General features: G+C 44.4%; 6 protein-coding genes and 1 pseudogene across 6 annotated transcripts; 5 read left to right on the forward strand and 2 right to left on the reverse strand.

Annotated features, from left to right (window-relative positions):
• Positions 1-5,074: 5,074 nt before the first annotated feature.
• LOC117845098 (protein WVD2-like 2) lies at positions 5,075-10,635 on the forward strand. Its single transcript, XM_034726004.2, is given in 8 exon segments — positions 5,075-5,210; positions 6,542-6,974; positions 7,657-7,742; positions 8,088-8,184; positions 8,271-8,342; positions 9,098-9,208; positions 9,973-10,175; positions 10,177-10,635. Coding segments are annotated over 7 exon segments (1,023 nt in total). The 5' UTR covers positions 5,075-5,210; positions 6,542-6,545; the 3' UTR covers positions 10,202-10,635.
• Positions 10,636-15,145: 4,510 nt separating this feature from the next.
• Positions 15,146-22,815, forward strand: LOC117842984 (AUGMIN subunit 3). Its single transcript, XM_072291902.1, has 19 exons — positions 15,146-15,350; positions 15,930-15,966; positions 16,176-16,279; positions 16,700-16,895; positions 17,510-17,576; positions 17,801-17,904; positions 18,671-18,710; positions 18,960-19,014; positions 19,627-19,758; positions 20,160-20,229; positions 20,777-20,834; positions 20,964-21,019; positions 21,096-21,251; positions 21,353-21,464; positions 21,548-21,689; positions 21,844-21,919; positions 22,012-22,107; positions 22,228-22,361; positions 22,448-22,815. The coding sequence occupies exons 1-18, from the start codon at positions 15,172-15,174 to the stop codon at positions 22,354-22,356; spliced, it is 1,809 nt and encodes a 602-aa protein (XP_072148003.1). The 5' UTR covers positions 15,146-15,171; the 3' UTR covers positions 22,357-22,361; positions 22,448-22,815.
• Positions 22,816-23,598: 783 nt separating this feature from the next.
• Positions 23,599-26,613, reverse strand: LOC140222034 (uncharacterized). Its single transcript, XM_072292055.1, has one exon. It carries the CDS (start codon positions 26,417-26,419, stop codon positions 24,050-24,052), a length of 2,370 nt encoding a protein of 789 aa, XP_072148156.1. The 5' UTR covers positions 26,420-26,613; the 3' UTR covers positions 23,599-24,049.
• A 10,043-nt stretch (positions 26,614-36,656) lies between these two features.
• On the forward strand, positions 36,657-37,726 carry LOC117842218 (thioredoxin H-type 2). The gene is made up of 4 exons (XM_034722587.2): positions 36,657-36,751; positions 36,846-36,910; positions 37,013-37,141; positions 37,250-37,726. The coding sequence occupies exons 1-4, from the start codon at positions 36,745-36,747 to the stop codon at positions 37,379-37,381; spliced, it is 333 nt and encodes a 110-aa protein (XP_034578478.1). The 5' UTR covers positions 36,657-36,744; the 3' UTR covers positions 37,382-37,726.
• Positions 37,727-43,204: 5,478 nt separating this feature from the next.
• LOC117842205 (uncharacterized) lies at positions 43,205-45,259 on the forward strand. The gene is made up of 5 exons (XM_034722574.2): positions 43,205-43,435; positions 43,919-43,991; positions 44,073-44,121; positions 44,258-44,381; positions 45,083-45,259. Exons 1-5 carry the CDS (start codon positions 43,433-43,435, stop codon positions 45,125-45,127), a joined length of 294 nt encoding a protein of 97 aa, XP_034578465.1. The 5' UTR covers positions 43,205-43,432; the 3' UTR covers positions 45,128-45,259.
• Positions 45,260-45,607: 348 nt separating this feature from the next.
• On the reverse strand, positions 45,608-47,761 carry LOC117842204 (cytochrome P450 CYP94D108-like; annotated as a pseudogene).
• Positions 47,762-48,285: 524 nt separating this feature from the next.
• Positions 48,286-53,758, forward strand: LOC117846537 (uncharacterized). The gene is made up of 6 exons (XM_034727742.2): positions 48,286-48,444; positions 48,539-48,729; positions 49,909-50,019; positions 50,093-52,377; positions 53,055-53,127; positions 53,242-53,758. Exons 1-6 carry the CDS (start codon positions 48,342-48,344, stop codon positions 53,389-53,391), a joined length of 2,913 nt encoding a protein of 970 aa, XP_034583633.1. The 5' UTR covers positions 48,286-48,341; the 3' UTR covers positions 53,392-53,758.
• Positions 53,759-57,857: the final 4,099 nt, after the last annotated feature.

Genomic DNA, 57,857 nt, shown 5'->3' on the forward strand with positions numbered 1-57,857 from the left:
GACGCGATCGAGTGACACGACGGCATGATGGCGGCCCGGCGCAGCGCCTGGCGTCCATTGATTAGCGTGGCGCGCGCTCGCTCGCTTCCGGGCAAAGCGTGCTAGGCTGCTAGCTAATCGATGCGGATTAGGATTGGAGCTGCTAGCTAGCCATTGACGGGACGGGGCACCGATCGCGCGATCCGTCGCTGGAGATGGCCACCCCTGGATCTCCAGTGATTATGCTATCTGACGACGCTGCACGGTGGGAGGGATCCACAGCAAGGCCAGCAAAGTGTGTACGGCGTACCTCGCTGAGACCGACGGCGCATGCGCCAAGAGGACAGGGTTTGCGGTGCCACGGCGTGTTCGTGACGGGAATGTGCAATTCATGACGCTGTCAGCAGTCGTGCAAAAGATGTGTAGTCGTGTAGACAAAAGGCATTTACATGCTGAGGTTTTTGTGGATGGATTTCGTAGCGACCTCAAAAATCGAGCCCTTTGGATATCAGGAATCTTTTATCCCTACACGTTGACGTCAGGCTCGGCAGCGAAAAGGTGCAAGTTCCAAATTCGCTTCTCATTGATCAACGCCGTGCTCAAAGATATTCTTTTTTTAAAAAAGCGGAAGTGGAAAGAAAACAGGCGCGCACGGGCGCCGAGCGCATCCACGTGAGGAATCGCTTCGGAGCGTGCACGTCCTCCATCGGCCTGACGTCACCTCGCAGGTGGCCGACGGATCCTTCCAGAACGTGCTTCCCGGGAGACAGAGGGGCAGCACTGGAATTGCAGCGCGCGAGATGCGGTAGGTCCCAGCGGAGCGGAAGAAAACGAGCGCGGCGCGGGGACCACCGTGCTCCAAATTAGCGAGCACGCTGAGGCTTACAGTGGGCCCAACAGTGGAATACTACGAGGGACCCATTTTCCGGTGGGGGTGGTCTCCGTCGGGACAGTCCCTCGTGCTGTCTGCAGCGTCTGCTTTTGTTTTGAATCTTCCATGGCTCGTCATGACCCTACCGTTTGAAGCTTGGAGGTCTTCACAAATGATGAATTGAGAAAAAAAAAAACAGAGAGAGAGTTCTACTTGGATGGAGGTCACTATGCAAAATCTAGTAGAATGGGCTTATCATCGTATAAAAGCTCTAATGGGAGAAAAGAAAAATTATATAAACTCATCTTTTGATTATAAAATTCAAAAGGATGCAGTGCCTCACCAGTCACCATATTGAAATATGACTACAGATGCCCATTGACCCAGTAGCGTTAGTGACATGCAGGAAGTTCTTAGTTCGAGACAATGTGTTAATTTATTTTTATTTTCATTCACTAGTGAGATGTCTGGATCGAGTGATTCAGCAAGTTGAACTCTTCGTCTCCCATACACATCAAATTAATCCTTCTTTGTCTTCTCATGCACTGTGTTGATCGAATCGCAAGCGAATTTAAATCCTCACCTCTTGTTACCAAGCCAATGTCGCCTTAGGGTACGGACATCATAGAGGGATACCTTTCCTTTAGGTTCAAATGGTGCGATTGAGACAATGATGTCTAATATGCGGTAGCTAAAAATTCTTTCCATTTTTACTCCAATTTTTTTTCTAACTCTTTCATGGCTCGTGAGGCCTCAAGTACTAACTATATTCCCACTGTTTTTGAAGCTTGGCAGCCTTGACAAACTTTACAAAAGATGAGATGGAAAAAAGGTCTACTTCATGTAGATTGTATCTAGATATTTGCCCTAGCCAAGTTCCAACTACTTATCTGGCTGAAATTTTCTGAAATTCTGCAAATTCAAAAACGTTCTTGGCTTAACAAAAAAAGCTCTTAATGGAGAAAAGAAAATCTTATAAATAACTGTACAAATGTGAAAAGGATGTAGTGCCTCACCATACTGAAAATAAGTGAATATGACTATGAATGCACCCATCGATCCATTGGCGTTAGTGACATTTCGGAAGTTCTTACTTACAGACAGTACACCCATTTATTTTTCAATTACCATTCACTAGCGAGACGTCTGGATCAAGTGATTTGGCAGGTTGAATCCTTTGGCTCCCATGTACATAAAATTAACCTGTTTTTATCTTCTCGTGCACGGTGTTCATTGAATTGGGAGCGCATTCAGCCCCGTACCTCTTGTTACAAAGCCAATGTCACCTTAGGTAGGGATATCATGGAGGGATACATTTCCTTTAGGTCCAAAGGGTGAAACTCAGGAATGATGTCTATGTGATAGCTAAAAATGTTATTGTTTTCCTTTTTCTCAAATTTTTTTAAAAAGATCAAGTTTGTTCATAAAAATATTTAGTGGATCCCACAACTATTTTTTTGAGATGTCATGAATTTTGTTCTCACCTTTGGCAAGCGACACACAATAAAAGTGTGACAAAGGCGAAATATAAACCTGCCGTCCCACTATCACTTCCACCACTTTTACTACCATCACCTTGTTACTTTGTCTATTCTAACCTGGCCTCTCGTTGATATGGTGTTACATATGATTAAGTCTTAAGTTAAAGGTTGATACATGGAACAAATTTAATTATAGTGGAAAAAAGTGCACAGGGCAGTGTGCTCCTCACTGCAATCAACACGCATATCCCACCACTATTTGCTCCGTTTTATCTACATCATGTGAAGTATAGCTACATCAACTACAAAGGCAAGACCGATTTTTTTTGACACGTCCCTAATACCATTCATGCTAGTACCCATTAACATGTCAAGTAGCAACAATCATTAGGATATTAACATTGCTATCCCCGCACCTCAGATCGTTACATCCTTTTCTGTTTCTTCAAAGTCTAGATCAGACATGAGAGCTACATACGCAACTACTTCTCGCACAAACGTCCATACAACTCGCTCACACAAGTATAGGTACGGAAAGAAAAACATCATTTTCCCAATTTACTTCGAAGCGACACATGGAAGAAAAACCCCTCTCGTTGCCACCCACGAAAGCTAACGTGAAACACAGGCGTCTACGGAATCGCATTGAAAACCTCACCCTGATCTTCCACTAATCCTTCCTCGCACGCCATGATCGAGTCGAGTGCAATCCTCACGTACTTATGCAACTGTTAACTCCGGTACCACTGCCTAGTGTCACCATTATGACGGTGGTTAGTTCACCCATAACCATTTTGCCGGTGCGAAAACCCCAACCTGCCCTTCAGAGCCCATCATCACTCACTGGACAGGGACCGAACACACGCAGAAAATCAGAAAAAGCTCATGCTCGCTTCCAAGTGAGGATCCGGATTCCACTGCGGCACTGCCGGTGGCAACGTATCGGAGGCTAGCGAGCGGGCGGGTCTCGGTCTCCGACCCTTTTTGACTTTGCAACGCCCTGGACGTTGACGGCCGCCCGGCCACACGGCCAGCCCCAGCCGCAGAGGATCTGCGACCCACCGCACCACGCCAAACCCCCCCGGGGTTTCAAAACGGCTCGCACCGACGTGTGCTAGGTTCCCGGCACGTTCGATCCCACCCGTCCGTCAGCGCATCGACGGTGGAGATCCGTCCCAGGGCGGTCGTGCCGGGGGCACGGGCGTAATTAGCCACTCTCCCTCAGTTCCGTCGCGATTAGCGCGCTGAGGTGGCGCGCGGATTAAACTGGGACGGGCGGGAGGACCCGGCGGTGGCCCGTGGCCCTCTTGGATCTCCATGGCGCGGTGGATCCTCCATGACCGGTGGGAGCAGGAGCGCGGGGCCCGGCATGGGGTGAGATGGGGTGGGACGGGGCGCGGTGGGAAAGCGACCGCGGTGGTTAAGTGGGCCTCGTTTGCCTCGTGCACTGTGTGCCTGTGTGTGAGTGCTCGAGTGGTCGGGTCACCGCCGAGTGCGCGGAACGGAACGGGAGCGAGCAGCTAACGGTTGCTTGGTTTCGTTAGCTAGCACGCATGATTAGGCTAACCGGTTGGGCCTATAGCTATAGGCCAACGTAATCGCAGAGGTCTTTGTTTTCCAGGGGGATTACGTTGGCGTTTGAGAGATTGGGCAGCTGAGTGTGGCTGGAAGGTTAGTCGTTGGACGAAGCCGTAGCGGCACATGAATTTGCCTCATCTTATCGTCGATGCTACAGATTAATTGAGTTGTTAGCATATACTAACACGGCATAGTTTGTTACAATAGTTTTATTCTAGCTAATAATGACGCACAGCGTACAGGTTGTACGTTAGTATACCCTAAGCAAAGGCAACCAGGAGCTTTTTTTAGTTTGTTTGGATTACTATTGACTTCAACTTCATGAGACTGATCAACATCTTTTTTACCCATTCTTATCTTTAATGTTGTGGTAATTTGATGCTGCTAACTTATAGTGCTGTTGGCTGGGTTCGTAATAATATTACCGGACACCGGACATAATCATTTTTGTCAACTAACCTGAAATGAAATTGTAAGCACCTCGCACATTGGAAAAAAAACACCGCAAAATGTGCCTTGGAAACAAACACGAGCGCATAAAAATGCTTCCATGGTCCTGCACGGCAACCACCAGCAAATGAGCAGACATGCCTTAGCGGGTTGTGAGTTGAGACGTCAGCTTCCGGTGCCGCTACCACATCAAGCTCCCAGCTCCTCACGGCCTGCTGCTCACAGACAATATCTCTGCAACGGAGAAACACTATTTAATCATAGAAAAAAAACATGGGATGATATCACTCCCTGTGCTTTATTATCCACTATTGCAAAAAATGGCGCTAACTAACCCAATTTCCACGTGGCCTGTCAAAATCACCCCGCAGCCCGGGCCAACCCGGCCAAACGCCCAAACCTGCCTGCCTCTCCCAGCACGGCACCCCCCACCCGGCCACCCCTCGCCTCACCTCCGTGGCCGGGCGGTAGCCTCACCGCCGGGCCCACCTCGCTTCCCCCGTGGCCCCGTCCCCCGCTCCGCCCCCACAAACAGCCGACCGCCCCCCGCCTGGCCGCGACCCACGCCCAAACGCACACGAGCGCACGCGGGCAGAGGCGGAGGCAGAGGCGGGGGCGAGGCGGCCGGTGGTGGGGGCGGGTGGAGGAAGCGAAGCGGGACGAGGGCGCGGTCGGCTCCGTGGTCGGCGGGGAGGTGCGCGGCCGCGGCGTGGCGGGGAGCTGACGGCGTGCCGGGCAGGTACCGAGCAGCCGGGCACCACGGCGGCCGCGGCAGAGGCCAACGGCGGCGGGGACCCCGGGGCGGCGGCGAGGCGGCGCTGGGATCTGCCCGGCAAGGCGGCCGAGAACATGTAATGGCGCTGGCTGGCCTCCTGCTGGTACTCTGTTTTCTGTTTGTTGGGCGTTGTGGGTGGGGTTTCCGGGGCTGCTGTCGCCTTGGCGCTTGGGTTTCCCGAGCTGGGTGGTGGATCCGGGTGGCTCGGTGGGCCGATTCCGGGGGGTGGTTCCGGTGATTCGTGTGCTGATTTTTGGGTTGGTGGGGGCGGATTAGGGTTTCGCCTGTGTGGTGGAGAGGCTCCGGCTCTTGAATGGTTCCTCATTGCGTCATAGCTGAAATGGCTGGTTTTCCAAGAAATTTTTGGTGGAAATGGCCGGTATTCATTTCTAGTTTTCGTGGGAGACACTAGCGGGGTCTTGAAAATGCTTCCCCTGCAAGCAAAGGGAATGGGATAAGCGTTTGAAGTCGCATTCGCGTGGATCCTTAAACAATTTGTGGAATAGGCGCGTTGACCGATTATTCGAGGTCGTGTTCTCGTGAAATGGTTGTCCAATAGGCGTGTTGCAATCAAGATGGAGTTTTTTGAATGTTTCTAGTCGTGGTTTTGTACTTAGCGGTGCCTAATTTTATATTTCTCATGTTGCGTCCTGCAGAAATTTTAAAATTGTTTGAGGATAAAAAGCTTGCCGATTCTAAGCTATGTGCTGTGAAGAATTTGTTATTTTGCCTTAGTGGGCATGATGTAAGGGCTGTCTCCTTTGAATTCTTGTATTGCTCCTGTGCGGTTTTTGGGACTGCGATTCAAAGTTTATGATTTATTCAAATTTTGTTGGTAGTAATTGCCTGGTGAAGTTCGTAATAGATTCAGTCCGCCATCTTAAAATGCAAAATGAAATTTCCATTTTTTTTGAATAATCAGAATTTAACTCTTGTTGTGAACTTGGAGGCCAAGTTGGAGCTATGTTGCGACTCGTAATTCATTTTTTTTGGTACACCTTAAATTTGAAGCTTCTAGGTGACCGTTTACCAAATTCATTTAAGGTTTCCACTTTGCACAATAGCTCCTGAATAGAACATAACTAAATAAGAAATGCATTTGTGATATTACATGTGGCCTTTAGAAATTTCAGATGATAGAATTGACCATTTTTATATAATCGTTCTGTATTTGTCGGTTAGCATGTCAACATACTGGAGTTTCTGCTTTGTAGTACTAGTAAGTGTAGTGGCTTGCATGTCATTGATAATGCATATGAATATATAGTTGTTCTTTTCTTAGTTGTGAATGATTGATGGAGTGCAATATTATATTGCTGTTTGACTCTATTATTGTTCTGTTATTCTTTTATGATTTGGAATGTAAGGAGCTTCCAGATAGTTATATTTATTTTTTTAATTTTGCAGTGCAATGGGGAAAGAAGTTGTAGATATGTCTACAGATGAAGAATCAGACTGTGCAGTTATATGTCCACCTAACGGAAATGTTGATCATGGGGAAGTTGTGAGTGGCAGCCATGATGAAGATTCTCCAGAAAGGCAAGAGACCCCTTATGCCATAGACTCACATATGGACAGCAATGGCCAGGAAGACGTGCCTGTAAACCAAGACTCGCCGAAGCTGATTCATGAGCAGGAGTCGTCTCTCACCAATTCACCAGCAAAGCCTGCTATAGCTGGACAGCAAGGGTCTAGCCGTACTGTTGCTGAGCCATGCACTGTCGCAGCTGAAAGGAGGTCATCTAGAGCTGGAAATTGTGCTCCAGTTTCTCATCCCACCAGCAGCGGGGAAAAACTTTCTGATAAAAGTAGCTCATCACCAAGAAGCATGGCAAAGAAGGTCTGGTAGTCATCTGCACCCTCCTTTGAACTGTATCATTCATGCTTCGTCTGCTTCTCTTTTTGTCACATGTCTCCTGCATGACATTTGTTTGGTTAAAGAAATATTTAAACCACTATGGTGTCAGTACTGGCTTGAAAAAGCTCTGAATGTTTTACTTCGCTGTCTTTTGCTACAAATGGTATAAGCCGGTACACCCTCACTGTGCAACATGTCCATTCCCATGGGATGGTTGCTTCCCCATATTTGGAAAATTAAGAGTTCAGTTAACTAGCTATTGTGATACTTCCACTCAGTTACCCCTACTTACTGCTGTAAAAGATGTTTTAAATTGCTGCATGCTGTTTGATAGGATTATGCATAGTCGAATAACATGATTTTTTTCTCTTAGATTTTGTTCTTCATTGATTTGTCCATATGGTGGGCCTATCAATCATATTTTGACATCGATTAAGCATCTGAATACCATTATTAGCAGTTTGATTTATTCACATCAACCTGAACAAACACACAAAATTGTTTTATTAGTCTTGTTTATTTGCGTAAGTGTGTATTATCTCTTTTCTGTTTACTGGCTGGCTGGCTGTAGCTGTGATTCCATTTTCTGTAATCTGCCAAGTTAACTTTTGGAGATGAAATAGGCAACATTAGTGACCGAGTTTGTACTGTTTATGGGTTGCAGAGTCCATCAGTCACACCCAGGAAGCCTCTCCAATCTGACAATACTTCTCACAGTCAAGAAGAGGACTCATATTCTGTCACTTCTTCGTATCCTTCCGTTTTTCTTTTCAAATATGGATCACATTGAGTTTCTCCCATTTGACTTAATGTTCTGTGTCTCTCTTTATTTAATGTTTTTATGTGTAGTGAAATTGGTACAAAATTCCATAGAATTTTCAATGGAGCTCTTTCTTACATCTTGTAACTGATCATTACTACTCCCTCTAGTCCAAATTGTAAGTCGTTTTGACTTTTCTAGACATAACATATATCTAGATGCATAGCAAAAGCTATGTACCTAGAAAAGCCAAAACGATTTACAATTTGGAACGGAGGGAGTAAAATAGATTGCTTCCAGCATTTACATTAGCCCGTTTCCTGAGCTGCTTACAGAACTGTAACTTCAGCAAGAGCTGGAAAAACTAAGAAGACAACCGTTGCTGTTGCACCTACATTTGTCTGTGATAATCGTGCTGAGAAGAGAGGAGAGGTATGCATGTAATTTCATGGTAATATATCTTGATAGCTAGGTTCAGAGAGTCAGTCTAGTAATATGAGCTTTGTTGGTTTCATTAGTTTTATACAAAACTAGAAGAAAAGCGGAAGGCTTTGGAAGAGGAGAAACTCCAAGCAGAGGCCAGGAAAAAGGTAAGTCTGCTATGGTTTATTTGGTTGAATTGCTTGAATGTTGGTTGCCTGTTTTGTTTTGTGGCATCTGGCATCATGAAAACAATTATACAAAATGGCTATTCCTAATGCATTGAAAACTATAGCAAAGAAATTTGAATTTCAAATTAAGCTACCCTTTTTCCACGTTTTGTGGTATAATCTTTCGAATTTCATCAAAGCTGTTTTTTTTACATGAGTCCTGCCTTGTCTCTGAAATACTAATTGTTCAAGGTTTTGAAAACCATCAGTTAAGCAATTTTTATCATTTCCATCTTGTTTGAGCATGCATTTGGTTACTGTGGTGAAATGTAAAAAAGCATGACAGGTTAGGATATGCTTAGGGGCATTAAAATGAACTTATCTGTAGGTCTATCCATTTTATCGTCCATTAGCTTTCTTTTGTAACGCACCTGTCAGTAGTTGTAGCAGATACAAGATTTGTAGTTCTGTGGTACTTGAGACACATGTCTAAAATGGTTGTAATTCTGTGATTCTGTGAAGTTTACTCTAGTTAATTTCTTGCATAAATACCATCACTATGCTTGCGCTCTTTATCCTTTTGTAACATCATTATGTTGCTATGTTTTAATCAATAATATAATTTACAAAAAGGCTTTGATATCTGCCCACCAAGAGGGTGTACTCCTGCTTATCAAGCCTGCTTAATGATGCCCTTTTGATTAAATCATTCTGGGGCTAACTATTGTTGCCATTATTTCTCTCCTTTTTTCTAGGAAGAGGAAGAAGAAGCTCTAAGACAACTAAGGAAGAACTTGGTTGTCCGAGCAAAACCCATGCCAAGCTTCTACCAAGAGGGACCCCCACCAAAGGTTGAACTTAAGAAGGTAATGTGTTTTGTGTTGTCTGCTTTTTTTATTATGATCCATAATATTTCTGTTTCAGATTACTCAATTGATATATCCGTTCTGAAGGAATCCCTAGGAGGTCTGTTTCATGAATTATTGTGCTTAGATTCTATTCATAATCTCACATTCCTTGCCTTGTGTTGTTCCATCATCTTCATAGCAATAATTTTCATTTTTGCTTGGTATGTTGCTTTTCTTTGGGTGTCAGGACACAAGTCTGTTGGGGGAATTTTTGCAGCATTATTCATTTGTATTCCTGATGCTTTCGGATGCCTCACATTAGTACCAATACCATGCAAGGAAAATGTGCCCCAAATGAAATTATTCCTCTGTTTCTCCGATGCATACGACATGCTGCACAGCACATAATTGTAAATTTGAACTTTATGGACTCATGACTGTCCCTTTTCATTTGGTTCTCACAAAACAAATATTTGTTCCTTTTCATTGACTTGTTCAGCATGACAGTAAAAATTTTCTCACTAAACAAACTGGTAGTCTTCCTACTCCAGTTACTGGTATAAATTACTGAAATTAGCATAGTTTGCATGAACAATCAGTATAAAGGAAGATGTTTTCTTACATTACTAGCGTTTGTGTATATGTCTTCAGAAGTTCGAGCACTTGAACATGTTCATGTTACATTTGCCCGACCGATAACCTGTTAAATGCCCTAATGAAAAGCAGTTTGCTTTTAGTGTGTGTACTCGTGCAAGCCTTCACTTTTTGCTTTTTCTTTATAGGTGCCCCCAACTCGTGCTAGGTCACCAAAATTGACACGGAGAAAGAGCTGCAGTGACACCCCTCATACACCCGAGGGAGGAAATGGCAGCGCAGTATGCTGCCGGTTGCATCGTCACAGCATTGGGAACTCCAAAGATGTTGGCAGCAAGGCACAATGTTCTCCGAAGGGCTCTTCGAAGACTGGATCTGCTACAAAATCCAGGGCCACCAAATCCCGGGAAGACCTGAAGGCTACCATGAAGAAAGTTGGACAGCAAAGTGCCACGAATGTCGCTGTAAAAACCTAACTCATGAGGCATTCTCACTCCCATGCAATTTTTCATTTTAATTTATACCTCACATCACCAAAAAGATGGCCTCACGCCCCGACAACAGTGTGTTTGTTGCTGGATTTTTTTTTCCATTGTCCTTGTAAGAACCATGCTACAAGAGACCATGTGCTGTTCCGTGTTGTAAATTTGTTGAGGTTTTGTAAGGAGTAACCGAGTCGGTTCTGCAAGAACCAAGCTGGCAGCCGATGAGCTGTTGGAGTGAGTGACACTGTTGAAGTTGTATGGTGGCATTGGCAAATCCTATGTATTGTATCTGAGCTGTAACTTATTGTGGCCATTGGCACAGCGACTGTGATTGTTGTTGCAAAATCTGATCAGTTCATCATTCAAGTATCCTTATGGATTTGAAGGTTGGTGAGTTTCTTCTGTTCATCAAAACTTTAAATTCTAAACAATGAACAGTATCCTGGCAACTGATCGAGCTTCATATATCTGTAGGCGATGTCTTATTTGTTGAATTGACTTTGTGGTTTTTTTTCTTCAACTTCTATGACTACAAGTCTGTCCATGACAGATCTGCGGCTCCCAAATTAAGCTGCGACGCGCTCGGACTAACATCGAGGAACATTGAACCTGGAAGCACAATTTTTCAATGCGTGAAGAGGTGCGATTTGCGCACTTGAGGTAAGGTAGTGAGGTTTGAATCTGTATGATTTGGCTGGCAGGATCTCACTTCGTGGTAGTTGACTTCGCAAGGTGTCATACTTTCTCCATATTTTCTACCGATGCAAGCTAAACGAGGAAGCCATGCAAATGGCTTGCTAAGCATGTACGTTACTCACTACATGGCATCTGTGCTCGGATAGGACGGTCAGTATCCATGTAAAGTGAGCTACGGGAAGAAACATAGTTTTCTTTTTATACATATAAAAAAAATATGCATTCATAATTTTACAGGGACCGGAAAGGAAGTGTTCTAAGCTGCAGTATCGGAGCAAATTAGATTTAGTTGACGACAGCTTGACTTCAGTGAAAGTGAACTAACGCTAGTTTCCGCAGCATTATAAGATTAAAATGGTATACAAAGTAAAGAAACCCTATTAGCGAAGAATTTGGGAGTGTCCGGTAAAAACGAAAGGATAGTTACCGACAGCTCCAAGACAGCCCTGCCACTGTCAAAAAAGGGCTAACAAGTTAGGCTCTCGCCATGATGCTGTCGTGCACGCTTGGCCATCCCGTCTTTGCCTCCAATTAGTCTGTGTGGTTTGACATTTCCTTCGCTTGCCACGCGTGCGGCCGGTAAATTTGAAGCACCTTTGCTTCTGATTTCACGGCTCCTTATTAATCTAATCGCAAAGCCGGTTTCACGTGCACTGCCATAGTGGCACCAAAACCTCTTTCACCGGCCTCGCTTAAGTCTCTGGCAATAATTCTAGAAGAAATCTTCTTTCATGGAAGCGATGTCTTGAGTTGTATTCTCCTTCGAGCAATGTACCAAATCACACAATGGCCACAATTTAAACATACGAATTTCAGTAAACACTGTCGATCCGCTCCTCCAATGGGACCAGTATGAGAGACGCTTAAGCTAGCTACACCTGTACACTTTGTTGGATGGGCAAATAAAATGTAAGCTGAAGGAACTGAGTTTGACTCCGTTGACAAAAAAGAACGTGCTCATTCTCCTTTGGTCCTTTTCAATTTTGACATGAACACAAAAGGGCACTTTTGCTTGCACGGGTTACGGCACACCGCCCGTTTCCTTGTTAATTGCTTCCCAGGATCGGAAGATTTACGTACGGCCGGCTAACTGAAAACGACAGTGATCAGTCACAAACCGTGGTCTGTTTTTGTCTCTCTGTAGACACTGTAGTGGATCAATATCCATTGACAAGCCTGGAGAGGCTTTCCGACAAAACGCCCCATGGTCAAGTTCCAAGGCAGAACGTCTCTCCATCTATCTCTGCACACTCTGCTAAAGTGCACACCACATCGTGTGTAGCACGTACACATGGCACGTCTATTTGTATATATACATACGCAGATGCAAAGAACGTAGCAACAAGAGCTAGCTAGCGTTGCGTTTCGGCTCCCTCTGCAGATTGAGGATTTCAGGTGCCGATTGATCATGAGGCAGCAGCTCGTCGTAGCAGCGGTTGGGATCCTCCTCCTCCTGGGCTCCGGCGCCGCCGTGACATCTTCGGCGGCGGCGCGGCTGCCGGTGGAGAGTAGAGGAGGCTCGGCAGGGCGGCAGGGCTCGGTGGTGGTGCAGTCTGAGAGGACGACGTCAGCGGCGGCGGAGAGCTCGGCTCAGCCGTCGGGCTGCACCAACGGGAGCGGCCCCGGCGGCTACTGCCACCCTCCGTCGGGGCATTGACCATTATTGAGCCGTTGAAATCTGCAAAATACACGCTTATACTATGAGTTATGATCAGCGAATGATGGTGCCGTCTGCGCATGCATGTATACATATACATGTGTATATGTTTATAGAAAGTGTCAAGTACTATATAGCTAGCCCAGTAAGGCCGCAGTACATGACTACATACATGCATTCGTCATATGATTTAGGTAGTACTCTCTGAAATATGAGGTACACCATATAATCATGTTCTTTTCTGAAAATGGAAATATATTGTTGATAGCAATATACATGTATGATCAATTTATATTCTGAATTTTATATCAAAGACTTCAACACGGCTGCATGATGTGCATTACGCCCTCTCACTGTTTACTGCTGCGGTCTCCTACCATGATGTCATGCCGCATGTGCATGGCTGGGTAGTCACAAATAATAATATATCCAGGGGTAAACAAAAGTTTTCGCATGATGATTGTAATCTATACCCTCGGATTATGATAATCCTATATGCCCTATGCCCATCTCAAGAAGTCTTCAATAAACGAAATATTGAGTAAGTGAATTTTAAACATCCACGCTACCGCATGGCGAAGAGCAAAGCCCGCACATTTTCTCGTACCCCGACCTTTTACAACGTGAGCTCCCAGCTATCCTGCTCTGCCTGCTAGCTCTTCTATCCTGCTCTGCCTGCTAGCTCTTCTCTCTCTTAGGGTGCGTTTGGTTGGGAGATAATGTAGAATGGGACGATCCCGTTCCAGTTTTTCGGGATGGGATGATCCCATTTCTTGTTTGGTTGAATGGGATGGGTCCGTCCTAATTTTTTGTTTGGTTGGAGAGATTGCTATAGACGGGACGAGCACCGTTTTCTTCTTCTGTTAACACCGTTCGTGGAGCCCCACTTGTCATACTAACCGCCATCTTCTTCCTCCACCCCGGTTCCACTCTTGGCACTGTTCTTGGGCTCGTCGTTGCGCCGCCGGGGGAGCTTGCCCCGGGCACGCCGCCCGTGAATCGGGCCTCGCCGGCCTCGAGCCGCCGCCCGCGAATCTCAGGGGCCGTGGGGGAGCTCGCGCGCTCCCGCCGGCCGTGCTCGCCCGCGCCGGCCGCGGCGGAGCTCGCCCGCGCACGCCGGCCGTGCTCGCCCGCGCACGCCGGCCGTGCTCGCCCGCGTCGGCCCCTCCGCCGGCGGCTCCACCCCACCCAACCTCGCCCCCTCCACCGGTGCGGACGGACGGCGAGTGACGGGGGCGAAGTGGGATGCCCCTGTCCGCTCGTTTTGGTGGAATGGGGGCATCCCGCGTCTGGAGGGTATATTCCCTCGTAGGGATGTCCCCATCCCACCTATCTCCAAACCAAACACGGGACGAAGTGGGATCGTCACGTCCCGTCCCACTTCATCCCTCAAACCAAACGCACCATTACATCCTGAGCGAGTGGCCGCGTACTATTGGAGACACCCTCGTGAGCTGTTCAAGGCACGCTCTAGAACAAATTGACACACATTTACAACCATCCACATTCATACCAGTGCGGCGGGGCCCACGCGTCAGCGGCATGGGAAATGCCTGGGCCAGCGTGCCGTGCTGGCAACGAATCTCGTGAACGGTCAACTCCCACCCCTGGCCTACCGTCTTTTTTTTTTTACCTTTTCGAAAGATTCTTACGAATACTGCTCTAGCGGAACCAATTTAAAAAATAAACCCTTAGCTTAGCGCCATCCATACTGGCACCAAGCTTACAGCTGGCGTCAAGATCCATGCGCAGCTGCTAATGCGGATGCCGACGTGGCGGGGGTCTTAGCACAGTGGATCTTGGCGCCAAGCTTGGCGTCGTAGGCCTTGGCACCGAGCAATTTACCCCATGCCTCCTGACATTTTGAACGAAACAAGTATAATTATTCCGAGGAGTGTGCAACAAACTATGCTCTAGTTCAACTGGTTAGGATGTGGGCTTCTTATCCCAAAGACCTGAGTTCTCAAACCCTTGTCTTGAATCTTTTTTTCTACATTTTATTTTTTTTTCTCCCGCTTCCTTCAGGTCTTTGGGATAAGAAGCTCACGTCCTAACCAGTTGAACTAGAGTGTAGTTTGTTGCACACTCCTCAAAATAATTATACTTGTTTCGTTCGAAACGCCAGGAGGTATGGGGTAAATTGCTCGGCGCCAAGGTCTACGACGCCAAGCTTGGTGCTAAGATCCACGACGCCAAGACTTGGCGCCATCATGGATGGCGCCAAGCCCCTGCCACGTCGGCATCCGCATCAACAGCTGTGCATGGACCTTGGTGCTAAGATGGCTGGCGTCGAGATGTGTAAGCTTAGCGCCAGCGTAGATGACGCCAAGGTAAGGGTCTATTTTTGAATTGGTTCCGCGGGGAAGGTATTTGTGAGAATGTTTTGAAAAAGGCTAAAAAAACAAAAAAAAGTCGGCCTGGCCTACCACTCCTTCCATCCAATCGCAACCGGGCCCCGCCACCGGCCACCCCTCGCAAACTTCCACCCCCACCCCTCCATTTCCCCACGCATCACCACTCGGCCCCTCTCCCTCCCCACGCCGCCGGCGATGAGCGCGAAGCAGCTCTGCGACGCCCTGGCCGCCGCGGGTTTCGACGGCCAAGACCCGCTCGACCCGGAGAGCCTCGAGTGGGCGTTCCTCCAGGGGGACGACTCGCGCCGGGTGCTCGTGTGGGTCTGCGCCCGCCTCCGCCCGGGCAACGCCCTCTCCGCCACCGACCTGGAGCTGTACGGACCCCCTGATTCCCGCCGAAACGCTCGCGCTACCGTTAATCCTGTGATCGCAGTCGGACGCGCGGTGCTGGGGGGCGTTCGTTGCGAATTAGACTAGTCTGGGGACTGAATCGGCGGAGACGAGGTTTCGAGTTTTGGATGTGCGATGCGGGAGGTATAAACGGCGTTGTTGGGATTTGGGTTGGGTTTTGAATTTCGATCGAAATTGGCTTCGTAAATTTATTTGTTGTGTTGCAAAATGCTTGTAGGGAGTTGTCTGTGAAACTTGCGGGGAGAGAAGGGTTTGCATGAGAAAACTCACACACTTGCACACCGGCATATGCATGCTTTGAGAACTGTGTATGATTAAGCTGAAGAGGATTTGTATAAAAGGGATTGCTGGAACTTTTTCATAGTGAAGTATAATTGCTAAGATATGATGATATAACTGATAATGAGCATAGTTGTGTATGAAATTCTGAATGAAAGCACCTTTGTTTTTTGGCCATATTTCTTTACTTTTGCTCTGGAGTTGTTCCATAATGTGTAATGGCTCTCAGGCTTATACTGGTGCAACCATTGCATGAATCGCAGGTATGAGCAGCTTGAAATGGAAGGGAAGCTATTGGAGGTATGGAGATTTAAGCTTCATTTGTGCGGTTATTCTTCCGTAAGATACTTTCATTGTGAAGTATATGTAATGAGCAGTGAGGTTAATTAACCGTCTTGGACACAGGCGTCTGTGAATTATTGCTTTCTGTTAGCTCAAATTATTATTCTGTGCCTCTATCTAGGGAGAGATGTGTGCTCCTAATTTGACTATTTGAGTGCCATTTTCAGGGGGAGGACTTGGATTTTGCTTTCGACAGTATTTCTGCCTTCTCAGATAATGGGGAGAACCAGGATTACACTTTTTTGTCGGAAGAAAGTCTTGAAGACATCCGGTAGGCTATCTCATTTGATACTGGAACTAACTGATGAACTAGCATTCTGTGCACTGCTTTTGCAGAGCTGCACTTTCCTTACTCAACCCAAGCAAAAAACCAGATACAGCTTTTCTTATAAGAACTTGTTTTACTTTGGCTTGCCGTTTTATTTCTAGAGTTTTGTCTGCTTGAGTATGCCGTTTGTAGTTATAGGTAGTTCATTTCATTTTGCAAATGATCTATGGGGATTGGGGAATAGGTAACATTTGAGTATTTGAATAACATTGTTAGTCTGACTTGGCTTTGATATCGGACAGTTTAGTGAGTCATACAGCGAAAATATGACTAGGTTCCCTTCATATTAGAGCATATACTTGTCTTGTCAACTGTTTGTTTTGATCTCTCCATTTACCAAGGGTTTTCTTTTTATTCTTCTAGCGACTCAAAGCTTGCTCTTAGAGCTGAAGTTTCTGATTTGGAAAAGCAGCTTGCTTCTCTGGAATGGAAGCTTGATTTACTTACAGCACAAGCTACCACCATTACCCAGGGAAAGAAGTACCGCTCATCTGCTAAAACTAGAGCTAACGGACAGCTTACTGGCTTAGATGAGAAATTCGCTAAGAGAAGTCTAGAGGTAATGTTCCTTGCCTCTGCCATGGCTACAAAACCAGTAAACCATACTATGACACTGCCCATTCTGTACTCTAATTGCATGAGATATTTACTGGAATCTGTGTCATATTATACTACGGTATTCATGTTGGGCTTTAGAACCTGTCATCTATTGCCTTGTAATGAATGGAAACCATTTACTATATCTAACTTGAGGAGTAACTGAGGCTCTTTCTGTTGGTGTAAGAAGCGAGCATCGCTTCGGACCTAACATGCATTTTTTCTTTTTCCTTTTTCGTTTTCGTTTGTGTGTGTGTTTGTATCCTGTTTGGAAGCCTTCTTTTTAACTCCTCTTTTGAGGACCTATCCTTCATTTTTAACTTCTCTTCATTAAGAAAAGGGTTATGCTGATAGGTGCATGCAAATAACAGGGTTTTACTTGACTGGTCCACATGTTATCCACCCATTTTAGTGCTTTTTTCTTTTGATGATGTCTTATGTCAATTCGTAGCTAGTTGAACTGACGTTTATAGTTCTTTCTAATCTGTTCAGTTATTTCTTGTAGGAATTCACTCTAGCACTTGATAAGAGAAGCCTTTGCTCTCTGTTCTGACTTCTTTTAGAACATTCTTGTAGATGAATGCAGTTCTTGGAAAACTGGCTGCAACCACCCAGGAGTTGTCTTATTACCATTCAGAAGCTGGTATTTCTATTTCCCTTAGTTTGTACAAATGCAATTAATTTCATCTGATTGCATTGCTTACATTGACATGCATTTATCGCCTGATACTTCAATTTTGACTTATATGTGCATGCAAATGTGGTGTGTAACACAATCGTTTTTTAAAAAAGGTCTAGCACGATATAAGGGGTAATTTTTAAAATTTCTTGTCAATATTTTGATGCATTGCATTTTGTTCCTCACAGATATTGGAGTCTACCTGTCATACTGTGACTTCCAGTCTTATGTGAGAAGTAACCTGGCTTGCACGAAGGGACTAAGCAGATGGTTCTCTAAGAAATTTAAGAAGGTGTTTTTTGTTATCATGATCTTGCTATTCCCATATTAACTACATTTATGTTTGATAAACATGAATGTATGATTATAAAAGAAATTCTATTTGGCTGTAAACATACAATTGATATTGAATTTAAGGCATACATGATGCATGCAGCACATTTTGTTTTTTCTTTGACTTTAGGGTCACTGTGCTTTAAATTTTAGGTACTTCAACACTTCAGTAACTTGGGCTCACCCATGAGTGAATGCTTATTATAAAGCAGTGAAAACAAGTCCCAAACTCAGAATAAACGGGCATCTGGAGATTATTTTAATTGACTTCATACAAGGTTCATAAGAGTGGAGTCTTAGATTCTGGATTCTGGTAGAGTGAATTTGTGCACAAGGATGACATTGTTTTGCTAGGTTACTAAGATGTACATGATCTGATGTGTGTTTTAAGCTGTCTTATGAAGCTGGAAATTATTTGCTTTGATCCATTGCTAATTATTAAAGTGAATCCCAAGTTCTTTTTATTTCAATTAATTATTTGATATAAGCATTCATATGTATACCAAATAGTACATTGACATTCTCCAATAGTTTTCTGCACTATCATAATTTATGTGAATAAAAATTAAGTTTAATTGAAAACTACTATATAACATTACCCCACGAATGAATAACTGGTCTTGTATGTGAAATAAACTAAATTGTTGAGGCTAAATTTACTGCTAAGTTAGAATCATTGTTTTACCACCTGCTTGCTGATCAAGTTCTTTTATTGGGTATGGTAGGGACCACTCCAGCTTGTTGCCAAAGATGACAAACCAAGAGGTGATACTTGCTCCATATATTGTATCTATAGTTTCATAGTCTTACTTATGCCAGCAAGAGCAGCTGAAATTATTGATATTTCTCTATTACTTTCATCTCATCATTACCTTTTAAAATTTTAATATGTAAATTTGGATTTGCCCTTCAACATGAAGTCATTCATATTCCTATTTTCTTCTACACAAGGTTTAACAACTTATGCTTAAGTTGAATTAAACCAATAACCAATTTGTCCTCCCTTTTGCACAGGAGATTTTGTGAACTCTCACCATTCTGTTGTCGAACTGAACCGAATTAACTCCATGTAAGTACTTATTGGTCTGCCAATGTCAGTGATCTGTTTATTTTTGGATTACTACACTGCATATTATTGCACCTACAATGTTTTGGAATTTCTTAATTGTTTTACCATCAAGTTTCATAGTATGGCTGCCAGGATGTATTCTGCTTCCTTGCAAGTATAAATGTTGATGAATTTAGTTTTTCCAGATGGTATTAATATGAAATGAATTTGAAGTTTATTTTGATTCATCTTTTACATGGAATAAGCTGTATTTAGTTGAGTTTTGGAAGGGTACCTTTTTTTTTCTCTCGAACTATTATTTGTTTGTTCTTCTCCAACTCAACACCAAAATCAAACATCTCTGTGTGCTATGGAGTCTTTTAGATATTAGCTTGCCTGCTTGTGGAATGCCCACCTATTTCCTGTCTTCCCTGTGTAATCTTCCATCCCAATTAACCCTGTCACCACAAGTTTCATCACATCAATATAAAACTCATCAAGACAAGTTAAAATCTGCCTTGATAGAAAACTTAAGAATTTTCTTCATGACATTACCTCAGAACTGTATTTTCTTTGTTACTCTTTTTCCTTCTAAAAGAGATTGCTATTCTGATGCTGCTCATTTGTTGACAGATTCGCTAAAAGTAAGAGACGGTACATAGAAGCACAAGTAGAATATGCAAAAGAGGAGGCTATAGTATCAATGCTGAGAATTCAATTGGCATCTCAACAGTCATATATTCATCAGGATAGTCATTCTCTAAGGTATGTAGTGCACGATTAATGACAGGTATTGAGTATGACTAGTTGCTTTTGAAAGAGGGACAAGACCGGGGTAGCATTATACTATCCTTTGGTTGCCTTTAAAATTTAACTGCTTGACTCCTTGATGCCTCTATGATCATTACTTGCTTTGAATTATAACATAAACAAATGGAAACTTCACAAAATCCATTGGCAATTAGCCAATCACCTTAGGAGGAATGGAGGACCCTAGGGTGTTCGTGTTGTTGTTCTAAAAAAAGGGTGTTTGCATTGTTTTACTATTGTATGGTAGTACTGCAATTTACTATTCATATATCTGCTTTCTTGGCATTTGTCTTATCACTGTTATAATACAGTTACTTAATATGTCTGATTTGTGGTTTCACCCATTTCATCTTCAGGAGGAAAAGCTCTGAACTTTCTGAAGAACTTAAAGATCTTTCCCTTCATGTGCAAAAATGCTTATCTGAGGTAATTTTCATCACAATAATTTTGTTCATTAATTAAACATGGGCACCCTAATAAGGGTATCTCTCTGGGTTCAATGGATGATTTGGAATTGTTAAGTTTTCATTGCTTGAAACCTTGGTTTAATGTTTGTGCTTTTCAAACATGATATGCTTTCCCCAAAAGATGTCAATAATCTCCCAGCCATGTATAACTGGAATATCATGGGCTCATTCCTGTTTCAGCTCATATACTGTTTTTTTTCCAGATAAATAAAACTAACAACCACATACTTGTTTACATGATTTTCATGTTTTAAAGCTGTATACTTCAAACTAATTCCAATATGTTTTTGGGATATGTTGCTCAATGCTCTATTGCTCATAGTTTATCTTTTTCTGAGCCAACTTCTGGTTTCTTTACCATTCATGGTCTCATGGAGCTATCTCATACTTTATCTGGGAGAATTCCAAGTTTTTTTTCTGGAGGTGTACAAAGTTAAATGTTCTGTATTAATCATTCTATTTTTCCTTACATTATTAACTTTCTGTATGCATTGCCCTTTCTTCAGACTATTACAGGCCTGTGCGCGGATCTTGCTGAACTTGCAGGTGCTAATATTTTGGAAGGTGTGATTCTCTCATGACTCAATAGATATTTAAGCCCCCCCCCCCCCCCCCCCCCCCCCCCCCCTCTTTTTTTGCATTATCGAGTCAATGGTATTGTATGTTTCTAAGTATGAGTCTATGACCTTTTAGGAGATCACAATTTGAAGCTTTTGCGCCAGGAATGCTACATCAGCCATCAGAAGAAGGTACCTTATGAGTGATGACAAGTTGTTTTGGACATTTACCAAATAAGTGTTCGTGGACACACTTCAATTCTTGCAGTTCATCAATCATCTGGTCAATCAGCTTGCTGCTCATCGGTTTCTGAAGATAAGTTGCCAGCTTGAAAAACGAGCAAAAATATCGAGCGCTTATTCATTATTGAAAGCTATAGAATTGGAACTGCAGAGCTACTTATCAGCTGTCGATGTCCGCCTGGTATTGCTTGCTGATTTTATCCATTAAAATCAGAATATTGTTTAGATTCTTTTCGATGTGCTCCTGGTATTGCTTACGAAATATACTGCATGAATGTGTAGGATAAATATCATTCAATTAATCAAGCTGCATCTGAAATGTTTGAAGAAGGATCTGTTGATGACCACGATTCTTTTCTTCATGCTGTGAGGGATATTCTTAGCAGTCACTCAAGTAAGCAGGATCCACTTACAGTTTCTAACAGTGTTATCTGCCTCAAGTTGGAACAATCGAGTAATCCTCTTCATTTTCTGTAGATTCTCAAGCAATGACACCAACATACGTTTCATCATATGGTTTGGTCGAGCAGATATCAGAGCTGCATGATGAGCTCCAGTACCTTCAGCATGAGGCTGAAATCGTTCTTCCCCGTGAGCGAGGAAGATGCACTGACGAATTGTGAGTTGCCATTGCACATTGTGCCCAAACTTCTTCCACCTCAGTAGTTTTCATCTGCCCATTGGATATTTAACATTAACAAGCCCCTACTGATAGGATATTACATGTTAGATCTTTGGCCTAATAATTACATCATTTCCATCTCTCTTGGCAGATGCAGGATGATCCAAACACTCGAGCAAACTCTCGGCGTGCCCCTTTCAGATGGGCAACCAAAACTGACACCATGGGTACATTGCTCTCATCCATGTCTGTTACCTTTCCCCCTATGATCTCTATTTCGTGATCTGCCAATTAGTCATTTCGCAATGTTTTACCACAGCCACTGGCTCAGTCGCTTGAAGAACTGGAAATGGTCAGCCAACAGGTCTATTCCTCTGTTAGTGAAGTGACACTGGCTCGGGACGAAAAGGCCGAGGTACTACACATTTGTTTCTTCCACTGTATGTGACTGTATTCTGCATGCTGCGGGTTCAGAACACGTCGTTCTTCTTCCTGAGTTGCCTTAACAGATGCTATATTTACAAATGTTCTGCAGAACTTAAAGCAGCCTTCACGCAACGCGCAGCAGGAAAGACAGGTGTTCGTCGATTTCTTCTGCCGCCCAGGACGACTCGAGACCGAAGTGAAAGAGCTTTTTTCCCGTGGTAGAGCTCTATCTGAGTAGTTAAGGTGTGTCCGAATATTTTTTACCCCACTCTGATTCCCAAACCAGCATCGTCTCTCATCATTGCAGTCGTTTTTTTCCCTCTCCCCAGGGTTGGGCGACTGTAAGTGCTGTCGTCTGCAAGACTGCAAATGTACATTCCTCAGTGTCCTCAAAACATCCTCTTTCCTCTGTTGCACCTTTGCAAATAATACACGCAGCAGAGTTTTACGAGGAAAAAGAAAAACGAACTTTCTCACTGTCTGCCACTCTCTCTTCAAGGCGAACTTTCTTTTATATTTTCGTTAATTTGAGAGTTTATGTAGTGACTCTAGTTTTCGCTGTGGACCCTGTTACAACAGTGAAAGAGAATAGCGGATACATAATAGCCTACTCCCTCTCCCTCTTCAAACTATAATAATACATATGTACCTATATGTAAGATTTATATCAAAGGATGGGGGAGTAGGTTCAAGCTTACTCGTGTTCACCTTCCACCGTCCTTGATCCATCGGCATGAAACTTTCGCTTGACCTTCCATGCATACCGTCGGCCGCCATGTCGCATCCTACAACTGTACATCACAAGTCAAGAGCAATATTATCCTACACAACATTGTCAACCACTCATACCTTCAGTTCAGCTGTGACATCTTGCACTTGTAAGATCACTTGCTTGCCTTTATGTCATCCGAGTATAACCACCATTGGTCCTCGTGGTCGTCGCCTGAGGGGTAAAGGGGAGAGCACTCATCTCTCGGTCGGCTCTTGATTCCTAATGATCTCCTCTGAACTGTGACAGTTGCTTCATAGTATGACTGGTTGCCTCAATATTAGTTGGTTGCCATAATGCAAAGAATTTTTTTTTACTAACCGGTGCCGGCTTGTGTTACAATTCGGCAATGATAGCCTACTACAGGTTTATGACACAAACCGGCAGTGACATATGTCTATCACTACCTGTTAGGAACAGGAACTGGCAGTGATAGGTAGTGACAGACACCCCTACCACTGCTGCTTGTTAACTGCGGGCTCTAAAATCGACACTGATGGTTTTTTACGAACCAGCAGTGATATGGCCAGTCCTATAGTAGTGGAATGGATTGCTACTGAATCACTTTCCCGTTCCAGCCACGTTAGCATTACGTTCTTCTCTTCAGTCTGCTTGGGGATGGGCTTGCTCCCAACACTAGAGAGCTGCCGCACAACAAGCAAACAAGACACAGAGGCATGGATCAAGTGTATCGCACGGGACAAGTACAAGTATATTCACCTCAGGCAGACAAATTAGCACAAGGAGTACAAGCTAGCCAGTAGGCATTGTACATCAGAGCCAGGAGCTCAGCATACTATTGTTTATTATAATTGCAGAAACAAGTTAAATACACTCGGTACAACAGAAGCAGGGGCTCAGCTTACTAAGCCGCGAATTCTATGCTGGCACACACGACAGCACAAAAAACCGGTAGCAGCACACACCTGAATACCAGATTAGCCGCCAAACTAACGAAGCAACACACGGCAGCTGCACCCATGCAGCAGCATCGCGACACGCGACCAAACAAACAAGCAAGCAAACAGGTTTTCGACGACGTAGCAGGGTCCAGACACCAGAGTAGCAGCATGCACGCAACGCATGCTGGACAGTAGAAAACATATGCAGGCAGCAGGGTAAACCAAACAACCACGCAGGCAGTGGAAACATCATCCACGAGTTATCCACGTTTGGACCCCACCCCAAACGATGATCGATCGTATACTAAATCACCAGCCATCGCTCTTTTCTTGAACAACGCACCCTTGGCCTTGCCCTTGGCTTTGCTTTCCAGATCTTTCTCAATTGATTCCTCAGCATCTTCGGTCTTCTCTGCGGGCATCTGAAGCTTGTCGGCTAGGGTGACGGCCCCCTTGAGCGAGAGGATGAGCCAGACGTAGGAAAGGAACTCGCCACCTTCACCCAGGCTCTTGGCATGCAGGTAGCCCCTGCACATGCTGGCAGAGTAGCAGAGCATGCCCAACCACACCTTGTACACGAGTTTCCAGCGCGTCTTCTCGTCCTTTATTGCCAACAACTCATTTGCAAGACTCAATGCATCCTGGATGTGTAATGTTTTCTGGTTTTCTTCTGAGCCATCTGCGCTCCTCCGCTTGGCGGCCTCCGCCAATATGTCGTAGACGAGCTGCTTTCTGTCTATGAGGTTGATCTTAGAGTTACCCTCCTCCTTGGTCATGATGGAGGAGTCGATTTCTTTCATGGCTTCGGTGATGAGATGCTTCCGGCTGCCGGTCAGCAGCATCTCGGGGTTGAAGTTGAGCAGGTGCGCCATGTAGTTGGATATTGCATGTGTGCACTCGATACGAAGATGCAGAGGGTTCCTCGTCGTGCTGGTGGACCGCCGAGCGCACCTACTTGTATAACCACAAATTGTACAACACTCTACTCCAGCTTGGCCATGAGGCGGCGAAGCAATGCTTGCTTGAGCACCTCCAGCTCTGGATGTAGATTCCTCATCAGCCTCCTTCCCGGCCTTGTTCCAGTCGGTGCAGCGGTAGCAGAGATCGGTGGCGATGTGCCAGAGGAGGACACTCCGGTCGAATGCCCCGAGCAGGCTTTTTCGTATCTCTGAGGTGCATAGCATTTGCTGGTCCTCATTAAGAGCCCAGTTGCTCTTGGTTGGCTTGCGCGGGCTTTCCTCCCCAGCTGAGGTCTTTGGGTCTGGAGGTGGCTTCGTGAAGGTCCTGTAACCGGCAAGGTCTCGGCCTCTTATCTTTACCAGATCCGAAATCACCAATCCCGCGACCTTCCTGTACAGCTCGCCGAGATCACGGTTGCAGGAGAAGTACTCCTCCTTGACGCCCGACCACCTGGCGAGCTTGTACATCCACCCAATGTCCTTCTTCCTCTCCCGGAGAACCGTGTCTACGAGGTTGTAGCCGGGTACCGTCTCGCACAGCGACGGGACTTCTGTCATGGACATGAGCAGGTACAGCAGCTGGCGGATGAACACCGCGAGGAAATCCAGCGCGGCGGTGAGGCACAGAAGGATATATGTTATCTTCACATCGGTGCGCTTGTAGGGTTGCTTGTCGCTCGTTGCAAAGAGCACCAGGGCGGCGATGTGCAGCACTGGGACCACCAGCAGATGATAGAGCAGGTACGGAAGAGTGAAGACCACCGAGGCCCGGGTGTAGATGAAGGCGAACGCGCCGCGCAGCCAGCGGCGCAGGCCTCGCTCGGCGGCCGGATCCAGGCCCCCAAGCACATCATCCACGCTGCCAGCTTTTCCTCGCTTCACCAGCTCGTCGGCAGCAGCCGAGATGGACATGTCCGAAACTACCATGAAGACTTTGTCCCCATCCGTCAAGGTGGTCTGCTTTCTGCTATCCTGGCCGCCACCACGTATCGAGAGACTTTCTCGCAGCTTGGTGAAGCTCTCGAACAGGAAGAACTGGTTCAGGCGCTCCCTCCATTCGGAACGTGGCTTTGTTCCTTGTATCACGGAGGACACGTCGGCCAGCCTGTTGATCTTGGCCTTGTTGAGAGCCAGTGGCTTCTCGCTGAAGCTGATGACCCCGATGATGAAGAGCAGCACCGCGGTCGACAGGAGCCTCCAGTCGCCGGAGGCCGGCCACGACTTGTAGAAGGAGTAGAGGGCGACCGCGACCTGGGACACCAGGGTCACGGTGTGCCGCACCCACAGCTCGTTGTCTTCGATGGTGTAGGCGGTGAGCTCCTGCTGCCCGCCGAGGTGGATGAGCAGGATGGGGGCCCACAGGATCTCCAGGATGTTGGATTTCTGCTGCTCGCTCCCAGCAGCCCCAGCACTGGTGCCAGGAGGAGGAGGATAGCCGCCGCTGCTGGCGGCCTTGGCGTGGCGATTGAAGAGGGTGGCGAGCGAGTAGATCGCCAGGGCATCGCTGGACACGAACGCCAGCCAGATGCACGTCCTGATGACGCGCGGGATGGTGTACTTGCGCAGCGGGGCAGCCAGCAGGAGGAACCACTGCAGGCACAGGCTGCCCAGGACGAGGACGCGCAGCTGCCAATCCTCCCACCATCGCACAGCGCTCCACACGTCAAACATCTCTCTCTCTCTCTCTCTCTCTCTCTCTCTCTCTCTCTCTCTCTCTCTCTCTCTCTCTCTCTCTCTCTCTCTCTCTAGTTTGTTTAATTTGACTCAATAGTCACTCAAGGTGTAGTATCGTAGTAGGATTGAGGGCTTGAGGGCTAGGCCTTGCAAGCAACATTGGCGGGCTCTCGTACGTCGGCCTCACAGGCAGCATTGTTAGCCAATATATATACACATATATATCAGAATTTCTTCTTTAAGTAAACTCCACGCAAGACGAACCACGTGAATGACTTTCAACTAAAAGCCACAAGCCATGAGCCTATTTGCATCTGTGAGGTAGCCGGCGCATTTGCCCGGCTAGTATTGATATTATCTTTGCATCTAATTAATATTAAACTTATATTTTTATCACCGTCGCCATCTTTTTATTGCACACTATGCCTAATTACTAAAAATAATTTAAAATTTAGCTATACTAGTGTCATAACGATTAATTGCTGAATCTCATCTAAATACTACTATGAATACAATCATTTTATTTATATTTAATTTATATTACGATGGAATAATGTCCAATTTTTTTATTTATAATAATGAATAAATTCTTAATCTTAATAATGGTAAATTAAGGTAAAAAAATTATAACTGGAAGCAGGACGTTATTCCTCCTAGCAGTTAATACAGGACGCTGTTATAAAGCATGTCCGCACTTGGACGCTCCTCGGACGGTGTCCGGTGGTAGTCCTAGTTGAGCCGGACCATCTTGGTTCCCTATTCCTATTGGTTCCTCCAAAATGTGTTTGCGAGGAAAGGTGATGGCCAACACGCCATGGAGCCGCCGCCGTCTCTGTCCCGTGCGGTGGGTGACCTGCCGCCATCCCCTTGGAGGGACTGTGCCTCGACACACGGCATGGAAAGGGAACACCTCTGCCATGTGCCCTCATGGTAGTCTTGTGGATGCCGCATACACACAAAGGGATTTTCTCAGGAGGAGGAGTAGCCCTCGCCCTCTTGATGTTTATCTTGGCAGACATGGTGTACATGGTATGCTCTATACAGCAACAGAAACTTCAGTGTACTTGATCTTGCTTGCAAGCAGCGAGGTCTCAGTGCAGCATGAAGATGCACTTGTGAAGCAGCAGGATGGTCTTAGTCAAATGCTGTGATTTTGTTTTTTTGCATTGCCTGTCCTGGAGCATGGATATTACTTGTGAGTTAGTATTATTCCCTTCTATAATGCCGTAAACAAAGACCTGGAGTTGAATGTGATTTCCTAACTGTAATAATCAGCTTCTGAGATATGAAAGGGTTGTAATAATTATGCACTCGGTAGAATATTTACTTAGCTAATGTGTGTAAAATTAATCTCGTCCAAAAAGGAGTGTGTAGTATTAGTTGTATGGATGATTTTTATAAGTTCAAAATTTTATTTTCAGAAATTATTCAATACAGATATGGTTCATCAACTCAATTGTAAAGCATGTGCATATGTTTCACACATAGCTGGTGCTGATCGAACGTTAGTTGATTATGAAAAACTGCAGTACATACAGAAAGAGTCGCATGTATGAAAGCCTCGATCAAATGAAGATCCATCTGTTCATTAGATAGCACTAACTACCAAAGAAGTTGTGCATATGTTTCACACATAGCTGAAGCTTTGGATCTCATGTATGATCCAAAGAAGAAGCGGGAACGGCGGAACAGAGTGCAAGGTTGCGATGCCACCGGCTGGAGGCAGACAGACGCTAGAGCAGATGACGTTCTTCACGAAAGCGTCTGTATCTGGACGCTATTGCACGTACTAGGCATCTATTTACTATACTAACTACCATAGATAAAAAAATTGGGAATATTTTTTAGCTTTATTTTTAATTAGTTGTAGGCTGGTAATTTGTACTACATTGCTAAAGAGAATTATAGATTATTTCTTTCATAATGGCATTGGTGGGTGATTTTTATATAGGCATAGGGTTTTTTTTGCTAGTGGTGGGGTAATTTATTTTTTTATTTTTTTCTCTGATTAACATGGGAATTTCTATGTCTTGAGAGAGTGAGAGCTCCTTTTGTTGGCCAAATACTAAGATAATAGAAGATTTCTGAAGTATATAGACAAATACAAAAGTACTCATGCAATATTTTTTTTGCGAATCACTCACAAACGCATGCACACTCGTTCCTACGAACATACGCATGCAAACCTACCCATATGAACGCCGTCGAGAGACTGGCCTGCTGGATCTTGAGATTGACGAAGTTACTATAGGCGTCTCGCTGTATGGACACGTCGCCTTAGTACTGAAAGAATAGTGCCGTTAAATCATACAATAAATTCAGGAAAATACGATCACCCATGCCAAGTCTAGGAACCACGCACTTATGCCCACATGAGTGAATTAATCTTAGAACAGTCTAGGACTTATCCGGATGATTAGGGTTCGCAAGGACCATTCATGGCCTATTAATAGTTGACTAGGGTTCATTACGTTAGGTTATTTTTATCGGTAGCTGAGGTGGGTAGTAGTTTAGATGCAAATTTAGGTGTCACTTTTGATTGTTCTTTATAATGGCGCAAGTAGATAATTTACACAAATATTAGGGGATCACTTTATGTTGTTTTTCATAATAGCTGGCGTGGGTATTTTTAAAAAGGAATGAACCCCATTTGTCGTCCTCTATCAAATCAGGCCAGATGTCTAATTCTTGAGAATTTCTTTCCTAGTGCTTATCCTTCTTTTTTTCTAGCACATCTGGTGATGATTGATGTAAAGGCCTCTAAAGAGTTCTCCGATTAAGGATAGTAAAGTTGAATTGGCATGTATGAAAGAACTTGCATTATGCAGACAAACAAACAGGTACTTCAAGTGTTGGGATTCTGATTGGCGTCATGTTGTCAAAGCCAAAAAAATGTAGATAAAGAAAGATACTTAAAGATAAAGTCGACCTGCCATATTTGGGCACAAACTTTATTACTGCCAAAGCCTCTTAGCATGCCCTTTGCGTGGCCACGACAATATGCAATATCCTCACGGGTTTGCCATGATGATGTCCCATTGTCCCTGCCTTTGCGTGCCATAGCAATATTCTAAGTCCTCGATGCTGCAGCTTTTATCAGATCCTTGGGCCCTCCAAACTTCCAACTTTGATACTATGCAAAAAGAAGATTCCCCATCATATCAAACTTGCGGTACATGCATGGAGTACTAAATGTAAATGAAATCAAAAACTAATTGCACAGTTTTGTTGTACTTGCGAGACGAATCTTTTGAGCCTAATTAGTCAATATTTGGACAATAATTTATAAATACAAACGAAACGCGCGCATTTATGGCAAAATGCCAATTTTACCACTCCCGAATTGGAAACTAAACAAGGCCTTGGTTGAACGCCGTAGAATTTTTGTTTGTACTAGTGCAGCGTACCCATTCACCAGCAAGTACATGGAATCGCGAGAATATGAGCGCATGGCGAATATTGAGATGATTGTTGTATTTAGCCACATAGGGTATCATATAAAGTACATGTTGGCTTGGGTCTTCCGCGATCCTAAAAAAAAAGAGATGAAAATTAATCCTATCTTACAATCAACCGGCGGGATCATATTAAATCATCCTTGCTATAAACTCTAACAGCCATGGCGTCACTGATACAAAAATAACATTATGCTCATTTTGTTTTCAGGACAAGTCAGTTCCTACGTACAACATGCCACTAGGTCAGAAAACGTTTTTGCTGGCAGCTAAAATATGTTTGTGCTGGCGGGTATTGCACCCGCCAGCAACCTTGAGCCAGCACAAATGTTGTATGTGCTGAAGATGGTTCCTATGCTGGCGGGTGCTTACACCACCCGCTAGGAAAGTGCATTTTCACTATCACATAATATATTATTTCCTGTGAATTATTTTTAGCTGTCAAATTGAAATATGTATCTCCAACTACATAACATGACACAACAAACTTGAATAATAAATAATTTATATTATTAAAAATTGCATCGTACATAATAAATAATTCACATTATTAATATCCAACATTTGGAATTAAGCTGTTGCCACGCTAATTAAACTGCTACTATGCCCATCTACGAAGAGGTGTGCACTCGTCCGTCATCAACACGCCTTCCTTATCAAAGTATACTCCATCCTCATGACAAACCTCACGTAGGATGAACCTCGCCATGTCCGTACAAATGTTATCGATTTGTTTGTCTTCGATCTTGGTGTAGTTACCTTTGATGGTAAGCATCTGCAGTTAAACAATAAATGAAGATTAGAATGTATTACCATTAGCTAGTTAGCACATGGCAGTGTATAAGAGATTTACGTCTTCAGGGTTCGTCCGGTACCTCCCATTGTTTCTCATGAACTCGCACACGTAATATACACATAGCATAGAGCCAAGAGGTTGCTTGTGGTACTACAAACAAATAGAAAAATTATACAGTGATTAGTTGTTATTAATGACAAGTCTACAATATATGAAAAAAGCAAGTTTTAATGTTCTTACATATTTATGATATATTATTTTCATAGCTTTCATCCTTTTTGATTGTAGGGCCCGCCTCTTAGTATGTTAAGCTTGTACGCGCTTTGAGGATATAAAGACAAGAGTTAGTAATATAACTTAGGTACATAGAATGTTAACATGCATATAAGTACTGCCAAGGAATGTCTTACTTCTGTATAATGCCTATGAAATTCTTGTACCTATCTGAAAATATTTTGCTGTGAAATGTTGCTTATGCATATAAGTACGACAAGCCTTTTTTTTGCTTTTAATGTGAAAATGTTGCTGCTGGGAAAAAGTTATATGGATAATTTTTCCCCGATTTGCATCTGCACAACTTTTTTGTCCAATTTCATTTTGCGAAGCTCTTTTTCTTGGAAAAGTTTTTTATACAATTGTTTTTGGAAAAGTTTTTTATACAATTGGTTTTGGAAAAGTCATGTGTATAAGTTTGTCATAAAATATGTTTAGCATAACTTTTTGCTACATAATTTTGTTACAGTTATGTTTTGGAAAAGTTATAAGTTTGTTATAAAATACGTTTAGCACAACGTTTTGCTACATAATGTAGTTGGACAAATATTTGTTTGCATGTTTTTGTGATGTATAAATATTTTTTTCATAATATTTTGTTATAATATTTGTGTATAACTTTTGTTTATACAAAATTATGTATATAAATTATGTATATGTTAATTGGGGTTTAGGGGACCATGGGGTTGGAGAAATGGGGGGCAGCGGGTAGGGATGGAATTCGGATCGGATCCGCATAGAATCGAATCCGGATAGCACTTTTTACCCTATTTTAAGTCGAATACGAATACGAATTTGGATGTTCTCGAATACAAATACAAATGAATATCTCGAATTTGGATATCCATCGGATATTTACTCGATTTGAAGATAACATTTACCTATTTTGTTTATTGATGGTTTTTGAATAATAAAATCATTATACAAGTAGACCTAACAAGTGCAAACAAATATAACTCATGAAAATATTACATTAATTAATAATTATTTAAAATAGTGCACTTTATACAAAAAATAGTATATGGATAAATATACATTTCAACAAATATAAACATTTATCGATGAATAATAAAAAATTATAAAAATGTTTTTATTGATAGATAGATAAACTAGAGTATTTAAAAGTAAACTGAATATTCATATATATTTATTACTGAATTTAATGACATTGATCACTAAAATTAGAGATAATTTTTAAATAATTTTATGGATACAATATTGGTAATAATAAAATTAATATCATTAATTATTAGTTATAAAGATAACTTTTGAATAGTTTCAATGATATACTCTCATGTTTAAATTAACATCATTTATCATTAGTTATGGAGATAACTAATAGTTTCATATGGTCGGATACTGATAGTGTTGGATATTGTGGAATACGAATGTAGAATCGGATAGAGAAAATCAAGAAAAATAAATTTGGTTGTATCCATTTTAGTACCACGTTAAAATTCGAATATGAATACGGATATTCATATTGTCGTTTTAGCGGATACGGATGTCGGATAACTAGCGAATACGGATGTCGGATAATTCGGATATCCATTTCCACATTTCCATCCTACCGTGAGTAGGGTGGGGAGCGGTGCGGAAACCACGCGCGAGCCGAAAAGGAAATGGTGTTTGTCGGAGATCGTTGGCTACGAAGCTGGCGCGCGTTGTGATCAGCCGTCAGCGATGCCCCACTTTGTCCCTTCTTGTCGGGATCGGATTCGGAGTGCTCAGCCCCACCGTTTCGGGGGGGGGGGGGAGTGCAGCTGTGCAGGACGCCAGGATAGCCGGAATAAAGCGTCACCAACTTCAGTAAAAACGCGGTGGCCGGGCCGCTGATGAGGAGCTGCAGGTAGGGCCCGTCGGGAATTCTGCGGACCTGTGGCCTTGTGGGGCCACGAGGAAAGCTCCCACTGCGAATCTGCCATCCATTTCCTCCTATCCTCCTCCACGTGCTGAACAAAAGGAATTTTTGTTTGGCCTATCAATTTTACTAGGAGATTATTTTCTTTGTTTTGGTTAGTTTGCAATATATCAAATAAAAGTGAAAAGTTGTGTTTAAAAACTACTAACATGGATTAAGCAATCGGATTAAAACTAAAAGAATGCATAATTGTAGCAAAAAACGTCTGTTAACAAAAAGTAGAGATCAAGTATTTCACAGAATCTCCTTCCATATAGCAAGGTAAAGTTAACTGTGAAAAACTAAACAAACATAATGACTGTAGGCAGCAATTTGTTGCCATGCGGTTAAGTAGCCATAGGGGGCCCAGCAGGTAGTTCATATAGGCCCAGGACTACCCAAAAATTTAGCCCAATTCTTTTCTACTACATGTATATTTCAGAGGCCAGCCCAACAAATAATCCATGCCTCTTACATCTGTATGAGAAATAAATAATCTTGCCTTCCTGGTTACCTTTCTTTGGCATGCGTCCTGTGTGTGAAAAACAGACTACATCGTAATAAGCTGTGCAAATCCTTCGCTTAAAATAACACGTGGGAAATAAATAGTCAATCCACGGCAGCAACAATTTGTATATGATACTTATCTTAAGTTCAAACTTTTTATATTGTAATTTATGCAACTTTGAAACTTAGTTGTTGAATTTAATGTATTATTAGGAGACATTTTAAATGCATTATCATACTTTTGGTTATTTTTTATTTGTGTTATTCGAGAATTTTGTATTCGTGTTACCGAATTGACGAATTGTGTTTTGGTTTATACCGAATTGCATATTAGATTTCATTTTTTTGTTAGGCCTACCCAAAGTTCAAATCCTGAGTCCGCCTTTGTAAGTAGCCTTATCGCAAGCTACGAGCATAGCTATGACAGGATGAGATAATGGGCATGTTCGCTCCAGCTTATTCAGCCGGCTTATCAGCCACCAAACAGTGTTTTCCTCTTACAACAAATCAGCCGTTTCAGCTTTTCAGCCGGCTTATAAGCTGAAGCGAACAGGCCAAATGTGGTCAGAGACTAAAGGGCCGCAGTGATTGATGGTAGTTAGGTCGGGGAGGTGTGATGGGAAGGCCGTCGTGTGGGGACAGGTCGAGCGTAAAAGGCTCGGGCACTCCGGCGCAAGTAGGGGATCAGATGCACTGAAGGTTGATAGGAAGGATGGAATAAATTGAGTCCTTGCCAAGTAATCCACTTGTCATGTCAAGTTTTAGACCATGCACCAGTATTTTAACTTGCCAAGTAATCCACTTGTCATGTCAAGTTTTAGACCATGCACCAGTGTTTTAAATAGTGGGCTATAACGAAGTTATAGCGGCATTGTAGCAGTTTCAGAAAGGTACCACTATGTTAACTACAATAGAAATATTAGGATATAGCAGTATTTTTAGCAACCGCCACTGAATCTCATAGCCGGTGATTTAAAATATTGGTGTGCATGTAGTCTAAAGTTTTCTTAGAAATGTTTGATTTGAAAACTGTAATTTAAATTCGGCCTTAGAATTATTGTTTATCCTCTCATATTTCCCGCGGCAATGCACGGGCCTTTTCCTAGTAGTTGAAAAAAAAAGTAAATAAAGAATCTGTACGCTATAAGTTTTGCTAAGGAAGAATATTATTTTTTATTCAGCATAAAACTTTATAATTCTGACAAAAGGAAGTGTGAGTGGAATCGGAATCGTTAAAGGTGACGTCCCCCTGCTGATAAGCATCGTTTCCTTTAGTTCTCTTTTCACGACGTCCACTGCTTAATATTCTTTGCGTACAATTTGATCTAGCCAAGTTCGATTTTTTTCATTCGTTTTATGAAATAGAAATATATAAGATTCAATATGATGAGCATCTGGGCTCCATAGGATTATGAGGTTTCGTCGATGAATAGAAAGGTGCCCATCTTTTACAACTTTTAAGGATAAGCCCCCAAGGATTTGTAGAAGTATCCGTGTATATATATTACTTATAATGCCGTGGGAAATAAAATGAAACAACAGCTTTGTTATTAGAAACTTTACATTGTAGAAAGTAGTGATAATAAAAGACTGAAGACAAAGATGCATCTTGAATGTGCACACATTTGCCTTTTTCCTGCTATTTTCTGCGAGGACGCCCTTTGCACATTGCTGACACAAGAATGTGTCAAACCAAACTGAGCACGTGTGCAACCCGCCCTGGCACATCTCAAATGTAATAACTTACATAATATATTGCCATCGAGTGGTAATATAATTTAAAATGAATTTATTAGTGTCATTCGTACATGATTCGTTAAAGGAATATTTTTCATGGTTGCCAAATTATATTATTATATATATATATATATATCGCTCATATACGCATGTATACTTAATATATACGGTGCCACACCATATATATGTTTATTCTGAATTAGTTTTTTAATCTATTAAACAAGCATAAAAGTGGGTAATTTCGAAATATATATAGCTATACCTTTTTGTTACTAAGTTTTTTTTTATAATAGAACATGTTGGTAATTTAGATGTTGATTCAAGGAGACATTTTAGTTTACTTTTAACAGTGGCAGAGGTCAGCAATTTACATGCAAAACGTAAGGGGTTGCATAACTTAATTGTTATAATGCAAACATGGATGTTTTTAGGTAGGGAGTTATTTTGGACTAACTTTCATAATGACAGATTTAGGTAATTTAGATCCAAATTTAGGAAGTTATTTTTTTCATAAGGAAAAAATCTATTTTACTCCCCTCACCTATTTACTTTGTCCACTTGATCCCTAAGCAAAATTTAGGCTCATTTTACTCCCTCAAACTATTTCATTTGGTCCAATCTACTCCCTAATTAGATTTCTCTTTTTTGTTTCTTCGCGTACAAATTGAATTTTAATTTCAGATTTTATCAGTTGACTTATAACATGATGCTCCATGTTAAAAAAATATATTAGAATTTTTCATGATTACTTTTCGTACAGTTTTGCGTATCTAAGATCAATTTCGTATTAAATATTCCTAACCTATGATGAAAATAACCATGGAAAATTCTTAGTATAATTTTCTAACATAAATATCATGTTTTGTATATGCCCATAAAATTTGAACTCAAAATTCAACTCATACATGAAGAAACAACAAGGAGAAATCTAATTAGGGAGTAGATTGGATCAAATGAAATAGTTCAGGGAGCAAAGTAAGCCAAAACTTTATTTCAAGGGATTAAGCGGACAAAGTGGGTAGGTGAGAGGAGTAAAATTGACTTTTTCCTTTTTGTAATGATAGCTGTGGGTAATTTTTTCGAAAATGTAATAGATCCCATGCCTATTATTGGTAGAGGCTACTAGATGGATGGTTGGATGTTTATGATTTCTTAAGTAATTTCTAGGATTTATCTTTTAGCATTTTCCATGAGGATTAAGGTGGAGGCTTCGTTAAGAACTTCTAATTAGTAGTAGTAGTAACATTGCCAAAATAAATTGGATTCTTCTTCTTATATCTCGAGAATAATATGAGTCTTAGCAAATCATAACAAAATAACATGACTGGCCGGGAAAAGAGATAGAAGGAAAACAAAGCACAACACTATCAAAACCCTGAAATAAATGGCAAGGAGAAACATCCGCCCAATCACATTCGTAACCCAGGCTGGAAACCCGGGCAAAATTAATTATTTGCTCGAACCTGCACATGTTTGAAACCTTGGAGGGTCTCACGCGCAAAAGTGGCGAGCATCTATTCCTTCTCATCCATACGGCCCGTGCACAGTGCACAAGGAGGCTTCTGCTCCAGCTATATATTTGCCATCACGCAGCCTAGAGCCCTTCCTCCACCCAGGAGCCCACGTAGTGATCGAAAGCAAGTAAAAAGAGAAGATGGCCGGTAACACCACTTCTTTGCATCATCCTTCTTTTCTGCCATAATACATGCTGTGTCTAATTTGTACTGGCTTCCTTTTTGTTGATGGAATACTTAGGCGTTGTGACCATCACTACTACTACACAATTGGAAAGAGAACTGAGTAGAAACCCCAACAAGCTGGTACGTATCAAGCTTTTCTCTCGAGTTTTTTTTCTTACTTTTATGTAAAATTTCTCTATCTCTGTCTCTCTAATTTCCCTATCTCCCTCCCAACTTCAAAAGATTGTGCTGGAGTTCATGGCGCCGTGGTCCGAGCCAAGCAAGGTCATGAAGATCCCGTATAGGCAAATCGCCGGCAATAGTTCTAAAGACAAAGTCAACTTCTACACGCTCAACGTCGACAAGTTCAGAGTATGTACTGTATGGATGGTGCCGAGCTAGCAGCGTCGGCAAATCATTAACTCGATCGTTGGATGATTTCGGCGCCGCCGTCCTGATTCCTGATGCATATGAGTGCAGGATTTGGCGGAGGAAGTTGGTGTGGAGGCGCTGCCGACGTACGTTCTGGTCAAGGATGAGGACGTGAAGGACATGATCGTTGGCATGAAGCGGCAGGAGCTCGAGAAGGCCATAGGAGACTGGAGCAAGTGATCCGATCATCCATGCATGCGTCGATCGAGAACGGGAAAAGAATTGAATGATCCATAAGTAACCCCACTACTGTCCCATGCATGTATTGTATACGTATATTCAAACTCGTGTGCATGTACACATCCTAGCTCATCAGCCGCCGTAGCAGCTAGTTAGGGTGCATTATTGTACGTATGGATCGATTGTCCCATGTTTGATTTCCTAAACTTCCGTGGTCAGAAGGAATATGTATACTGGTTTCAAACAGTTTGCAATAAATAAATGTCGTCGCAGCAGGGGCGGATCTAGGGTCCGGGCTGCTCGGGCTGCAGCCCGGGGCGAGATCATGGAATCCCTTTTAACATATGTGCTATTTCGCCTAACAAAATGAGGCTTAGGAGACAAAATTAGACTGTTTTAGGTGTGATTCAATAGCTCAGCCCGAGGCGCAGCCCGGATCCGCCCCTCGCAGCCAACCTGCCCTGGTCAGAAGGAAAAACAGAACAGTGGCGCACGAACTCACAAATAGTGCTTGGATTAGAGCCCTTCGCGGCAGAATCACAACATCCATGGAAATTGAGGAGTTCGTCTCCCTATGGATCCATGCCTACAGGAGGTCCACCTCCAACCACACGCTGATGCGATTGCGGAAGTAGACGCGCGATGGAAGGTATTCCGCCAAATCAGCCTACCGTGCACAATTCATCGGATCCTATAGACGATTTACAAGACAAATATCATTCGGAAGGCACATGTAGAAAACAAATGCGAACTGTTTGCCAAAACAAAATCCTCACTGCGGATAACTGGGCGCTAGCTTCGGGGTTGGCCACACCAAAACTCTTGTGTCCTCTGCAATGGCCCGATATGATGTAAACATGTCAGCACTTACGCTTGCTCTGCCCCTTCGTCATCTTGGTTTGGAACCAGGTGGCTGCTTGGGAACGTTACACCATCCTGCAACGTGGGTCGGGCCTTCGGACTTCGATAGTATTATGGGTTGGTGGGAGGCTGTTGTGAGCTCGATTCCAAAGTAGCAGCGTCGCGCTTTCAATGGAATGTCTATCTACATTATGTGGAGTCTATGGAAGGAATGAAATTGCAGAATTTTCGACAACAAATACTCCACAGCCCAGCAAGTGGCTGAGGGAGCAAAGGAAAGCATCCATGAGTACACGAGGGCAAATTGTCAACCCACATAACTTCCCGGTGCACGACTGTGTGAGTAGGGACCCGTAGAGATCAGGGGTCCTTGTTTGTAAGCGGGAGAGCGGCCAGGGGGCCTTGTATGTTTTTCCTTACCTTAGAGCCAGTTACTTACACCACTCTTTCTCCCAGAGCTCCTGCCAATTACATTAAAAAAAAACGCCTTCAAGTTCAACCTGCGCGCCGCCTCTTCTTGCTCATATCATCATCTTGCTCGTCAGCGGCGGGCATCGTGAAGCGACAGCATGGGCAAACCCTGTTGCCAAGAAGCCTCTTGAAGATGCAGCTCTGATGGAAAGAGTGGGAGCAAGGCATCATCCTGACCTTGTCTCCTTCGTGGAAGCGCTGGCCGCACACCGCGCAGCCCTGCTCCGCCGCCGTCTCGCTGAACTTCGGCACGGGTAGAGCCAGGATGGCCTTGCTCGAGGCCAGCTCTTCGAAGAAGCGTTTGGCCGTGAACATACCCGCCGCCATGTCCACCATGTCGTCCAGAATCGCTCGAGCCAGGACAGCAGATGCACCCGGGTTGCTCGATGAGATGATCAAATTCATTACCTTAAGCTGTGAAGCATATCGAAGGACGGTGCTGGCGATGGTCTCTTCAATCTGCCCAACTCTGTAGTCACTGAGACTGAACATGTGAGTTGACACCAGGCATGTTCTCCAAAGAACCAAAATAATATCATTAACTATCACGCCAGTTTCTTCCGACAATGACGCATCATCAACTCTTTACATTAAACGACCAGTGTAAGTAAAAGCAGGTCAAATGAAATAACTAAAATGTCCACAAAAGAGATGTTGAAAATAGCAATGCATACTTGAGAAATTTCTAGAAGAATGGTAGGGATGCATGAGCTATATTTGCCATGCATGAGGATAAGATCATGGTAAAGAAAAGAAAAGTGTGGATGCTAGATATTTTAACATGGCAGGAGATATATAGATATGGATCGGATAAGCATGCAAGAAAATTCTAAAATTAGATATTTTATTTAGAAGAGTGTGTAAGTTGCCACATGGCAACACCACATGAATCATGGAGCCCTATAAATATGGGTGCCCTCCACCTCCAAGAGATCAAGCCAAGTATAGTGGCATATGAGTTTAGTGTAGTGTTGACATGGTGGGTCTTCCATTGAGTCCTAGTTAGGACTAAAAGTGTGGTACAAAACTAGGAATAACCATCCATAGAAGTGTAAGAGTGAGTCTTGGTACACCAAGCTGTAGCAAATGTGTGTAGAGAGTTGACCTGCCATGTAAGTGTTAGAGCGAAGATCTCTTTAAATTAGTGCGAGTGTAAGGTCCATCTAACTAGCGGTGTCAAACTAAGTTGGGAACCACTTTTTGAAAAGTCGGTGTCCAGTTTAGAGGCATCAATTTCTCAACAATATGTAGTGTACAAACTATTTTAGAAAGTAAAAGGAAAAAAGAAATGCTCCTAGTAATTATTCAAGTCAGAACATATTTAGATTGATATAAAAAAAGATATGAGATAAAATGATTAGTGTTTTCAACTAAAGCAAACATACGCACATGATATATGAGGAATGAAAATCAATTCCATACAAATTTAAGCCATATCTATACCTATCATTAAAGCAAGCAACGTCTCTACCAGGGCTTTTGGTACATCGCCCTAATTTTGCAAAAAAAACTCTGACGTTTCGTGAAATCAACCCGCAGTCCAATTCTAAGTATAGGGGAGCTCGGTTGGAAAAATAGGAAAGCTAGGGGGTTAAAGGGGAAAGAGCTAAAGGGAGGATGGTTCGGATTTTTCAACCATCATGGATATTTTGCGAAAAAATCTCTCAAATTTTTAGTAATCAACCCGCAGTCCATGTCGTACTGTTTGGGCTTATATTTTCTGCTGAGAGAACAAATCGTTTTCTTTCTTGCCGTTCTCGCTCATAGATCGCCCCGACTGCATAGGCGACCGGGTCAGCGCCGGCCCACCCCTCCGGCCGGCTTGCCAGCGGCGCGCTCGTCGACCTCGACATCCGCAACCACCTCCCCGTTCTCCTCCCCTCCGCTAGGCTTATCCCCGGTCTCACAGCGACGGGCGCCCTCCCCGCAGATCCCCGCTCCCTTCTACATCTGGCCCAGGCAATCGGCCCTGCAGGCTGTCCATCGCCGCTTGCCCTGGTTCTCCCGCTGGGCACAACTCATGGCCGCCGCACGCCGCCATCCCGAGGTCTTGATTGTCCAGTGGGAGGAGCTATTCACCGAACCACCACCGTGGACGGAAGAGGGAGAGGCCACAGGCGCGACAGGTCCATCTTCTGCACGCGGATGACGCGGCCTCAGGAATCAGGATATGGCCTGCTTGGCACCAGCGGTGGCGTGCTGGGCGCCGGGGACGCCTCCGCTGCCACTGCAGGGCGGGGAGGAGGCTTGGAAGCTTCTCGAGCCGGAGTAGGGGAATGGGACAGCAGAGGCGGCACCTTCACTTTGTTCTGCTGCCAGATGAAGCAGCAGATAAGCTGCACATGTGACATGTCCTCGTTAGTTTTTTCAAGTACGATTTCTTCCCTGATGTTTTCTCTCTTTTCCTTTAAGCATGGTTTTATTCTCTGCTACGGAGCATTAATTGACGAGCCATCTGGGAAGAATGTTTGGCAGCGTTTGTTAATCAAAAAGCAGTGAACCACAAGCGTTTCACTAATGTGATTAGTTCAATGAGCCAAAGAAGAAAAACAGAGATTCATTCAATTCTCTTCCTTTCTACCTGTGTCTAAATTAATTGACCAAGGCCACATTACTGAGCAGTGTGATACATACAGGAACCTGAAATGGCTTGGGTATCACCGAAGTTGTGTGTTTGTGAATCACTCAATTGAGTTTGGGAATTAGAGAACATGCCCATGTTGTGAATCATTGAACTGTGATGTGTTTTTGTGAATTGCTGAATTGAGTTTGGAAGTTGCAGAAATGATCAAGACAGGTCTATCCCTAAAATACATCAGGATTTACACCTAATGGTGTCAACCCACAAGGAAATCCAATGCAGGTTTCTGTAGTACCGGTATTAGCAATTATCATTATGAAATTAAAAGAGGTCCATCATATTGGTCATTGTGTTGAAATGAAGAGAGTTATAAAAGGGAGGATTACAAGGCATGTGCATATTTTTTTTCATTAAAGGAGTTTTTTTCCTGTTTAACTGGTTGGTCATATAATATCGTTCTCAGCAATTTTCTACTGTAGTAAGTGTTGGTTAGAGATTTCCTTGTCTAACATCAGAACATAATTTTTTTGAGGATTGAGAATAGCAATCGCCGATCTGAATTTGTCTTAAGATGTGTGACATTCATACTTGCTTCGTGCAAGCATCTGGAGGACTGCTCCATTACCTGAAACCGCAAGAACCTCTAAATGTGTTCAAATTCTTAATGACCTAAGTGATATTCAATAAATATCAACCCGTAGCAACGCACGGGTTTATTTCCTAGTTTTATTTATATTGTAAATTTGATAACAAATAAGAGATATGGTACAACTGTCTGCTAGGTGCCATTGGGACAGTGAGAAAGGTGACGGAAGTTGATGTTGCTCAGCTCCAAGTGATGGGTGTAGCAGAGGGCCCACAAAGCTCTCCTAGCAGCACCGCTGATGGAGGTGGCGTAGGTAGCGTGGGGGGAGTCGTGTGCCGAGCGAGTCCTCGTGCCTTTGGAAGTCTCCAAACATTCCCGGATGTGGATCCGGGTGATGAAGTAGTCGCCAGCGTGGAGTTGGAGATGCGCTGGGTGATGTAGAGAGGCTTCACACGGGAACGGTGAATCGCGCGCGGGAACGGTGAATCACGCGGGGGAAAGCAGGCTAGGGGGCGGATTGGGGGTGGAGGAAAGTCCCGCATATTTGCATGGCGCAGGGGAAGATTTTCGCGTCGCGAAAATATTTGGGGAGGTTTGGGGGAACTGTTGGAGTTGTTTTTTCATTTTCCTCTAAAGAAGATATTAAGGGTAAGATTAGCAGTCTTTTGGAGTTGCTACTATACAATAAGCTTCAACAAGATAAGAGATTAGCATCAACTTACCTTATGTAGCCTCCAACTTCGAAAAAACAAAGTTGAAAACTTTTCTCCACATTTTTTGTTTTTTTTTATTTTCAGGCAGCACCTCCCTGACCAAACTGGATGTTGTTAGGTTGGCTATTTTGTCATCCATTTTCGAGGCGGGTCGCTCCGTGACTCGCCGCTGGAGAAGCAGGGCGGCGCTAAAAAAAGTATTTCAGGTGTCACCCGCCCTGAAAATAGAAGGTGGCGTTTGGTTCCCTTTGCTTATTTTTAGCACATGTCACATCGAATGTTTAGATACTAATTAGGAGTATTAAACGTAGACTATTTACAAAACTCATTACACATATGGAGGCTAAACGGCGAGACAAATCTATTAAGCTTAATTAATCCATCATTAGCAAATGTTTACTGTAGCAACACATTGTTAAATCATGGACTAATTAGGCTTAATAGATTTGTCTCACCGTTTAGCCTCCACTTATGTAATGGATTTTGTAAATAGTCTATATTTAATAATCTAAACATTCGATATGACGAGTGCTAAAAATAAGAAGAGTCACCGAACCAAGGCCGAAATAGCCTCCAAGGTGTGCTTCTCTGGGGGCGAGCCTAACCCTTGGTAGGAGTGGGTGACCTTTCCACCGCACCTACGCAAAAAATCGGACCGAAGAGAAGGAAGACGAGCAATAAGCAGCGGCTGTCCAGGCCAGAGCCCAGAGATACTCAGATCCTGCCGACACTTCGTCGTCAAGCTCTCGCCATCTCCCCCCTTCCTTCGTTCCTTCCTCCGCCGACCTCGAGGGAACCTGCAAGTCCTCGCCCGAGCTTCTCCCGGATCTGCCCTCGGAATGGTACGCCCTCCTCGTTGGCCTCTGCATCCAGCCCCTTCCCTCCTCTGCTCCCTCCCTGCATTCGCTGCTGTTCTTGGACCAGCAGACAGCTTGTGCTATTAGCCGTCGCGAAAATCAAGCCAGATTTGCATTCCCACTGGCCACTTGGGTCAAGCACTTTGGTTGTGGTGAGCTTTTCTTTAGCCTTTCAGAGGACAGGTAGCTTTGGATTTAATCATCTCTGTACCCAATGTGGGAGGATGGATTGGTTATTGACATCAATTGTTCTGCTTGCAGTCTGATTTCCTCTAGATTGTACTAGTTTCATCTTAAATTTTTAGAACCAGGATAAACACAGCTCTCATTTTTCACTGTAAAGAAGTAATAACAACTGAAAGGACAGGTACCTTCAGTTTATTTGTGAGCATGGTTTAAATAAAAGGGAAACCTAACCCACGACTCTGCTTAAGCCTTATATGCTACGTTTGCCTTCCGACATTACAGGATAGGGAAGCCAAGAAAGAAGCCTTCAGGAAGTATCTTGAATCCAGTGGTGTGCTAGATACCCTCACCAAAGGTTTGTGTTCGACCCGTTATGTACATCTGTAAAATCCATGGTTTTGTGACTGGCTAGTTACATCTTCTTGCCGTCTTGCAGTTCTTGTTGCCTTGTACGAGGAGAACGATAAGCCTTCGTCGGCAGTCGAGTAAGTTGGCTTCTGTCATGTATATTTACTTGTGACTGTGAGATTGTCTCTGCTTGTTTCATTAATAAAATGACAATCTTGGTTCAGTGATCCTTAACATTTTTCCTGTAGTTTCTAACATGCTTGCATATCCTAGGTTTGTTCAGCAAAAACTGGGTGGCCCATCAATTTCTGACTATGAAAAGCTGAAGGCAGAGAAGTTGGATTTGCAATTGAAGTATAATGAGCTTTTAGATACCCACAAGGAAACATGCAGACAGGTATAATATGTACTATGTTGGCAATGTGCGCTACTCTATCTGCTTACATGGCATTCCAATTTTCCCATGTTCAGCAGCATTTGTTGTTACAACTTTCATGTACATGTTTTCGTATGCAAATATAGAATGCCACAGAAATGTCATGTCTGATTAAGAAGTATTTGTTGTATTATATTAAAGATTACTGCTTCTTTGAAGTGATTGCACTTGTTTGATGTTGAAACTCTTGCATCCCAACAATGCACTTATTGCAAAACTTTTATCCCGACCTTAAGTACTGGTAATGTTCTGAATTCCACCAGCCTGCATAACGGTCAGTTGTACCCAACTGGATACATTCGATGTAGAAATACCAACACACCAATACTTTTCATTTCATTGCGATGATTAGGTGAAAAACACTTTGTCCTGAATGGCCATGTTTCTCTCGTGCTTGTGCCTTTTTTTAATTAAAATTTTCTGTTGGACTGAAAGTTCGGTAAAGCGTGTGGCAAGGAGTTGATATATAATACTGTGGCTTTGTGAGTTGAAGTTACCATATTTGTGCTGTTTCCTCATGACAGCTAGCATCTTGAACTTGCAAAGACTGTCTTTCGTTTATGATTTTGGAGTTTTGTTTTGAAGTCGAAGCAAAAAATTACTAATGATTTCACCGTAAATGGAACTGGCATTGATTAGTTAATCTCTATATCATTTTGCAGCTGGAGGAACTTAAGAATATGAAGTATGGTGCACCCTGGAACTGAAACGATGGGTGTTGACATTGTAAATGTGTCGTGAAGCATGTACTTTTATGCCTGTCTGAAGCATTGCCGAGCTGTGTACAATCAAAACATCTATTGATAAATTCATCTCCACTCCGGTACCCCATTTTACTACTCTTGATTCCTTTTTGATATGAAGAAAGCATCCAACCCACTCCAAGACATCAGCAATCATCGGTGCAGGATCAAAACTTCTTCTCTTTGGTGTTCCCGGCGTGATGGGCCGAAGTGGGCCCCCCCAAAGGCCCCGCTTTGGGTCCTGTCCCGGTTCCTGCTGGCACATCGAGCTTCATCATCCCGCTTCGCGTGGTGAGGCGGACGCTGTGCGATCGTGGCAGGTCCTGTGCGTCGTGGTCGTGGCGGTTGTCCCGTTCGTCAACTCCTATAGCAGAGGAGGGCCTGCGACATGTGTCACTGTGGCGCACGTGGGTTCGGTACGCCACCGCCTGGCCAGTGGCCGCCGCTAGGTGGTCAGGCCGGCGCTCTCCGACCACCTTCCAAAAGGTCGGTAGGCCTCCTCCGGTCGGGGCCTGACCCTCGGCTCCCTTCGGTGGGGCCTACACTGAATTTCATTTGGAAAAACATTTTACGTTCTTATTTACCCTTCATAGTTGTTTTTTTGTATGGCTAGGTATTTCTCAATTGATTTGTTTTCCTAACGACGCCGGTTGTCGTGACAATTAGATATTCGTACTTGTCATCTATAGTAAGGGGACAATGGCACTTCGCATGCAATCCTTTCGAACCACAACAGGCTTGGCTCCTTCAAGTTCGTCGTCGCTGAAATCGTGGGCCCCGCCCAACCCTGCACAAAACAACGAGCTAGCCTAGAACGGACAACATGTGCAAGTACAAGTAGCAGCTGTAGGTTGCTGCCTAGCCCATCCTCTCCTCCACTTGCATCGGCAGGCCACCTTTCATCCGCAGCGTCACGGCGAGCTCGATCACCGGCGGCCCCTCGCCGCCGGCGAACCAGAGGGTCAACCTCTCGAGGACGCAAGCGGCGATGGACTTCATCTGCACGTAGTCCATCTCCCTGCCGAGGCACGTCCTCGGCCCAGCGTGTGGAAGACCGGATACTTGAACGGGCTCGCCGGCCGGAACATGCCGCCGCCGTCGAGCCACCGCTCCGGTATGAACTCCACGCAGTCCCCTCCCCACACGCCCGCCACCCGCGCCATCGCGTACGCCGAGTAGCTCACCTGCCACCCTCCCCCCACGAACGTGCCGTCGGGCAGGAACTCGCCGCGCTCGCAGCGGCGCGTGTAGATGGCCACCGGCGGGTACAGCCGCATGGACTCCGTGATGGCCGCGTGGAGGTAGTGCATGCCGCGCAGCTCGTCGAGGCTGAACGGCGCCGTCGTTGTGCCGGCGCCGGCGGATACCGACGACGCGCGCGCCGCGCGGATCTCGCGCACGATCCTGTCCTCCACGTCGGGGCGGCCGGAGACCATCCAGAAGAACCATGTCAGCGCCGACGACGTCGTGTCGCGGCTGGCGAGGAGGAAGTTGGTGACCACGTCCCGGAGGCTCTCGTCGCCGTGCTCGCCGCCGGCGGCGAAGCGCGACAGGAGGTCGTCCCCGCGCGCCTGCCCGGCCTCCATCCTCGCCCTCCGCTCGCGGACGATCCTGGCGGCGTAGGCACGGATCTCGCCGGCCGCCGCGCGCATCCGCCTCTCAGACTCCGTTGAGCAGCCTCCTGACCCGCCACAGCGACCTGGACCGCGACATTAGTCGGGCCATGACGGCGCTCTGCGCGTCGTCGAAGGCGCGCATGAACTCCGCGGCGGCGCCCTCTTATCCGGCGTCGGCGTCAGAGAGTCACGCCGGGTCCTCACCGAAGGCGACGCTGCAGATGTTGTGGAACGCGAAGCGCTGGAGCACGTCCAGCACGCCCGTCGCGCGCCGCCCGGGCCAGCAGCGGCAGCAGCCGCTCGGCGGCCTCGGACCGGACGGCGTCGCCGACGAAGCCCCTCAGTGAGCTTGTGCTGAAGTCGTGGCTGGCGGCCTTGCGCTGCCACAGCCAGCGGTCGCCGTCGGAGTTGAATATGCCGCCGCCGAGCAGGTCCTAGACCATGGACACCGTCACCTCGCCCTTGGGTAGTTGCCGAAGTTGGTCTTGAGGAAGTGCTCGACGTTGGCCGGGTTGGCAGTGATGACGCCGCCGCCGAAGCCGACGGCCTCGAAGGAGATGGTGTACGTCGGGCTGCGCTGCAACACGCCGGTCGACCACTCGAGGAAGCGGTGCCCGTTCCTGACAAGGTGCGGGAGCGTGCCCAGGAGAGGGTACACCTTCAGGCCATGAGCACGAGGCTGCTTCCTAGGGTCGCGGAGGCGCAGGTACCGGGGCAGCTGGAGAAGGAGAGTGAAGAACATGACGACGACGACGAAGACAAGAGGAGGTGAGGTGAGGGAGAGCTCCATGGCGATTTGGTTTCTGGCGCGCGAGTGAGCCGAGTCACTTTGCTTATGCTTGGGACTCTGCTACACATGCAGCTGAGTGAGCTGAGCTGGAGTTGCAACTAGAAGAACATAGGCAAGTGCCACTGCAATACCCTGCAATGGCAAAATACTCTGCAATACCACGCTACGAATTAATATTAGGAATAATCAAATTTTTGTTCATTCCCTAGCTGTGATAATGTTGAGTTTGAGCCAAGAGAATATAACAACTTAAAGTAGAGTATGGGAACATGGTTAATGGAATTTTATATATGTTTTTGTAAAAAAAAAAAGAACACTAAGTGTTGAGATTATCTACTGAACACTCACGAACCTTCGAACTTGCTGTATTACAGTTATTTAAAAAAAATAATGAGATTTAACAATGCTCTAAACTATATGTTTATGTCGTTTCAAATTGTCCTAAGCCAGTTTTATTTAACTTAATTAAGATTATAAAAAAATAGATTAACATTTATGATATCAAATAAATACACAACCAGTATATATACTACCTGCTGTATTCAATAAAAGTAGTTTAATGTTTTGGATATTTATATATTTTTATACATTTATTTAAAATTATAAATTTAAGTTTATAGAATAAAACTAGATTGATTTTATAATTTGAAACTACTTCAAATATCCGCGCCAGGCGATCGGTCGGTCATTATCGAATCTTCTCCTGTACGGAGCCCCCGTCTAGAAATGCAGTTTTTGCAGTTCGACCCCTCAAACTCCCCCGCGTCCCGCAATGCCGCCCCTCCCCGCCTCCGCCACGGCCACCCGCTTCGCCTCCCAGTGGGTCGCCGACGCCCTCGCCGGCGACGAGGCCCTCGATTTCTCCGTCCTCAAGGGTGACGCTCAGAACCCTAACCTCCTCTTCCGTTCGCCTCGACGGCTTCGGTCTCTTCCCCTTGGGATGGTTTTTGACTTGCTGGCGGTCCGCAGCGCTCGTGGGCGCCTCGTCGGAGTCCCTCGCGGGCGCCCCGGAGGCCACGCGGGAGCGGGTCGCACTCCGGTGCCTGGAGGAGGTGTCGGACGTGATAGCTGCTGGGGGTGATGCCGCGGCGACGGCGAAGGTGCTTAGGGCTGATGGCGCACGGACCTGCGAGGATTTGCTGCTTCAGCTTATCGGAGAGGTGCGTTGTTCCTATGTAGTGCAGCCATGTGCATTCTCGCGGTTCACATTCTCCTTTCTGATTTCGTCGGATGGTGCAGAAGCTGTGTGGAGTGCTTGCATTTGTTTCTGTTCATGTTTGGGGACATTTCATCCAAGGGGTAGTGGATAAATACTGTTCCTAATTCTGCATTGCTGCTTTGTGACGTTGGATTGGCCCTTGGTAGAGCGATACTGCGATAGTGATAGAGTCCCCGGTGATAGAGCAAGATATCTCAAACTACCGATTGTTGGTTTTGGGGATTGATATAAATTTGGATGGGGTGTCTTATTGCAAACTTACCTTGCTAGGTAATGTCATTACCGGAACTTGTTGGAAGAAAGGGAAAAAAAAACGGAAACATTTTTTGATTAATTTTATAGGATTTTCATTCCATGACAGTGACAGGGATTTGTTGCATAGTATACTACTGTGTACTTTCTGTGTAACTCTGCTTGACAGCTTCGGCCCTTAGCAGATCACTGAGCCTATATTGTAATTTCACAATATTTCTAGGATGGACCTTATTATTAGTCAAGCTGATGTATTCTAGTGATATGCTCGATGATAGCTGATTCATCCAAAAAAAAAAGTCCCATAGTACTTCCTCCTGTTAAGGCGTGCCAAACGTGTGGTGCCTTAGCACCAATCATTATAGAAGCATTATGACTGCTGTGACATGTTTTGCTACTGCTCAGCTGCTTATATGATTACGAAGTTCAGAAAGCTTACCACATCTCCTTAAGATGGACTGCTTCAGTGCTCCAATCTGTTGCAAAAGACTAGTGGTGCCAGTTAACATCTTGCCATATATGATTATGAAGGTCAGAAAGGTTACCACATCTCCTTAAGATGGAATGTTTCAGTGCTCTAATCTACTGCAAAAGGCTAGTGGTGCCAGTTGCCATCTTGCCTATCATTTATCACATAAGTGTCCATGGGCATCTAGTGTAGAAACTTCCTGGTTCTGCGTGGAGCCTAATACTTATCAGTCCCTCTTTGTGATTCAGAGTGATTGGCTTTTCACATTGTGAAAGATCATGTGCTTCTAAGTTTGTCTATTTGTTTATTGCAAATAAGGCCTGCTATAATTTGCTTATTATATAGCCCTTCCCAGTTCTAGATGATTTGAGGTTTGTAATAGGTGAGTAAAATTTGCAGGTTGGAAGTTCTGGAAACTTGGAGAAGGATTTGCTTGTGCCTTTCAGTCAAGAAATCCAGAACATTATTCGCATCAAGAAACCTACATTACCAGAAACTTCTTTTGAGTTGGTAAGTTAATTAAAAAGCTAATATCAAAATTATGGTTGAATAAGGTATGTTAAACTTCTTTTTTTATATTCAGCTAAAAGAAGTTGACCCAGAGATCATGTCTATGGCCCCACCATCCCAACTGAAGCAGAATGGCACCACCCAACTTGACAATGATCAATCCCTGTGCAGCAGCCATGATCATGTAAATATAGAGAAAACTAAGCTCCCTACAGACAGTGGGGAGCTTCAGCAAGAGGCCCTGGTAAACTCAGTGGATGAATCAGGCACAAGAAGTATGGAAAAGGATTCAGTCGCACCAACTTCTGTTCTTCACCAACCATGTACATCAGACAGTAAGCGTTATGATCCTCCGCAAGAAGATTCTATAGGTGCTGCTAGTTTGGGTGCCAAGTCTCCAGAGAGTAGTCCTATTGTGGAGGGGAACATTTCAGTTGGAACTGTGCCTGCTTCGGCTAGCTGTGATGCAGCTTTGCAGGGAAGCATTACTGAACCATTGTCCAAGCATGTTACGAAGGATCATACTACCATGAATCAACCACAATCTCATAGAGAAATATCTCCAAGTCCACCTCACTATATCGATGGTGAGAGACCGCATGATGGTAGCACCAGCGATCTGCCATCGAAGGATCCCAGGCATGAAGAGTTGTCCTTGAATACTACAGTAAATCCAGATATTGACAGAACCGGTGATGATTTACCCACAAATGCATCTGAACCTGAGTTCATTACTGAACAGAATACAACCAATATTTCAGAACCTCACAGCAGTGGAACTCATTTGAGTGCTCTGCAGCATGAAAGTGGTGAGAAAGTAAATCAAGATCTGGATGATGTCAGTGCAAGTATTCAGCCAGTGGAAAAGGACCATGTTAATGAGGAGCTGAGTCTGCAAGCTGCTAGTGTTTTACCTTCTATAAGCTGCAATGGTGCTATTCAAGGTGGGAAATCCAAAACTAACCATCAGCCAGGGAATGCTACAGAGCATGCTATGGTGTTTGAACAACAGAGTGTTGACAAGTCTCATCTAGAAGTTAGTAGTATCAACAAGGTTAATCAAGCTCTACATGATGGCAGCATCCAGGAAAATAATGCGGTCAATGATGAGACGAATGCACAGACTTCCCCAATGTCTCAAGCCTGCAATATAACCTTGCATGATAAAATTTCAGAAGCCAAATATTTATCTGAGGAGAATACTGGAAAGAACAGAACTGACGGTCAAAAATGTGGTTATAGTGCTTCTGTTCCAAGCTCTGCTCAGGATGGATACGGAAAAAGTGCAGCGAAGATATTGAACAAGGAAAATTTTGGGGATACCTCTGTAGAAACATCTGTCCCTTCCTCAGATCACAGTTTACATGGGACTGCTGCTGCTGGTCTTCTGGTGATGACTGACAAAATGCCTTTCTGTACCAAGGATCAAGACATTAATGATTCTCTTGGGGACTTGTCTCAACAAGATCTGTGCGTGAAGTGTGGTAAAGATGGTCAGTTGCTGAAATGCAGCAGTTGTTTGCTAACTGCTCATGACAGCTGTTTTGGTTCATCAGCAACATTTGAAGAGACCGGCCTGTTCTACTGCCCAGTATGCTTCTATACAAAAGCCACTGAAGCATATCAAAAAGCTAAGAAAACATATTGTGAAGCTAGGAAAAACCTTTCTGCTTTCCTTGGCACGACACCTTTGGTCAAGCAACATCATGAGCAACCAACTGTAGTTCTGCCAGGAGCTACCAACAGAGAGGGACATTCAAACGGGTGTGACTTGTCAAAAAGGAAAAATATCCATCAAAATGAAGCAGATAACCTTGCTCATCGGGATGAAGAGCCTCATCGACAGAGGAAGAAGCAGAAAATAAATGCTACAGGTAATGGTTATCCTGAGCAGATAGTCACTGAGAAGGTTCCTTTGCAAAATTCTGATGTTGCACCAATGAATAAACATACCATTCTCAAGAATAATAGTTGCAAGCGAGTTCAGGGTACAGAGAAACAGCAGCAGGTGGAAAACAAAGAAGCTCGCAAAGAAGCTGGTAATGACAATTCATCCCATGAAATGAGAACTTCATCTCAGAAAAAAATTGGTCCTGAAAATCAGGAAGTTGAGTCTGACAAGGAGGATGATCCTGCAAATTCTCACCAACCTGATGATTCTGATGAATTAGAAGCTACATCTTCAAATGGCACTGGCAATAGATCGTCACCCCCTTGGCGTAACATGAGACACAACAAAGCAAGATTACATGAAAAGGAGGCAGTGGCATCTAGTAACTCTAGAAAAACCGCACAGAGGGAGCAACACATGCCTTCTTTGTCAAGACCAAAAAATTATGCATATCCACAGAAGCGATAGTAAGTGTAACTTTAACTACCACTTCTTTCTGACTTCATTCTCACTTGCTGTTTTCATATTGCCAAAAGCCTAATTTCTTTAGTTCTTTAGATTTACTAAACATTACTGAGGTCGGTTTTGAATAATATTGGGAGTGTGCTGGTATATGTTCAGTCCCAATGCTCTCTTGTCCTTCCTTTTTTCTCTTAATGGTAATGTTCTTGTGTCCTTGCTCAAACTTTTTCCACTATTTTTTTTATCACGGATAATATGGTTCCCATTAGCTTGAGAGGGTTTGAACTTTGAAGATCTTAAGTCTTCGAAGAGAACATTAACTTGCCATGCTGATGATATGATGGAAAGTGAACCTCATTTTTCATGCATGGATGTAAATTCAGATGGAGTTTTGTTTACCCATGATCAGTTGTATTATGTTGCAATACATACTGATTTAGCTACGGTATTTAAAACAGCATTGAACGGTCACATGATTTTACCATCTGTTGTGTGTTAACTTATGATAAAATATTATGTACCAGCTTTTGTTTTTAGAAAGGAGAAAGGAGACTGAATCATAAAATTTGTGCCAGCTTTCTTGAGAGTGGCAGTCTTTCTTTTCATGTATATGCACATGCTCCATTATGGTGTCATCCTTTGCTATTCGGCTATTCCAATGACTGAGCACATCTATTTGCAGCTCCAATCCTGTTGCACCAAGCGGAAGGCGCACAAAGCTCTGTTGGACGGAAGAAGAAGAAGCAGTTCTGAAGGTAAATCATACTTGGCTGTAAATTTTTACTGTCGCACCATCTCCTGCTGGGTGTTTCCAGGTTAGATGTCCAAAAAATTGTTGATATTTATACTTTTCATTGTTGCTGATCCAGGAAGCAATGGCAAAATTCACCCCACAGGATGACACGCCAATTCCCTGGGTTCAGATACTAGAATACGGCAGGGATGTGTTCCACAGGACGCGCCTCCCATCTGACTTGAGAGTCAAGTGGAGGAACATGAAGAAGAGGGCGGGCTGTTGATTGTGGCAATCTCACATATAATGCAGCCATTGTGTCATATTAGGCTACTGACCCTATCTTTGTCTCTTTGAGCCCATCCGTTGCCATAGCTATGGAACAGTGTAGTAAATACTGTGGGTGCTAACTCCTCACTGCGACTAGGAATTGAGAGTTTCTACTGACAACAATGTTGGTACCTGGTAAGAGTGGCAATACGTAGCATGAATTATCTGTCAAATTCCTGTGTTGTGGAGCACTTTTGGTGGCAGGTTATTGTAGAAAGAAAGAAGTTGTTTATCCTTGTCTGAAGAGCTCAAGGGGCGCCCTGGAAAATACAGTGTGCGCTGCCTCTCTGCCCTTTGAATAGAATCCTACTACACTTGATGTATATGCATTCTTCAATCATGATATAATCCATATGCTTAAAAATACTAGAAAAACTTTATTGTTTCTTTGGTAGTTTTGTGCAGCGAAGTATGGGAGGCTTCAGGCAGATGGGGAAAAAATGGTTCAGCACAAAAGATTAACCATTTCTCATTTCTGGGTTCTTTTGCACAGGTGAGTAAACTTGATCAATTTGAACTGATGTGTATAATATGTAGTGGTTAGGGGTGGTAGAGGGCCCTCTAATTTAGCCTAGCAAATTTAAGGATCGGACTCAATAAAGGTCGGGTCATAATATTATATGATTTTGAACTAAAAATAGATAGAGCTGAGTTGGACTGTGAAGGAGAGGGTCATGACCGGTGGTAGACTAGTAGTATTATTTAGCGCTAGTCTTAATAACTCGTCTGAGGTACTGAATATATAAACAGCTGCGTAAGCAAAATGGTCATGCAGCCCAAAAGGTTTCAGTTAACATTGCAGCAAATAGGCGCCTGACAGCAAGAATAGTGCTAGGAGGAAGGAATGCTTCGTTGTATTGCTTTGTTTAAAAGTGCATGAAGACCGATCAAATCGAAATAGAATCAGACAGCCTGACATATCTTGGGCATGAACCACCAGCTAAGATTTAGCCAAGATAGGTGGTTGGTATGCCTAAAACCTGAAAGGTTGGGTCGAAGTAGCCGTGTATCTGATCGAACCTGTATGTTAGGTCAAAGCACAACCGGTGAAGTTGTACTGTATCTGATAGAGATGCCCTGGCCTTTGTATTTTCCTGAAAATACATGGGCACGAGGTCTTTGCGGCTGTTGCTGGTGTACTACCGGATAGCGTTGGGTTCCGCTGACTTATTTTTAGCACCCGTCACATCGAATATTTAGATACTAATTAGGAGTATTAAACGTAGACTATTTACAAAACCCATTACATAAGTGGAGGCTAAACGGCGAGACGAATCTATTAAGCCTAATTAATCCAGGTCGGTGAGGGCAGTGAAATCGAGCTGTTTAGCCTCCAATTATGTAATGGGTTTTGTAAATAATCTACATTTAATACGTCTAATTAGTATTTAAACATTCGATGGGATACGTGTTAAAAATAAGTAAAGGGAATCAAACGCCGCAAGGTCGTACCGCCAAAGGATTGGCAATGCACAATCTTGTTGGAGCATTGAAGAACAACTTTGGTCGGTGAGGGCAGTGAAATCGAGCAGGGACCAGAGGCTACCAGCACCGGCCCATGCTGCTGCTGACACAACAGCGGCTGAAAAGTCGAGGACGGTGGCGAGACGGAGCAGTAAAAAAACGGAGTCGGCGCTGTAAAGGCCCCGCCGGAGTGGACTTAACGGTAACGCCGTAGGGAGGCAGGGGACCACCGGAGACACAACGGTCGGCTAGCTTGATCTCCGCCCCGGGCCCACGCCGGCGCGGGGACTCTCCGCCGTCCAACCATTCTTTGCTGCCTCTCTCCTTGCTAGGAAAAGCTAAATTATTTTTAGTAATTTTCAAAAAAGAAAAGAAAAGAAAAGCTAAACTACTAAGTGGCGACAGGGACGAATGGGCGTCTCTGGTCCCTGTGCAGCCACTGCTGCCCACATACGTACAATTGAATTTTAATCCCGTCGGTCAAGTGGAGTGATTTTTAAGTAGTTTCTAATAACGGAGAAAAACTTGCGGTAACAAGGCAAGCAGGATGAGCAGGGAATATGCTGTCGAATCGAACCACGTCTTGTTGCTCTGCCCGTTTCCTCTCTTTTTTTTTCTGCCATTGCTGTCGTGGACTAGACTAGCGGCCAAAAAAAGATTTGAACAACCTAGCAAATGCAGCGCACCACGCGGTTCAGGCAGAAAGGATACCCCTTCATCCGGACTGGAATCAAATCCCGCGGCTGGGCACAACGAGTTGAAAAACGAAGAAAGAACACGGCCACAACTTCGTCGCGCGTAGCGAAAACGCAGCGCACGGAGGGAAATACGCTTGTGCGTCCCAGACTCCAGATGGAGACGCGGCTCCTGCTCCGCGATATTTGGAAGGGGGGGTATGAGGATGTGCCTGCCTGCGTAAGCTTTAGGCAACGGCCGGCCGCACAAAAGATTTGCTGCTGCTTGCGCACGCCGTCCCACCCTCTCCTCTCCTTTCCTTTCCTTTCCTTTCGCTTTCATGAGCAAACAGAAAGAGTAGCGGGAAATTGATACTGTTTCCAGCAACAGGAAGACCACCAATAATATAGCATCCAATAGTAAGAAACACTTAGCGTAGAACATAAATGAGAACAGTAAAGATGTGTATGGCTAGGGAGCACAAGCCCCCTTCTCTTACCCAATACGCGCCATGGATTGGATCGATCATTGGAAAGGAGATGACAAAAAGCCATGGATCATTGGAAGGGGTGAGATGACAAAAGGAGGAGGAGGAGATGAAATCAATCCTGGATCCGCCATTGGTGGTAGTCTGAGGCACATCCACAAAGGTAGATGCAACTGAGCCAGCAAGTTGTTCTGCAGGTTGACGGGTTCATACATGGGCTACGCTATCTCGGCGATTTTTTTTTAGTTGACTTTAATTATCTGACTGACATAGTGACCACTACCATACATATACAAGGGATAGATGTACAAGGGAGCATCTAGGCTGGATCCAGGCTGCAGTCCACCCAGCCCGGGTTCTAGATCCGCGCCTTGCAGAATTTTAATGGAATTCATGTGCTTTTTTTTAACTAAAGGTTTCACCCATATAATTCCACATCAAAGCATTGGTCTTTATCATGTATCGCTGCTGCCTGATGCCTCATCTTTTTATTCCTTACCCAAATCTCATGACAATGCAATTATTACCGTAAATTATATAAATTTGGAAATTGTAAATAAAACAAAAGTGCCATAATCACGATCTATTTTGGGATGTTTGGATACTCCCTGCTAAACTTTAGCACCTGTCACATTGGATATTTGGATACTAATTAGGAGTATTAAACATAGTCTAATTATAAAACTAATTGCACAGATGGAGTCAAACTCACGAGACGAATCTATTAAGCCTAATTAGTCCATGATTTGATAATGTGGTGCTACAGTAATCATTTGCTAATGATGAATTAATTAGCCTTAATAGATTCCTCTCGCGAATTACACTCCATCTATGCAATTAGTTTTGTAATTCGCTCATGTTTAGTCTTCCTAATTAGCATCCGAACATCCAATGTGATCCGGCTAAAGTTTAGCATCTGGTACCACCTGGTATGCAAACACCCCCTTAGAACCGCTGGGGAGCGTGGTGGGATCCATCAATAACCAACAGTAAAATCTCAGCACGAAACCGGAGCGGGGATTCACCGTCTGCGATGAGTCTAGCTCAGCTCTACCCGGTACCCGCGCCGGGCCATGCGGGTGCACGCTGCAGAAAGATGGAGCCGCCGCAGCAACGGTCAGCTCGCGGCACGGCGTGGGGTTCGCGTTTCGACCTCTCTGCCCGTGCCCTGGTCCTCGCACGCGCGCGGGGACCCTCCGCCGCCCACCGCCCAGAGTTCCAAACCTATTTCCTCGAAGGAGGGAAGAGAGGAATGGAGCGACGCCGACACCGCCGGATGGGCTGGGCGTCCGCGCGCACTCACCTTGACTGGAGGAGTGATTAGTTTGTACTTTGTAGCCATGACCTCCTTTCACGTGGAAACCCCGGTTAAAGAATGCCTAGCACTGCGGTGCTAGTACTCCCCTCATCCCCTGGTTGGTAATAATAAAAATGAAAAGAAAAAAAAATGTCACGGACGCCTGCCTACTCCCAGCCGCAGAACATGGCGCAATTTGGCATGGAGCAGCGAAAAAAGAAAAAGGGGAAATACTCGCGTCCCTGTCCCTCATCCTGCTCCAAAAAAAAAAACCAAAAACTGAGTTATTTTTATTTTATAATTTTGACGCTAAGCTAAGCAGTGATTAGTTAGATGATTACGTGGTATAAAACCGTCATTAGATGGCACACGCGCGGGGCCCATGCTGCTGCCGTATCGCTGGCCTGAGCACTCGGCGCCTGCGCAAAGATGGAGCGGCACCAGAACGGTCAGCACGCGCGCGGGGACTTCTCCGCCGTCCACCGTCCTAGAAGAGGAG

This window comes from Setaria viridis, chromosome 2, assembly GCF_005286985.2.
Source record: "Setaria viridis chromosome 2, Setaria_viridis_v4.0, whole genome shotgun sequence".
NCBI classification, from domain to species: Eukaryota; Viridiplantae; Streptophyta; class Magnoliopsida; order Poales; family Poaceae; genus Setaria; species Setaria viridis.

What these genes read in the sequence shown, in the direction of transcription:
- LOC117842984 (XM_072291902.1), top strand. Translation starts at nt 15,172, where the DNA reads ATGAGCGCGAAGCAGCTCTGCGACGCCCTGGCCGCCGCGGGTTTCGAC. An exon ending in TGGAAGGGAAGCTATTGGAG is followed by an intron (nt 15,967 to 16,175) that starts GTATGGAGATTT and finishes TGCCATTTTCAG; the next exon opens with GGGGAGGACTTGGATTTTGC. An exon ending in CAGGATAGTCATTCTCTAAG is followed by an intron (nt 19,759 to 20,159) that starts GTATGTAGTGCA and finishes TTTCATCTTCAG; the next exon opens with GAGGAAAAGCTCTGAACTTT.
- LOC140222034 (XM_072292055.1), bottom strand. Translation starts at nt 26,419, where the DNA reads ATGTTTGACGTGTGGAGCGCTGTGCGATGGTGGGAGGATTGGCAGCTG.
- LOC117842218 (XM_034722587.2), top strand. An exon ending in GTAGAAACCCCAACAAGCTG is followed by an intron (nt 36,911 to 37,012) that starts GTACGTATCAAG and finishes CAACTTCAAAAG; the next exon opens with ATTGTGCTGGAGTTCATGGC. An exon ending in TCAACGTCGACAAGTTCAGA is followed by an intron (nt 37,142 to 37,249) that starts GTATGTACTGTA and finishes ATATGAGTGCAG; the next exon opens with GATTTGGCGGAGGAAGTTGG.
- LOC117842205 (XM_034722574.2), top strand. An exon ending in GCTAGATACCCTCACCAAAG is followed by an intron (nt 43,992 to 44,072) that starts GTTTGTGTTCGA and finishes GCCGTCTTGCAG; the next exon opens with TTCTTGTTGCCTTGTACGAG. An exon ending in ACAAGGAAACATGCAGACAG is followed by an intron (nt 44,382 to 45,082) that starts GTATAATATGTA and finishes ATCATTTTGCAG; the next exon opens with CTGGAGGAACTTAAGAATAT.
- LOC117846537 (XM_034727742.2), top strand. Translation starts at nt 48,342, where the DNA reads ATGCCGCCCCTCCCCGCCTCCGCCACGGCCACCCGCTTCGCCTCCCAG. An exon ending in TGCTTCAGCTTATCGGAGAG is followed by an intron (nt 48,730 to 49,908) that starts GTGCGTTGTTCC and finishes TAAAATTTGCAG; the next exon opens with GTTGGAAGTTCTGGAAACTT. An exon ending in AAGAAGAAGCAGTTCTGAAG is followed by an intron (nt 53,128 to 53,241) that starts GTAAATCATACT and finishes TTGCTGATCCAG; the next exon opens with GAAGCAATGGCAAAATTCAC.